Source organism: Erinaceus europaeus, chromosome 1 (assembly GCF_950295315.1).
Source record: "Erinaceus europaeus chromosome 1, mEriEur2.1, whole genome shotgun sequence".
NCBI classification, from domain to species: Eukaryota; Metazoa; Chordata; class Mammalia; order Eulipotyphla; family Erinaceidae; genus Erinaceus; species Erinaceus europaeus.
In genome coordinates this window covers 119,952,923-120,024,553 of record NC_080162.1, presented here as the reverse complement: position 1 = coordinate 120,024,553, position 71,631 = coordinate 119,952,923, and the positions used below count along the sequence as shown (strand labels likewise).

Below are 71,631 nucleotides of genomic sequence, written 5' to 3'. Positions count from 1 at the left end.
AGAGAATAAAGAGGCATCAGCTTGTGCATGGGGTCATCCACCTTTGCCTGAATGGCACACACAATTCTCTGACATGTGCCTTTACATTTTCCTAAGCTTAAAATATCTAGGGAAAAGAACCTTATGAGGAGTACTTTGCTAGAGTAAGACAGCCAGGTTGTGGCACACCTGATTGAGTATACGTTATAATGCGCAGGGACTCAGGTTTGAGCCCCCAGTCTCCACCTGCAGGGGGAAAGCTTCAATAGTAGTGAAGCAGTGTTGCAGGTGTCTGTCTCTCTCCTTCTCTATCACCCCCTACCCTCTTGACTTCTGGCTGTCTCCATCCAATAAGTAAAGATTAAAAAAAAATTAATTTTTTATTTTTTTGCCTCCAGGGTTATCACTGGGGCTCGGTGCCTGTACTACGAATCCACTACTCCTGAAGGCTATTGTTTCCCATTTTGTTGCCCTTGTTGTTATCATATTATTATTGTTGCCATTGCTGTTGCTGTTGGATAGGACAGAGAGAAATCGAGAGGAGGGGAGACAGAGAGGGGGAGAGAAAGAAAGACACCTGCAGACTTGCTTCACCGCCCATGAAGCGACGCGCCCCTGCAGGTGGGGAGCCAGGGACTCAAACTGGGATCCTTACGCTGGTCCCTGCGCTTCACACCATGTGCATTTAACCCTGTGCGCTACTGCCCGACCCCCTAAAAAAATTTAAGGGTGGGGAGAAACCTTTAACAATGAAATAAAACTCACTAATTTGAGTCTTACAGATAAAAAAAAAAAAAAAGTCACGGGTCATATACTCAACATGTTGAGTAATACTCAGCAATTAAAAGACTATATTGTGCCCATTGGGACAAAATGATGGAACTAGAGGTAATTATGCTTAGTAAAGGAGTAAAAGACAGATACCATATGATTCCATTCATATGTAGAAGATAGAGAATTAAAACATATGAACTTTGGTGGCAGAAGTGGTATAGAACTATAGTCTTATTATCTTATAACCTTGTAAATCATTATATCACTAACAAAAATGCACACACACACACACACACACCCCCACCACCACCACCATAATCATGGTGTAATTATCTCATTCTTTAGAGATAACCACAGCACCATCTCAGAAAAGGGGGGGGGGGAATAAAACCACTATGAACAACAGATCATACTGACATAAATAAATCTAGAAAAATAACAGAAACTGAACACAATGTAAATAATATGAAAAACCATTTCCCTTACACATAATCATTTTTAATTCAGTATATTTCATGATTAGCAGTGGATGCTGTCTGAAGTAATCAAAAAACAGTTCATATTGTGCACCATATTTTGCTTTCAAAGGGACCACTCACTAAGCCAAGATTTCTATCTCTGTATGGAACTGATTTTCAATGGAACCAAAGCAGTCTTTGATCTTCCTGAACCACTTGTCTTCAAATTCTTCTGAAGATGCAATCACCATGGCAGTCAGGACTGCAGAGCCAACACACTTCACCTCTGTGTGAACCTCGTCTTTTATTTTTTCTGGGATGATATCTTCTCCCATAACCTGCAGCAAGAGGAGAAAACAAACCCAGTAAGAGGCTCAGCAGACATGGATTGGAACACTGTGCTGTCTGCCAAGTGTAGAGGCTTTTGTTCCAAAGCAGAAACTTCACTAGAAGCCAGGGAACATTTACCGCACTGTAAAAAGCTGACTGCTCCGGGGGCCGGGAAATAGTCTGCCTGGTTACTGCTCCTGCTTTGCCATGTGAATGACCCAGGTTCAAGCCCAGCCCCCACCACAATGCAAGAAGTGTTGGTGCTATTGTGTCTTTCCCTCTCTGTCTGTTTCTCTCAGAAGTCTGAGATCAGTAGAGCCCCAGTAACAACAAAAGATGTTTGCTCAGAAGTAGTGATCCAAGGACCACATATGTAATGTATCAAAGAATATTTCCCTGGGTGAAAGAATCGCTGAGGTACTAACATAGTAGCGGCATGGTCAAATTACTACAAGTGTCAAGTCACCCTTCTTATATCAAAGGACATGTTCTTGTTAAAATTTGTTTATTATCTTTATTTATTTGTTGGATAAAGACAGCCAGTAATCAAGAGGGCAGGGAGTGACGTAAAGAGAGACCTACAGCCCTGCTTCACCACTCACAAAGATTTCCCCTGCAGGTTCGGACCAGCGGCTCCAACCTGGGTCCTTGTATAGTCTAACATATGCACTCAACCAGGTGTATCACCACCTGACCCCCAAAGGACATCTTCTGTTTGCACAGATGCAACTGTGAGTGAGTTTCCTTCCTTGTAAAAGGACGGAAGGACAGAGCTGTGCAGACGGTAACTGCTGCTCAAGTATGGCAAAGACTGTCTCTCAATGTTCTTCAACAAAGATAAAGGCAGCCACAGATGAGTAGAAAGGAGGTGGGTCCACCCCTTTCACCTGTAGCCTCCATCCCTCTAGAAATATGACTACCAGTGCAGGAATTTGAGACACACCACTGCCCTCTGCAGGCACAATCCTGCCCCCTTCTGGTCAGAATCAGGCTTGCAGTTTGTTAGTCTGACAAGACACCCACAAAGAATTGATAGCAGAGAGCTTTTATCTGGACCTACTAAGAGGTCAGGTCACCTTTGGTAAGCACAGTGAGATAAAATTAAGCCCCCAATATTTTATATAGTTTAGCAGGAAAGGCGAGGAAGGCATTTGACAGGGATTTTGTAGGGGGGAATTTCAGTTGTGAGGATTTGGACTAGATAATCCCTGAGACCTCCACATACCCAAGACCCGGTGTGTTCATGACTAGAAGCAAACTTAATGAGCCTTTTCCATTCATTAGAAATTCAAAAGTTACATACTTTGGGAGGCCAGAGTGGACAAGATGGACAGTCTGTCAGCACTTACTAACACATGCATTTCTTCAACTTTAAGACATTTTTTTTTTTTGCCTCCAGGGTTATTGCTGAGGCTCAGTGCCTGCACTATGAAATCCACTACTCCTGGAGGCCATTTTCCCCATTTTGTTGCCCTTGCTATTGGATAGAACAGAGGGAAATCGATAGAGGAGGGGAAGACAGAGATGAGGAGAGAAGGACACCTGTAGACCTGCTTCACCACCTGAGAAGCGACCCTCCTGTAGGTGGGGAGCCAGGGGCTCAAACCAGAATACTTACACCGGTCCTTGCACTTGGCGCCATGTGCGCTTAACCCGGTGTGCTACTGCCTGGTGCCCAACTTTAAGACATTTTAAAAGTAAGACTGATTAATTGATTAGCATGAGACAGAGAGAACCAGATTAGAACTCCAGCACATTCCATGGTGGGGATCAAACTCAGAACTTCATACTTCTAAGTCCATACCCTAGCCATAACTACCCATGGAAGTAACTTGGTACTGCCCATAATCAAACCCACAGACATACACACTACCCACTGAGTATCTACCAGTCTCCTTTCCTGTATTTGTTTTTCTTAAGAGCCTAAAGAGCTATCTACCCAAGCTGAGTTCAGAGGAGCAGAAACTGACACAGATCAGAGTGCCACAGAACAAGAATATTAAACAGGTGAAGGCAAGAAACCCCATGAGTTTGGTATATACTGGAAAATTAAGGTTCCGTGTAAAAGAATCACTAGGTTAAGAAGTTTGGGATTATGCTCTGAAAGGCCACAGATAGCATATCAAGGCACCTAAACAAAACCTGACCTCCAAATACAGTAGCATATTTTAGTTTTTAAGCAAGCACAATAATATGGTTTAAGTAGTACTATAGTACTATGTATGTGGCCAGGGCCTTATACATGTACTATTTCACTGCTCTAGGCCAATTTTTTTATTCAGATAGACAGAAGAGGGGGGGAAGGAGAGAGAGAGAGAGAAAGACGCCACAGCACCAGAGTTTTCTCCAGTGCCACAGTGCCTCTCATGTAGTGCCCAAGCCTAAACCTGGGCTGCTTGCTTTTTAAGGCCTATACTCTACCTGGTGAGCTATCCCTCTAGTCCTCACTCATATTTCCTGTTAGGGCCAGCAGCAATGATAAAGACAAATCTGAGAATGAAGCAGGGTGAGACAAGCCAGGAAGTCACTGTGAGATCATGAAGCATGAGGTGATAAGCAGGAGAGAAATGCAAGTGGAACCTGAAAGAGAGGTGAGCTCGGTGCCTGACTAGTGTGGCAAGACAAGAAATAATGAAGCCCACAGTTAGTGAGGCTCCAGGTCTGAATTAAAGAAGAATGAGAAATCATCAATGAAGAAAAATAAAATCTAGAATGAAATAAGCTTCTCTCCAACTCTTCTCACTTTCTGTGTGTGTGTGTGTTTTTTTAAGATTTTATTTATTAATGAGAAAGATAGGCGAGAGAGAGAGAGAGAGAGAGAGAGAGAGAGAGAACCAGACATCATTCTGGTACATGTGCTGCCGGGGATTGAACTCAGGACCTCATGCTTGACAGTCCAATGCTTTATCCACTGCACCACCTCCTGGACTACCTCACTTTCTTTGTAAATATTTACTGATGGCTAACACTGAGAGGCACAAAGGGGAACAGAAAGACTGACTAAAAATTGCTTTGCCGAGGGACTGGTAGTGGCGCACTTGGCTAAGTGCATGAATTGCACAAGAACCCAGGTTCAAGCCCCCAGTCCCCACCTGTAGGAGGGAAGCTTCACGAGCAGTGGAGGAGGGCTGCAGCTCTCTCTCTCTCCCCCTTTCAATTCCTCTCTGTTCTATCAAATAAAATAAAGTTTAAATTAAAAAAAATGCTTTGCTGTTACATATGTTTTGTACTTGAAATGACAGAACTAAAAACCCTGAGATTTATTATTTACTGAGTGACTAGTTAACTTGAGATGTTAAAGAAGTCTTCCAGAAATGGAACTAGAGATACAGATCAGAAGGTAACCAAACAAAAGATAACAATGGAAATCCTAAGTGTGGGTAGGATTTTTGTGGAAGAACAGCTGAGAAAACAACTCCGGTGAAACCTCAGAGACCACTATACAGAATAAGATGGTTCCAAGAGGCAGAGGAAAATTAGGAAAGATAGGAACAAACCAGACCAGCCTGTGCATCAGAGGTGAAGGAAAGAGAAAACAAAAACAAAAAGATTAATATAGTTTATCATTAAAAAAAAAAATGCTGGAGAGAAATGAAGGAGAGTGGGGGTAGATAGCATGATTGTTATGCAAAGTGACTCTCAAGGCCGAGGCTCCAGAATCCCAGGTTCAATCTCCAACACTACCATAAGCCAGAGCCGAGCACTCCTCTAGTAAGAGAAAAGAGAGACAGAAATATGAAGGAAAACCATGGTAAACTTACAAAAGGAAAGAGTACTTCATCTGAGCATGTCTGTGGGCTCAAGGAAAAGACTGAAAAAGATTCACAAAGAATAGACAAGTGTGATCCTGGGAGAGGGAGAAAGAATCCTTGAGAGAAAGCTTAGCTCAGAGGAGGAAGAAAGATGCCTAGAAGTCATAAATATGCAGTATTTCTTCAAAGAATGACGTCAGGTTATATATGAATAGTTATTCTCGTGGGAAAAGTAGCTGAGCTGTCAAGTTTCAACTATAAACTAAAAGGTACAAGCATGAATAGATTAAACACATAAATAACCTCCACATGCCATTTTAAGAAATTTCAACAGCTTAAGAAAAAAGCTTTTTAAAAAAACTGACATCTGAATTTCCCTGCAGCCATCCATCCAAGCAGTAACAGGGTGGAGAAGAAAGCTGACTTGGAACTGGAAAATACGGGATCCAGTCTTGCCCTACCACTGAAACTCTGGTCTCAGGTCACAACAAGTCTGGGCCCAACCTCAGCTCTGTCTCCCACAGGCTGTTATGAGAATGAAAGCCGGGGAAGGACAGAAACAGTGCCACACAAGGCCGGCATTAACTCACTCCTTTACCCATCACTCAAGAGACAGTTGTTATTGGTCCAGTTTGAGCCATCTGAGCCAGCAGCAGGCCTACCAAACACCAACAAGTAGAGGAAATATAACTCTTGCCTTCAAGTGCTCTGCAGGAGAAAGATGAAGGGAAAACCCTTTGTGAGTTGAATGATAAAGAGGGAGACAGGAGTCCTTTAGATAAGGAACTATGGCCCTGCTTTAATAAATAAATTGCATCAGAGCCAGGAAAAACACCTATGATGCTTCGTTTCACATAAACCCTCGGGGCTCACTCACCTCAGCTATCAACAGCAAAGTGTCTTCTTTGAAGCTGAACTCTTTCATTTTATCTTCAATTTCTTGCTGAGTCCGTAAGTTCTTCTCCAAAGCAAATGATGTTTGCTGAAATTGGGCAAACTGAAGCAAAAGTCTGAAAGATAGAAATGCCCACTGTGCAGGCCCCACACAAAGGAAAGCATCCCCCCAAGCTGAATCCCTACAGCTTCTCACACTGGATAAATTGTCCCACTTCACACTGGAGAGTCATCTTTGCTAAAATTAACAGAGCAGAGCTTAAAAAAAAAAAAAAAAAAAAAAGCTCAGAGAACACAATTTCAACTTCAAAAGGGCATATTGCCACAAAAGATTTTCCTACAGAAGCCATAGTAGCTTGACTGCAAGCACACTTCAACTACCCAAACCAAGGCCACATCACCAATGAGAAGAATATTAGTACTGGGGCCAAGAGAGAGTTCACCCAGTAGGTACACACATCACCATCTGCAAGGACACAGTCTCAAGCCCCCAACCACCACTTACCTGCACAAGCAGTGCATCAGCACCAGAAAGTCTCTCCTCTTTCTCCTTCTCTGCATCTCTCCATCTCACCCTCTCTCTCAACACAAACAAACAAAAATGGGGTGGGGAAGAGTCCACTAGAACAGTGGAATGATGCAAGCATGCAAAAACTTTTCTTGCTATAACATCTCCACCAAGATCATAACCTGTTTTTTTTAATTATTATTTGTTTGTTTGTTTGGAGGAGAGGGAGAAGCTTCCTCTTGCAGGTGGGGCCTGAGCTTGAACCCAGATCTTTGCTTATGGTAACATGTGCACTCAGCCAGCTGCACTACCACCACACCTTTTTTTAAATGGGTACTTGAGATCAAACCCAAGGCCTCTTACAGGAGATATATGTGCTCTGCTACTACTGAGCCATATCCTCAGTCTCAGCCTTTTTTGTTCGTAAGTTGAATTTACAGAATTAAAAATATATATTTATTTGCATTATGAGAAGAGGAGAGAGGAGACGGGAGGGGAGGGGAGAGAAGGGGAGGGAAGATAATGGGAGGGGTGGGAGGGGAAAGGAGACATCTGTATAACTGCTTCACCATTTATAGCAGGTCCTCCCACATGCTGACCTGTGCACCCCATCTGGTGAGCTACCACCCAGTCCCAAAGGGACTCTTTTCTAATGATCTTTATGATTCCTGCACCCAGCACTGGTACACAGTTGTCAGTCAATGTCCTTCTGGATTAAAGTGGCACAATCTATGTTAGCTCTGCTAAATAAAAGTGTATTTTATTCTTTTTAGATTTTTGGTTCTTTTATATCAGAGTTTCAGAGAGAAATCAGAGCACCGCTCTGAGACATGTGACGCTGGGGCTCAAAACCTTAGGCATGAATAGAATACCACACGCTCTCCACCACTTGGGCTACCTTTCCAAATGTTTGTTTGTCTTTAAAGCAGAGCACTGCTCAACTCTGATTTGTGGTAGTACCTGGGATTGAATGTTGGACCTCTGCAGCCTCAGGCATGAAAGTCTGTTGTGTTATCATTGGTTCTATCTCCCAGGAAATTTGAATAAAGTTTTAAATCTGCCAAACGCCTCTTTTCAGAAAGTCTCACTATTAATATTTCTCAAATTCTCTAAAGTTAAACATGGAGATAGCATAATATTTATGCAAATGACTTCCTTGCCTGAAAAGGTTCAACCCCCAACATACTGAGCAGTACTCTTCCCTGATCCAGCTTTCTAGCCCTTGTTCCAGCCATGACATCATCTCCCCAGACAGTAACTTGGGTCCACCTGCATATCAGATGTCAGACTCAGGGAAAAAAAAAATTGTATAATCATTGGCCCTTTGGAATGTAACTAAAATAGGCCTACTATCTATCTACAAAATAGAGACCCCAAATCTTCATCTGCACTATTCCAGCCTTTAGGTTTATGATCTGTCAACAATTTGTTTGGCTTTATATATTAACTCTTCTTTCAGCCACCAGGTTTGATGCTACCATGATGCCAATTGGACTTCCCTGGGCAGACAACCCCACCAATGTGTCCTAGAGCCCCACCTCCACAGAGCCCTGCCCCACTAGGAAAAGAGAGACAGGCTGGGAGTATAGATTGACCTGTCAACGCCCATGTTCATCAGGGCAGCAACTGCAGAAGCCAGACCTTCCACCTTCTGCACCCCATAAAGATCCTGGGCCCATACTCCCAGAGGGACAAAGCTATCAGGGGAGGGGATGGGATACGGAGTTCTGGTGATGGGAAATGTGTGGAGTTGTACCCTTCTTATCGTATGGTTTTTGTCAGTGTTTCCTTTTATTAATAAAAAATAAAATAATAAAAAAAGGGGGGCAGGCGGTAGCACAGCTGGTTAAGTCCACATGACACAAATTGCAAAGACCAGTACAGGATCTGGGGTTCAAGCCCCCGGCTCCCCACCTGCAGGGGGTTGCTTCACAACTGGTGAAGCAGGTCTGCAAGTGTCTATCTTACTCTCCCCATCTTCCCCTCCTCTCCCGATTTCTCTCTGTCCTATACAACAACAACAACAATAATAATAACAACAAGGGTAACAAAAATGGGGAAAATGGCCTCCAGAAGTAGTGGATTCATAGTGCAGGCACCAAACCCCAGCAATAACCCTGAAGGCAAAAAAAAAAAAAAAAAAACAGAAAAAAATTATACATACATATGTTTTTGGTACCATCTAACACACAAGTAAATGTTGTTCATGTAGATTACAAAATAGCTATTTTTTCTTTCCATAAAATTTTAAAAAATTTATTAGCTTCATTTATTGAATAGAGACAGTCAGAAAGTGAGAGGGGAGGAGGAGATAGAGGGAGAGAGACAGAGAAACACCCAAAACACTGCTTCACAAAGCTTTCCCCATTAGTGGGGACTGGTGGCTTGAACCTGGGTCTTGGTGCATTCCAACATGTGCATTCAACCAGGTGTGCCACCACCTGGCCCCCAAAATTTAAAAAAAATTATCATTTAATATTTATTTACAAAATTATAGGGTAACGGGGTTTAATTCCACACCTTTTCCACCACCAGAGTTCTGTGTCCCCATTCCCTCCATTGAAACTGCTTTAGTTCTCCCAATGTCACAGATATGGGTTGACTATTATTTCCTCTTTTTTCCAAGTTTTTTAAAAATTTATTTATTTATTTCCTTTTGTTGCCCTTGTTGCTTTATTGTTGTAATTATTGTTGCTGTCTGTCTTCGTTGTTGGACAGAGAGAAATGGAGAGAGAAGGGGAAGACAGAGAGGAGAGAAAGAGACACCTGCAGACCTGCTTCACCGCTTGTGAAGTGTAGGTAGGGAGCCGGGGACTCCAAACGGGATCCTTCTGCCTGTCCTTGCGCTTTAGCCACTGCACTACCGCCCAACTCCCTTGACTATTATTTCTATAACTATCGATCTATATTTATAAATATTTGCCCTTTTTCTTCCTTTCCTCTTCTCTCTCTGGGTCCTGATGGAACTGGAGTTCAAAGTCCTCTGATCTTCTTCCCCTAACATTTACCCCTCTGGGAATATAAACCAAAATTCTTTATGGGAGGCAGAAGGTTGGAGTTCTGGTTTCTGTAATTGCTTCTCCTGTGGAATATGGGTGTTGACAGGTGGATCCATAGCCCCAGCCTGTTTCTACCTTTTCCTAGTAGGGTAGGGCTCTGGAGAGGTGAGGTTCCAGGACACATGGTGAGGTTGTCTGCCCAAGGAAGTCAGGATGGAGTCATAGTAGCTTCTGTAGCTTGGTGGTTATGGCTTAGTTGTTGGTATGCTTCTAGTTCTGCTTCTGGGATATAGTTCTGCTTCTGTTACACTGCTTGACGTTGTGGTCTATTTACATGATCTTTCTGTTACAGTGGTTTGGTCTCACCCCCCCACCTCCTGGAGATTTGGTTTAGCCCTTGCTAGGTTGGGCTTCTCCCTTCTCCCCACCCCCTACCCTATGTACTTCCTGAGTTCCTGACTCTGCCAGGAGGAAGAGATGGAGGAACACATGGTGTGGTGATTAGGTGTTGGACTGTTTGCCCGCTGGTGAATAAAGATTAAACTGCGTTCTCAGCTCAGCTACAAGTTTCTGGTCATCTGTTACACGCCCGCGAAGCCAGCCCAGAGAAAACAACACTTAGTGAATTTCTAGAGCGATCCTGGCTGCATTTTGTTGAGTTTTCGGATGATTTTTCATTACTTCTTTCTAGTTTATCAGAAGCATGATCTGAAAGGGCTCCTACTCCACAGACACATCTCCAGAAACCCCTCTCCTTTAACTCTTACACTATATGGGCTCAAGGCCTTTGAAGCTAAGGAGGGGCACAGAGAACTCTGCTGGTGGGAGCCATGTCAAACTATACCTGTGAAATCTTATCATTTTGTAAACCATTATCAAATTCCTAATGAAAGTAATTTTTAAAAAAGTATTTGGGAGGGAGTTGGGCCGTAGCACAGTGGGTTAAGCCCAGGTGTCGCAAAGCACAAGGACCAGCATAAGGATCCTGGTTCGAGGCCCCAACTCCCCACCTGCAGGGAAGACGCTTCACAAGCGGTGAAGTAGGTCTGCAGGTGTCTATCTTTCTCTCCCCATCTCTGTCTTCCCCTCCTCTCTCTATTTCTTTCTGTCTTATCCAACAATAAAGACAACAATAACAACACAACAAGGGCAACAAAAGGAAAAAAATATTTTTTAAAAAAGTATTTGGGAAGTTGGGCGGTAGCACAGCGGGTTAAGCGCATGTGGTGCAAAGCACAAGGACCAGAGTAAGCATCCCAGTTCAAACCCTCGACTTCCCACCTGCAGGGGAGTCACTTCACAGACAGTGAAGCAGGTCTACAGATGTCTAGCTTTCTCTCCCCCTCTCTCTTCCCTTCCTCTCTCCATTTCTCTCTGTCCTATCTAACAATGGCAACATCAATAACAACAATAACTACAACAACAATAAAAAACAAGGGCAACGAAAGGGAAAATAAAAAAAAAAAATTTTTTTAAGTATTTGGGGAGTCGGGCGGTAGCGCAGCGGGTTAAGCGCAGGTGACGCAAAGCACAAGGACCTGAAGGATCCCAGTTAGAGCCCCCAGCTCCCCACCTGCAGGGGAGTTGCTTCACAGGTGGTGAAGCAGGTCTGCAGGTTTCTATCTTTCTCTCTCCCACTCTGTCTTCCCCTCCTCTCTCCATTTCTCTCTGTCCTATACAACAACGACAACATCAATAACAACAACAACAACTACAACAATATAATAATAAGGGCAACAAAAAGGAATAAAAATTTTTTTTTTTAAAGTATTTGAAGGGCAGGGGTAGATAGCACAATGGTTATGCAAAAAGACTCTTATGAGGGAGTCGGGCTGTAGCGCAGCGGGTTAAGCGCAGGTGGCGCAAAGCACAAGGACCGGCATAAGGATCCTGGTTGGAACCCCGGCTCCCCACCTGCAGGGGAGTCGCTTCACAGGCGATGAAGCAGGTCTGCAGGTGTCTATCTTTCTCTCCTCCTCTCTGTCTTCCCCTCCTCTCTCCATTTCTCTCTGTCCTATCCAACAACGACAACAACAATAATAACTACAACAATAAAAAACAAGGGCAACAAAAGGGAATAAATAAATAAAATAAATATTAAAAAGAAGAAAAAAAAAAGAAACAAAACAAAAACAAAATTAAAAAAAAAAAAAAAGACTCTTATGTCTGCAGGTCCAAAGTCTCAGATTCAATCCCCCTACACCATAAACCAGAGCTGAGCTGGTAAAAAAAAAAAAAAAAAAGAGAAAAAGAAAAAAAGTGGAGTTACTACATAAAGATAATTCTCTTAATAATGGAATTAAGAATAAATGGATGGGGCTGGAGAAACACCTCCCCAGGAAGGGAGTGTGCCATGCCATGCTTGAGGCCAAGGATAAGACCTAACACCACAAGGGAGGTGCTGTGCATTGAGGGAAGCACCAGGGCTGTTATGTCTTACTCTCCCTGTCTCTGTCTCTGTCTGGAAAAAAAACTGGTTTGGAGTGATGAAATTCTGTTTGCATGAGTACCTCATTTTAGAAGGAAACAGAGGATGGGAGGGAAGAAAGAAGGAAGGATGGATCATCTATTCACACTGTTAGTGAGTGATTCAAATACAAGGGCAAATTTCCTTCCTTAAAAGATTTCTGGGGAGTCGGGCTGTAGCTCAGCGGGTTAAGCGCAGGTGGCGCAGAGCACAATGTCGGCATAAGGATCGCGGTTCGAGCCCCCGGCTCCCCACCTGCAGGGGAGTCGCTTCACAAGCGGTGAAGCAGGTCTGCAGGTGTCTATCTTTCTCTGCCCCTCTCTGTCTTCCCCTCCTCTCTCCATTTCTCTCTGTCCTATCCAACAACGACAACATCAATAACAATAATAACTACAACAACAACGAAAAACAACAAGGACAACAAAAGAGAAAATAAATAAATAAAATATAAAAAAAAAAAGATTTCTGTAGAACATAGTGGTAAAATAAATAAATAGTTTAAAGTACCTCTTCTTCCTCTGTCACTGTTTTATCCATTTAAATTATCTTTGTTACTTTTTTCATTTTTATGAGAGAGAGAGAGAAAAACCAAAGCATCATTCACACGCTGTACCAGGCAGATAGCTGGAACTTTACTTGCTGAGTCACTTTCTGGGTCCCTTTGTTTTTAATTGTGATGCTTTCCAATTTTAACATTTCATCTTAAGTGATGACACAAAGATGACATAAAAATAGTTTTCTTTATAAATCATATATACTAAAACTAGATATTATATGCTGAAAGTAACTAAAAGGTTATTTTCAAAGGATTCTATCTACAGCGGAGAAAGAAAAGTCTCAAAAACCTTGTGTCAAGCCCAGAGCTTTCTGAAATCTAAAGCCCAGTAAGCACCCCGTGTGCTCCAGATCTGAGTTTACCTGGTTCGTATAAAAGAGGCACAGGCTTTCATCTGTGTCTCTAGCAGGGCTGCTCCTCTGTCTTCTCTCACACCATTTGGAGTGTTTTTAAGAGCTTCCTCATTCTCCTGGCTGCTACTGCTACTCATTTCCACAGAAAATGCTGAGTCTGCCGGCAACATTTCAGGGAAACATGAAAGGCAGTCTTTTCCTGAGTGTGAAAAGGAGGAGTTGGCAGTCTTGTCACTTGAAACAAAACCTGTCTCTTTGTAAGATGATGGTGATGGTGCGGAAAGAGCTAGTCCCAGATCCAGGTAAGCTGCTGCCAATCTGCCCCAGTTCCAAGGATTGAAAGGATGCAAAGAAATCAGCTTCTGCAGGCAGAGAATTGTTTTTTCTAAGTTCTGCAAACTTGAACAAATAGCAAACTGGAGGTAGAGCACAGTGGTTAAGTGGTCTGTGTTGGTAGCTTTATTTTCCTAAGGGAAGGAAAGAAAGTTAAAAATGTAAACTACACCAACACTTCCAATAGGAAAATGCAGATACTTCAAAAACCCAAGTTGTGTGTGTTGTTTTATTAGAAGTATCTTTCAGTTCCTTCTAAGTGGAGTGAAGCAAACAGTTTTCAGTGTATCTTAGTTATTTGTTTTGTTTTAGCTGGGGGGGTTTATGAGCCTCAAGCATGTGAGATGTCATTGTTTCCAGGCCACTTCTTCACTCAGATAGAGATATACAGCGAGAGGAAGAGATAGCACAGCACCAGAGCTGTCCTCAGTGCTGTAACATTCCCATGGGGTGTCAGGACTCAAACCTGGGCTGTGCACAAGGCACCCGACGTGGTGAGCTATTCCCTCAGACCTTTAGGAAGTCATAATTTGAACCTATTAACATTATTCCCCACAAAATAATTACCAGTCATTGCCCAACAACCTCATGTCCCAGCAATAACCATCGTGTAATGGGGGGGGGGGGGGAGTCTAAGTTCCATACCAAAAATACACATTTCAATTTATTTTCAAGTTTTATCAAAATCTTTATTGTCTTCAGTCAAGTATCTGAAAAATCAAAGTCAACCTTTTTTATAACCTAGGTTAATGGCTCCATGTTAATATTCTAACTTTTCTAAAAATCCAAATAGTTATTTCCTTGAGGACTTCCAAACTCTACTTGGCTTAGACACAGGACAGCCCCCAAGCTCTGTAATTCATGACACATGGTAATTGAATGCACATGCCTTTCTGGGAACTATTAGCAACACCAATTACTTCTGGCTACAGGGAGCTGCTTGGTTTCCGTCTGATCAGAAACCCTTCTCAGGTTTCTTTAACCGGAGCCATCACATCTTGCCTAAATTGCCACATGGCAAACATGGTGTGGGTCAGGGAAAAGAAGCCTTCTCTTCCTGAAATGAAGACTGCAGAGAGGGACAGAAAACTAAAGTGCTCTCAGTTGTATTTCTTTTCTTTTGCCTCCAGGGTTATCACTGGAGCTCGGTGTCTACACTACGAATCCACTGCTCTTAGAGGCCATTTTCCTCCCATTTTTGTTGCCCTTGTTATTATTGTTATTGCTGCTGCTGTTGTATAAGACAGAGAAAAACTGGGAGAGGAGGGGAAGACAGAGAGGGGAAGGGAAAGATAAGACACCTACAGACCTGCTTCACCGCCTGTGAAGCGACCCCCCTGCAGGTGGGGGGCTGGGGGCTCAAACCGGCATCCTTACTCCAGTCATTGCACTTTACAACATGTGCACTTAACCCACTGCACTACCAACCACCCTATCCTTTTTTTTTTTTCAACCAGAGTACTACTCAGTATTTATGGTGGTATTGGGGGTTGAACTTGGAACTTTAGCACCTCAGGCATACAAGTCACTTGCATAATCATTATGCTGTCTCCCCAGCCCTCAACTGATACGGAGTCAGCTAGGAATGAAGCTCCTTTAGACTCCTGGAGCCAAGAAAAAGAAGAGAAAGAGAGTGAAAGGAGAGACAGTAGCTTTGGTAGATCCCATTTCATCTGCTCTATTCCTACCTTTAGGTTCCTGTTTATTTAACAACTTGCCCTGCTTTATATCTTACCACCACCTTTCAGCCATCCAGTTGCAGACGCTACTGTGATTCCATCCTGACTTCCCTGGGCAGATGGCCCCACCAATGTGTCCCAGAACCTCACCTCCCCAGAGCCCTGCCCCACTAGGGAAAGGCAGAAATAGGTTGGGTACGGTATGGATCCACCTGCCAATGTCCATGTCCAGTGGAGAAGCAGTTACAGAAGCCAGACCTTCCACCTTCTGCACCCCATAAAGATCTTTGGTCCAAAAAAAAAAGATTTTTGGTCCATGCTCCCAGAGGGATAAGAATAGGGAAGCTTCCAGTGGAGGAAATGGGGTATGGAGCTCTGGTGGTGGGAACTGTGTGGAACTGTACCCCTATTATCTTACAATCTTGTTAATCATTATTAAATCACTAATAATTTTTTTATTATTATTTTTTTTACCAGAGCACTGATCAGCTCTAGCTTATAGTAGTGCAGGGGACTGAACCTGAGACTTCAGAGTCTCAGGCATGAGAGTCTGTTTGCATAACCATTATGCTATCTATCTCCTCCCACTAATAACAATTTTTCAAAAATTATCTTAGGGGCCAGGTGGTGGCACACCTAGTAAAGTACATGTGTTACAGTGCACAAGGAACCAGGTTCAAGCCCCTGGGGAAAGGGGAAAGTTTCACAAGTGGTGAAGCAGTGCTGAGGGTGTCTGTCTCTCTCCCTCCCTACTACCCCCTTCCCTCTCAATTTCTGGCTATCTCTATCAAATAAATAAAGATTAGCAAAAATTTTTTTAAAATTAAAAATAAAATTATCTTATCATCTTTGGGAGAGGAAAGGATAAAAAAAAAAAAAATCAGCAGTGGGCTGACTCACCAGGCTGGTAGCGATCTCCAGCGCCTCTCTGTGTCTTCCCAGGTGGATAAGACACCGTGCTTGGCCTTCCTGGACATCCCTTTTCATGGCAAAATTGGTAGGTGGTAATTTTTCAAAGATACTGGAATACTCCTGCAGTGATTTCTGGCAATTGTTTGTTAAGTAATGGAAATGAAGAGGAGGGAAGGGATGCAAGAAAAAAAGAAAAAAGATTCAGTTTTTTTCCTAGGCGAAGAAATATTTTATAATTGACCCTACACTGAACTAAGGACGACTTGATTATATTCATGCCATTTTTCAACATGGGAGGAAATGGCTAGAGAACATAACCACTACTTATATGGAAAACTTATTAGGAAGAGCATCCAGTGCCAAAGAGACCAGGGTTTGAGTGCTGCTTTTGCCACCAGCTTACTGTATAATCTCTTCCTTCTTTTGGGGCGTTAAGGATCAGACCCAGCATTTGCAGTATGCATTCAGTCACTGAACTACATCTTTGGTTTATATAACTTTTCAACAGCAAAATAGCATCAGGATTGTTATGAAAATGAAACGAGAGCTCTATGAAAAGTAAGTGCTAGGACTGGGGAGATAGCATAATGGTTATGCAAAGAGACTTTTGATGCCTGAGCCACCAGAAGTCCCAAATTCAATCCCCAACACCACCATAAGCCAGAGTTAAGCAGAGCTCTGGTAAAAAATAATAAGGGACCAAGAGGTGGCACATATAGTACTAAGTGCAAGGTCATGTACAATGACCCTGGGTTTGAGCTCCCTCTCCCCACCTGCAGGGAGGAAGCTTCACAAGCAGTGGAGCAGGTCTGCAGGTGTCCATCTTTCTCTCTCCCTATCTCCCCCTCCTCTCTCAATTTCTCTCTGTCCTATCCAATAAAATGGAAAAAATGGCCATGGATTCATAGTGCCTGCACCAAGCCCCAGTTATAACCCCGAAGGCAAAATTAATAATAATAATAATAATACTGAAAAGTAAATGCTAGTGGCTCTCTTGTTATGAGGACTTAAAAGAACTTAAGGAAGCAGACATGTAAGGATCCTCAGTAGATACTTAGCATTATAAGCAACAAGACAAATTACATGAACCACATAGGAAAGCACAGAAACTTGGGATTCTGAGATTATATACACATCATCTTCCCAAACACAGACAAAAAACTTAGTACTTGTTTAAGTACACCACACTTGGTAAAATAAGTCCATTTCAGAACCACCATTTAATTTATTTATTTGAAAGACAGGAGAGATAAAGAACCAGACATCACTCTAGTGCATGTGCTGCTGGGGATTGAACCCAGGACCTCATGCTTGAGAGTCCACCACTTTACCCACTGCACCACCTCCCGGACCATAACCATCATTTTATATATGTTAAAATTTACCTGATATTCTCCCTGTCTATATGCCAGGTCCCCTCTGAATTTCTTGATAGTTAGAGCTTCAGCATCATCACCATCTACTGTTTCTTCATGAAACCACTAAAAATAGTAAATATAGCACTTTGCAAAGAATATCACTATATTTTCCCACCTCATACTCAGAAGCAAATTCCCAGAGTTGATTGATTATATCTCAAAAAGTACATATTCTTAGACTGGGAGGGGTGGGAGCATAAAGTCAAAAAAAGACTTTTAGGCCTGAGGTACCAAAGGTCCCAAGTTCAGTCTTCAGCACCACCATAAGCCAGAGTTGAGCAGTGCTCTGGTAAAAAAAAGAAAGAAAAAAGTAGATATTCTTCAGGATCAGACTCAGGGAAATATGTGACGAAGACTGACAATTTTAATTATAACCAGTATTTTTATCTGTTTTTAATTTAACTTAATGTATTAAATTAAAATTATCTTGAGTAATAAACATACCAACTGTATACTTCTCAACTGGGCAAAAAAAAAAAAAAAAGCACAAAAGTATAAGATCTTATTTGCACCGCTTAGGTGCCTAGGAACCGACATCAAACTGTTATTAGCCCACATAATCAGGCAGTAAAGGCAACTTTGCAAGACTGCCTTTGGTAAGAAGAAAATGTAAGTGAAATAAAACAAACAAACAAAAAAAGCTATTTGTTAATTACTAAGTGCCTGGCCATCTGTTACATGCAATGGTCATAATTAACAAGAAAGACTAAACATATGAGAACTCAGCACAGTACCTGGAACGGGTCAAACGATTGATAAATATTAGTGATTACTGGGAAGATGAGATTTACATACTTGAAGTAATACAAAGTAGGGGCCAGGAGAGCGCTCCCCTAAGAGTTCCCGACCATGCTGGAGGCTCTGGATACACTGGGGCAGCAGAGTCCACAGGCTGGAGGCCCTCGTGGATGGTGGCTAGGCAGGAAGCCAACTCTCCCCTGTGCGCCCTCTCCACTTTTTTTTTTTAACCAGAACACTGCTCAGCCCTGGCTTAGAGTGGTGCAAGGGATTGAATTTGGGGGGGGCTCAAAAGTGAGTCTTTTTGCATAACCACTATGCTGTCTCTCCTGCCTCCTCCTCCCTTCTCTAAATTTAAAAATGAAAGAAATTGGGTTCTGGAAACCACTTTGCGGTATCTCGTCTGTGTGAGGTCCCCCAGGCCCATATATGTATCTATGCGCCTATGAGTATATAGACACAAAAACATGCATGAATGCTCTGATTCAGAACATTCAAGGAGCCCTGTCACGAGCAAACTGCTGAGAAAACAAAATGTCCAGCGCCCGGGGATCACTTAGCAGCACTCAGGACCCGTGCTTCTTTCAAAAGAAGCTAAAACAGAGATAAGAAAGAAAGGAAGAAAGAGAGAAAGAAAGAAAGGAAGAAGGGAAGAAAGAAAGAGAAAAGAGAAAGAAAGAAAAATAAAGTAAGGAAAGAAAGAAAGAAGAAAGGAAAGAAGGAATGCAGGGAGGCGGGGAGGCAGGGAGGAAAGGGTTGGCCGGAGCAATCGAAGTCCCTGTGGGAAGCAGCAGAGATGCACCTTCAGAAACGGGCATTAACTGGACCCCGGGGTGGGCTTGAGATGGGCAGGGTGGGAGTCACCCACAAGCAGGGGCCGAGGTTTAGGTGCGGACACCAGCGCGGCGGCGCAGGGAGCAGGCGAGGATGCTGCCCAGCAAGCTCGCTCCTCCGGCCGCGCGGCGGGAGGACCCGGAGGCCTCGCTGGGCGTAGAGAAGCCCGGGAACGCGTAGCCGTCGGCGTCCTCGCGGTACTCGCCGGGGGCCCGGCCTCGCTCACCTGCGGCTCGCAGTGCTTGGCGCGGTAGGACGCCAGTGGCCCTGGCCGCCGCTCTGGCCTCTCTTCGAACACCGAGTCCTCGAACTCGCCGCAGAGCGGCCAGCATCCGGTCTCCATGGCGCCGCCACAACCCGGACATCGAGAAAGGGTGGGGCCTATGTGGACCAATCGGAAGAAGCCCGGCGCTTCGGACTAGAGCGCGGCATGCTGGGACTTGTAGGCTATTGGGAGGGACCCAAAGGAGAGCAGAATCGCTGCAGCTTGGGAGTGGTGTTTGAACTGAGCAGTGATTCATAAACTCAGTGGACCCCCAAGGCAAAGTTTGTCATTCTCAGTTACTGGGGATGGACAGAGTGATCGTTCTCTGAACGCATGAAAAAGCAGTTGGCCCTAGGGTAGCTGTCTCAAACGCCAAGTAACTCTCTCTCTTTTTTTTTTAATTATTTATTTATTCATGAATAAGATAGGAGGAGAGAGAAAGAACCAGCCATCACTCTGGTACATGTGCTGCCGGGGATCGAACTCGGGACCTTATGCTTGAGAGTCTAGTGCCTTAGCCACTGCGCCACCTCCCGGACCACCAAATAACTCTTTTTATCGGCATTGTTGGAGTTCCGAACACTGTGTCCAGTTCTTTGCACCTTAAAAGACGCAGTGATTTCCATTTTGCACATGGGGTTACTGGAGTTTAGAAAACTCTTGTAGCTTTCTCAGAGCCACTTATCACGTGGATAATAGCTGCAAAATACAGAAAGGAGTCTATTTCCAAATTTTCCAGAGACACCACCACCAATAACAAAAACTAAAAAAGGGGGCCGGGTGGTAGCGCATCTGGTTGTGCGCACGTTACAATGCACAAGGACCGGGATCAAGCCCCCAGTCCCCACCTTCAGGGGTAAAGCTTTGCAAGTGGTTGAGTTGTGCTACAGGTGTCTCTCTGTCTTTCTCCATCATTCCCTCTCTCTTGATTTCTGGCTGTCTCTACCCAATAAATAAAGCTAATAAAAAAGTTTTTTAAAAAGAAGTTCATTATGTGAAAAAAAACTAAAATAATAACTCATACATTTATAAAACAGGACATAGAGATGTATTATTAGTTCTGGCTGGAGAGAAATACCTCTGACCCCAGAGTATTAAGACTAATGTTTGTTAGAATTCTTACATTTTAGGATGGTTCCCGGGGTTTAAAAAAAGTGATGGGGGAGTCGGGCGGTAGCGCAGGTTAAGCGCATGTGGCTCAAAGCACAAGGACCGGCATAAGGATCCCGGTTGGAGGTCCCAACTCCCCACCTGCAGAGGAGTCGCTTCACAAGCGGTGAAGCAGGTCTGCAGGTGTCTCTCTTTCTCTCCCCCTCTCTGTCTTCCCCTCCTCTCTCCATTTCTCTTTGTTCTGTCTAACAATGACGACATCAATAACAACAACAATAAAAAAAAAGGGCAACAAAAGGGGAAAAAAAGTGATGGAAGGAGTCAGGCGGTAGGTACCACAGTGGGTTAAGCGCAGGTGGCACGAAGCGCAAGAACTGGATGAGAAAGCCAGCTCCCCACCTGCAGGGGAGTCGCTTCACAGGCGGTGAAGCAGGTCTGCAGGTGTCTATCTTTCTCTCCCCCTCTCTGTCTTCCCCTCCTCTCTCCATTTCTCTCTGTCCTATCCAACAACGAACGACATCAACAACAACAATAACTACAACAAGAAAACAAGAGCAACAAAAGAGAATATTAAAAAAAAAGAAAAGGTGTTGACAAGGATGAGAAAAATTGGCAGATAGAATGTGAAATGGCTACATGCTGAGGAATATTCAATCACTATGGAAAACAGTCTGGTGTCCTCAAAAAATAAATACAGAATTGCTGTATGACTCAGCAATTCCACTTTTAATTATAAGTCCAACACAAGAGAACAATAGAGCCTCAAGACACTTGTATATTGATATTCACTGCACCATTTTTCTAGCCCAAAAGTGGAAACAACTCAATATCCGTTGGTAGGTGAATAAATAAGATAGCATAATGGTTATGCCGAGACTCTCATACCTGAGGCTCTGAAGACCCAGGTTCAATCCCCCACACCACCACAAGCCAGAGCTGATCAGTGCTCTGGTAAAAAAAAAAAAAAAAAAGATGTGGTGTCCCACTCAAATGGAGGGTATCAGTCATAGAAAGAAATTAAGATCTAGTATATGCTCGACAAGGTTGAAGACATTATGCTAAATCAAGTAATCCAAACACAAAAGGACATGTATAATTCCACTTATTTTAAATATCAAGAACGGTTCCTTGAAGTTGAAAAAAAAAAATAGTTTGGAAATTCAGAGAGAAACAAAGTGGATTAAAGGTTGCCAGAGACCAGGAGGAAGGGATTAATGGGAAGTTATTGCTTAATATCTACAGAGTTTGTTTGAGATGATGAAAAGGTTTTGGAAATAGTGAAGACAGGTTGCCCAACATTGTGAATAAAATTAATGCCATTAAATTGCATACTTTAAAATGAGTGTAGTGGTAAATTTTGTTTTGTTTATTTTATAGTTAAAAACTAGATTAATAAGATTTTAAAAAATCACTATAAAGTACGAATCACTGCTAAAGTTTATTTCATATTTCAGGACATCAGTAAGGAGAGAAGGATACTTTTGCTCTGTCAAATAATATATGTAAACTAACAAACAGCAGAGCAGAATTAAATACCTATAAAAGAGATGAGGGAAACTACTAATAGTTATTTACAGCTACACAAAGTTAACATATTGTAAGGGAAATATAAATATATTCAAAAGTTTCATTTCTAATAGTTGACATTTCAGGATTTGAAAATGTTAAAATTATTGTAAAGCATAATTCAGACCACATTAGTAATGATTTTAAAAAGGGGAGTAAATTTAATCGTTATAATACAGAGGGTTTTAACAAATTTTTAGATGTGTAAAGGAAAAAACAGTTTAGTGCATTAAATTGTTAGTCTTTACATTGCTTCTTTAAAAAAAAAAAATGTTAACAGTAGTATGAAAAAGCCACCCACAAAGCCAGCTGTCTGAGTGAAGAAATCAGCTAAGTGCGGCATTTTGTAATTACTAAGAAAGCTGTAGTAAAAAAATAAAAAGTTTCTAAAATGAAAGCAGCATGCATATTCAAGCCTTTTTCATTACATTTCCATTAGTGGATAAACATTAGGTGAAAACAGGAGAATTATGTTTATTATTCAATGAATTAGATCAAATAAACTGACCAAACCACTACATCTGGTCATTCAGAAAAGCACTTTAAAATCCAAAGTTAACTAATTGACATCTCTCTATGAAGAAAGCATATTTTGAAAAATGGTCCTATAGTTACAAAAGAAAGGGTCCTTCTCAACATGAATGAACAGCACCTGTCTTTACAGAGTTTATAATATGAACTTTCAGTCTAATATGGCAAGACTTACAGGTTAACATTTCCAGAATTAATATATGAAAGCCTTACTTAGCTCGTTATGGTCAGTCTAGAATTTTTCTTCTATTCAATGAAACTGCACAAAATAGATTGTCACTGGTAGATAAATCTTGAAAATTTTGACCTGAGACTTATATAAACATTTCCAATCGCCATGACTATGAGAAAATAATAAATATGTATATTTACTACATGATTCTTTTTCACATTTTTGGTACAATATTTATCTCAGAATTTCAACCTATCCAAATTCATATGCCAATTTCTTTTGTCAGTACTGATTATCTTAATTTGATAAAAAGCAAATTCCATTCTTAATTAAAAATAAATAACAGGCGGACAGGTGTTGGCACACCTGTTTAAATGCACACATAACAGTGCACAAGGACTAAAGTTCAAGATCCTGATACCCAACTGCAGGGGGAAAGCTTTACAAGTGGTGAAGCAGGGAGAGCTACAGGTGTTTCTGTCTCTCTCCTTCTGTACCTCCCCCTCCCATCTCAATTTCTCTCTTCTCTATATAATAAAAATACATAAAATATTTTTAAAAGGTAACAGAAGTATAGCAAGTAGTAATACTGGCATCCATGAAAGTGTCGATAAAAAAATATATTAAACATCAAGAAACCACAAAATTGCATCGCTCCAATGTGTGTCAAAGGCTGCTTTTTCACTTTTATTGAAATTGGATAAGTCCATGTACAAAATTTAATCTTAGTGCAGGACCTGATAAATGACATAGAAATAAATCAGGTTTCTTTTTTCCCTGTTTCTAACAATCTTAACTCTGTAAAATGTTTGGTCACTCAAAGCCATGAGTTTAATCACATATCAAACACTATAGGCAATAAAGCTCATCTTACTGGACATACAGTATTAAGTTGGACAAAATGGGAACAAGGTCTAGTGGTTATTAAGCCCCTTCAAAAAGTCTAAGAACCAGAATTTTTCTATTATACCATAATAAAAATGTACTGTATTAAAATTTGAATTTTTATAAGTTGTTTTTTAATCAGTGTTATATTTACATTGCAGAACTTCTGCCAACTGCAGTAGTTTAACTTTGGCACAACATTAAGTTCCATTCCTTTTGGGTATTGGATCCTATTTTTTGAGAATGTATATGCCCCCAAATGTTTCAGTGTCATCAAAGATTGGGCCCATTCACAGTAAATCAGATATCTTGAGTTGAAGAACTGATTCTCCTCCAATGCTTTACGAAGCTATAAAAGAAAAACATAACAAAAAGACTAAAGTTGTAAAGAAAGCCATATTTTAATGCTTATCACTTTAAGAAAGAAAATTGATAAATTAGGAAAATAAATCCTCTGTATTCTAACTAGTACTGAGATCACCTGCTACATACATTTTAGATAATGCAGATTCTGTGTGCAATTCTTTATGTTTTGCACATACCAGATCTCCTTATTTTTACCCATATGTTAATTTACGCAAAATTAGTAGGAATTTTCTATACTATGAGTACCTGTAATAAACACACTATGATATTTAAAGGGTTTTTTTTTCTATACAAGATTGGCATGTGAAAAGGACATAGATGTAGAGTTGGGGAGATAGCATAAAGGTCGCATGACGCCTTAGGCTCTGCTGTCCCAGGATTCATCTCTAGCACCACCATACACCAGAGCTGAGCAGTGCGTGCTCAGCACTGCTGAGCACATCTCTGTGTGTGTCTTTCTCTCTGTATCTCTCATTGAAAATAAACATTAAAAAAAAAAAAAAAGAGTAGAAGTAACTAACAAAGAACATATGTGTAGTTCATTTTCTGCAATAACTATTTTAGAGTCGGTTATTTTACTACATTTAAGAGAAGCAACTATTTATAGGAAACATGGTGAATCCTTTTACAAGATGCAAAATTATTGTTAAGTCAATAACTTGTTAATGTTTTATATATTTAGACTTCTGCAGGTTCTAAAAGCAAGACATATCTGCATACATGCCATGAAAGTTCATGTATAGTATATATATATTTTTTAAATCTGTGATTCTATGTGAACTTTATGATCATAGTATTCACTCTCGTATTGTAAATAGCATAAGAATTATCCACAAGTCTCTCTAATAAATTAGATCTTCTAGGGAAAAAAGTATACTGGACTGGGGAAATTGCACAGTGGTTTATGGAACAGATTTTCATTCCTGAGGGCCCAGAAGGCCCAGATTCAACTCCCAGCTTCTCTATAAACCAGAATTGAGCAGTGTTCTAGTAAAAATAAATAAATAAAACAATACTTAAAAGTCTATACACAAACAGATCAAGCTCGCCTTTGAAAAAAAAAGTTCACCAACACCCATGTTCAGTGGAGAAGCAATTACAGAAGCCAGACCTTCCACCTTCTACACCCCATAATGACCCTGTGTCCATACTCCCAGAGGGACAAAGAATAGGAAAGCTTTCAAGGGAGGGGATGGGATATGGAGTTCTGGGGGTGGGAATTGTACCTCTCTTATCCTATGGTCTTGTCAATATTTCCATTTTATAAATAATTTTTTTTTAAGTTCACATTATTTCCTAGCTGAATGTAACTCCCTATAAAACCACTTCAGGGTTAATAAAATTGCAGCAACAAATTTGTTGATTCAGTCTTAGCTGAGTGTAAATTTTTGTGTTAGGGGGGAAGCCTGTTAAAATATTTTATGTATTTGGGTCAAAAGAAAGTTTATCCTGAAGATTTCTGACACTAGGAAACCGATGGCTACACTAAAGTTGACAAAACTGTTTAACTTCTTATGACTTACAATGATATATCATGCTCTCTACAGAATGTTTACACCGAAATAAATGCATTTCAGTTTCATCTGTTTTTCTGCCTGAAAAGAAGTCCCTCAAAAGAAAAAAAGAAAAGAAAATTGCTAAGTAATAATAGTATCTCATACAGATCAAGCTCCATACATATTAAAACAAAACAAAAGTCGGGGAGGAAGACATAAAAGAATTAAGGAAGTACTGCACAGAGTAACAGAGAAAAAAGGAGAGGAAGGGGTAGGAATCTGGCAAGCTCAGAAAAATAAGTAAACATGCTCAGATGTAAAATAATCATGAAAACTTTCTTCTGTTTTTAATATTTAAAAAGTATTTATTGGATTGAGACAGAGAAATTGAGAGGAAAGGGAAAGATGGCTAGGGAGAGAGACAAGAGAGACATCTGCAGCACAACTTCAGTGCTTGAGAAGTTTTCCCTTTATAGGTAGGGACTGAGGACTTGAACCTGGATTCTGGCACATAGTACGTGTGCTCAACCATGTACACCACTGCCTGATTCCTCTGTCTTTTTATTTTTTAAGATTTTATTTATTTATTCATGAAGATAGAAGGAGAGAGAGAGAGAGAAAGAACCAGACATCACTCTGGTACATGTGGAAGCCGGGGATTGAACTCAGGACCTCATGTTTGAGAATCCAATGCCACCTCCGGGACCACCCCTCTATGTCTTTTTCTTTCCTTCCATATTAAGAGTTCTGACAACAGATGCTTTGGGGATGCTAACAGGCATATAAAAAACAACATCAGAAACTGTACTATTGAGAGACTTCCGGAGGCGGAGCTACGAGCAGCAGATCGCTTTCTCTCCTCTCCTCTCCTCTCCCGGATCAACTAGGAATACCAAAGGAGACCACCCGGACCGAAACAAGACAGGACTAGAATGACCACAGAAACCCAGTAAATCACCCGTGAGTACAAACACGCGTGGCTGGTGACAGAGAGGAGAGAGGGGCCTAAGGACAGATTAACTGACTGCTAACAGTTCGACAGTTTGTCAGTGGAGACACCACCTCCAGTCTGCTCCACCAACAAGGGGACAGCTGAAGGGAGGAAAGGACTCCCCAGAGACTCACCAAGTACAACTCTGAGTCTCCATTGCTACTACCCTCAGAATCTGGAGCAGCAACAGGGAGGGACACCAGGGCACAGAGATCTAACCGGGAAACTCAGGAGAAGACCTATACCTCGGTGGCATAGCTGAAGGGCTGTGAAAGTCTCTTTGCATAACCACTGAATTATCTCTGCCACACCCTGCTTTATCTCTTGGTCAGGAGTCATTGATTAAGCCAAGAAGCCTATTGATAGTTTAAAAGCCCTCAGGCTACCATAGCCTACAGGGGGAAAAAAAAAAAAAGGCTTTTACACCACTGAACTCCAACTCAGGGATTGAAAAACCTCTTAACTTATATAAAATGGTTAAAACAACAAGAAAAAATAATGGAGACTCGAACCAGGACAAGAGTCCAGCTAAAAGTCCTCCAGAGGGCAAAGCACAAAACAACGAGTTCAACATCCAAACATTAGCTAAGGAAATAATAACAGGAGTGAGTAAAGAATTTGAAAAAATTGTAATCAGAACTGCAAGAACAACAAATGAGAATATGGAAGAAAATTCTAATTATCTCATGGTTATTAGAGAGCTGAAAGCTGAAATTGCTGAGCTAAGAAGGCAACTAGCTGAACAAGCTAAAACAGTATCAGAGCAGGGCAACAAAATAGATGAACTCCAGAAAGCAGTAGAGGGCAGAGAGAATAGAATCAATGAGGCTGAAGACAGAATCAGCAAGATTGAGGATGAATTAGAGACAACTAAAGAAGAAGTAAGAGATCTCAAAAAGAGATTAAGAGATGCTGAAAACAACAACAGAGTCCTATGGGATGACTTCAAAAGAAACAATATACGCATTATTGGCTTACCAGAGGAAGAAAGAGAAGGGGAGGAAGAAAGCGTTCTCCAGGCCATAATAGCTGAAAATTTCTCTAGTCTAGACAACACCAAAGACATAAAGATTCAAGAAGCCCAGAGGGTCCCAAACAGAATTAACCCAGACCTAAAGACACCAAGACATGTCATACTTAGATTGGAAAGGAATAAGGATAAAGAAAGGATCCTCAAGGCTGCAAGAGAAAAACAAAGAGTCACCTACAAAGGAAAACCCATAAGATTAGCAGCAGACTTCTCCATACAAACACTACAGGCCAGAAGAGAATGGCAAGATATCTATCGAGTGCTCAATGAGAAAGGCTTTCAGCCAAGAATACTATATCCTGCTAGACTGTCATTCAGACTAGATGGAAGCATCAAAACCTTCTCAGACAAGCAACAGTTGAAGGAAGCAACCATCACCAAGCCTGCCTTGAAAGAAGTTCTGAAAGGTTTCCTATAAACAACCAGACCACCACAAATAGAACATATATCAAAACACTCTAAAACTCTACAAGAATGGTGTTAAAATATCTTTAATCTTTGATATCAATAAATGTGAATGGCCTGAATTCACCTATTAAAAGACACAGAGTAGGAAGATGGATCAGAAAACACAACCCAACAATATGTTGTCTACAGGAAACTCACCTAACGCAACAAGACAAACACAGACTTAAAGTGAAAGGATGGAAAACTATCATTCAAGCCAATGGCCCACAAAAAAGGGCAGAAACAGCTATTCTCTGACATGATAGACTTTAAAATACATAAGATTTAAAAAGATAGGAATGGACACTACTTAATGCTCAGAGGATCAGTCAATCAAGAGGACTTAACAATTATTAATATCTATGCACCCAATGAGAAGCCATCTAAATACATCAAACTTCTACTGAAAGAGCTACAGCAATATATTAACAGTAACACAATCATAGTAGGGGACTTCAACACCCCACTATCTCAACTTGACAGATCATCCAGGAAGAAAATCAGTAAAGACATAAGGGAGCTAAATGAAGAGATAGATAACCTAGAACTATTGGACATTTTCAGAGTCATTCAGAGCAAGTTGTGGTATATATACACAATGGAATACTACTCAGCTGTAAAAAATGGTGACTTCACCGTTTTCAGCCGATCTTGGATGGACCTTGAAAAAATCATGTTGAGTGAAATAAGTCAGAAACAGAAGGATGAATATGGGATGATCTCACTCTCAGGCCGAAGTTGAAAAACAAGATTAGAAAAGAAAACACAAGTCGAACCTGAAATGGAATTGGAGTATTACACCAAAGTAAAAGACTCTGGGGTGGGTGGGTGGGTGGGGAGAATACAGGTCCATGAAAAATGATGAATGAAATAGTGGGGGTTTTATTGCTAAATGGGAATCTGGGGAATGTTATGCATGTAAAAAAAAAAAAAAGAAGTAGAAACGCAAAGCAGAAATTGACTGAGTTTGGAATATGGCACCAAAGTAAGAAAGCAGAAGTATACTAGAGTTTGCAGTGAGTACCTCCCTAATACTTCCTCTCCACTTTTCCAAGCTTTGGGTCCATGATTGCTCAACAATTTGTTTGGCTTTGTATGTTAACTCTCTTTTCAGTCACCAGGTTCCAGGTATCATCAGGATGCCGGCCAGACTTCCCTGGATTGAAGACACCACCAATGTGTCCTGGAGCTCAGCTTCCCCAGAGACCCATCCTACTAGGGAAAGAGAGAGGCAGACTGGGAGTATGGACAGACCAGTCAACGCCCATGTTCAGCGAGGAAGCAATTACAGAAGCCAGACCTTCTACCTTCTGCAACCCTCAATGACCCTGGGTCCATGCTCCCAGAGGGATAGAGAATGGGAAAGCTATTGGGGGAGGGGGTGGGATATGGAGATTGGGCGGTGGGAATTGTGTGGAGTTGTACCCCTCCTACCCTATGGTTTTGTTAATTAATCCTTTCTTAAATAAAAAAAAAAATAAAAAATAAAAAATAAAAAAAATAAAAAAAAAGAAACTGTACTATTTTAAAAAAGTATAGTTGTATCCTGGAAAACTTCAAAATAGAAAGTAGAAAAGAGGAAGCTGGGTTGTAGCGCAGCGGGGTAAACGCAGGTGGCGCAAAGCGCAAGGACCGGCTTAAGGGTCCCTGTTCGAGCCCGCGGCTCCCCACCTGCAGGGGAGTCGATTCACAGGCAGTGAAGCAGGTCTGCAGATGTCTGTCTCTTTCTCCCCATCTTTGTCTTCCCCTATTCTCTCCATTTCTCTCTGTCCTATCCAACAACAACATCAATAACAACAACAATAAAAGAACAAGGGCAACAAAAGGGAATAAATAAATATTTTTTAAAAAAGAATTAAAGTTCTAGATCCAATCAGATATCTCACTTGTGACTACCGTCAAATCTTAACCTTTATTAATTCAATATGTAAAAGAAATGATACTTAAGCAATGTGCCAAATCTTGCACATTCAAGGCTTGTTTACTTCAGCTTTGTTTTATATAAAAGAATGAAAAGACATTTTAGGCATTTAATTTAATAGCCTAAGTCAACTATTATTTATATCCGTTCTCCAAAATAGATGCCAACTAAAGCAAACATGAATTTATATAATTTACATAGAGACTAAAATAGACCTTTGACTTTGAACTGTAAAAAAGCTGAGTAATTTTAACACATAAGGCATTTAAAACTTCAGTTAAAAATCTAATAGTTTGGAGGGCAATACAATAAGGAAAAAAGATACCCATTTTCACCTAGTTTCCTAAAACTGAGCCATCCTCACCCCTGTGGTAAGTCTTTCCTTCAGTATACTTTTCCTTCTTTTTAGTTTTCGTTTTTGAATTCTTTCCTTAAATAGGCAAAAAATGAAGCTTTAGTGAAGAGAGAGTTGCAAGCAATACATTTTAGTTATCCTTAACATTTGTCTGTGAAGTCACCCACCCCACCACCACAGCCGCCACCAACCACCACCAGTCTTCCTTCTTAGAGGATGGGTAATTTTGCATTAAAGTAGAAAGCATTCACATAAAAATTAAAGTAATCAAAAATTCTATATAATCAACAATAACCAGACTTTACACAATAATATATCTCTTGGCTATACTCACAGTTCCATGTCATCTTATCAGGTGAAGAAAAAAAAACTATTTTAGAAAAAAATATCAAAAGTGAAGATGACTGATACAAGGTAACTATTGTCCATGTATGTAGATGACTAACTAACATAAACTCAAGTTAAACACTTACATTTCAGTCATCAGATTTAGAAAGCTTCCGCTTCACATGTCGTGGGGGCTCCCAAGTATCACTATCATCTGTTTCTTCTTCATCTTCTTCCTGGTCATCAGCAACTTCATCTTCCTCCTCATTTTCCTCAAATAATTCTATACCTAATTCTGCTCTTCTCTGCCTTTCTGCAAACCATTCTCTGACCTGCTCATAGCCCATATGTGACCTATTAACAAGTTCATCAAGGTCTTGCTCATTAAGAAATTTGTGTTTCAGGTAGTAATCCTTAAGGATTGCAGTTCCAGTTTTAAATTTGATGAGTGATGGCCCCCTGTCCCAGTTGTTGAGTCTTTTGCTTCCTCTAGGCCGCCCTCGTGGTCTTCCCCGGCCCCTTCCTTTGGGTCTTCCTCTCCCTCTTCTCCTGTACGAAGACAAACCATTCATAGTACTGGAGCTTTGATAGTAGTAGTACCATTTTAAGTTTCCATTCTTCCAAGCATAACGGGTATCTCCAAACCAACTAACTATATCTGTCCTAGCAAGCCCACTTTCTTTAGCCAGTTTGTCATACTCTTCTGGTGATGGCCACTGTGTCCGAACAAAAGCACTTTTAAGCATGTGCAGCTGCTCTGGTGTTTTCTTACATATCTTGCCTGTACTCCCTGACTTCGGTGCACCAGATTCATCTCTGGGAGGACTTTCTCTAGTTTCTTCTTTGGAACTACCTGCAATACTTTCATCAATTTCCATTTTCTCTTCCTTGAAAGCCTTTGATTTATTTTTCTCTGTAAACCAAACATCAATTTCCCTTCTGGTAAGTTTGGTCTGTGCTCTTAGCCTATTTAATTCTTCATCTGTGAGTACAGAGTTGTTTAGAAAACTTGCCTGAAGGACACGAAGCTGCTCTGCAGTCTTCTCTTTAAATTTTGGGGGAGTAAAGTCAGGAAGAGGATTCCAGGATTGTTTATGCTGTGAAGTAACAACAGTAGGGGATTCGGTGGTTTCATCACTGGAGTCTATAATAATAGTGGTGGATGGATCATTGTTGAGGTGTAAACACTGATTACTTTTTGAATTTCTCTGATTGTACCTCGTATCACTAAACCATTTTTTAATTTCTCCTTTTGTCAGGCCTGTGATCTTCATAAGTCTGATAATTTCTGAGTCATGGGGAAACTGGTTTTTAAGGTAGCTAACTTTTAATTCGGCTAACTGTTCTTTAGTCTTTTTTGCTCGAATACCAAATGAATCAGGGCTTGCCAATGCGGTTTCTTGTTTGACAAGCTGAGAAGTTGGAACTGCTGCTGTTGCTGGCTTGGAGTCTGCAGTGGGCTGAGCAGCAGGTGCTTGACTTTTCTGTACACCACTTTGAGCTGGAACCCCTGCCACAGTCAAAGCTATAGGTGCTGTGACTGGCAAGGTGTTTGTTCCAGCCACTTGCGTAAGAACCAGTCCTGGCTGACCAACTATTTGGCATGTCTGTAAAATAGATGGTAAACCATTACTCCCTGTGGAAATGTGTGTAGGAATAACAGTTATGGTCTGAGGTACAGTGTGTACTGTTCCATTGAATTGTTTCCTTCTGGCCTCTTCTACTTCCTCAGGAGTCCAACTAACACCATGTTTTAAACGTTGGGCTGAAAACCATATCTTGATCTGTTCCTCTGTATATTTTGCTTGAGCCGAAAGTACTGTAATCTCCGACAATGTTGGATAAGGGAATTTGTTGTAGGTGTTAAGCAGAAGAGGATTGTTATCCAAAGCAGCATTGTAGGCAGGGATGCTATTAACAGGGATTAAGACTTTGGAAACCAGATTGGAATTCTGCTGGGCTGATACAGCAGTTATCACCTGTGCTAAGCCAGGCAGAACTGCTGCTGGGGTCACTACCGTGCTGGTGGTGTTTGGATGTATTTTGTTTACAGTGCAAGTACTTGTATTAGATTCAGAAGCTGAAGAATCTGGATTTCCTACAGTTTCTTCACGGTCTGGTTTGATTTCACTATCTTTCTCTTTGGGAACATCCTCAATTGAGTTGTGATGAAGTGTAACCCGCTTGTTCTCCACTTTGTTTTTCATCATTTTCATGATAGGTGTTTTACTGATAGATATTCCTGAAGAGACTTCTGTAGACTCTGCTTGCTCTGAACTTTCCACTTTAATAAAACTGCCATCAAACGTTAGATCATTTATTGCTTGTTCAAAGATTGTCTGGTTATTTCGTTTCACCATTGTCAATTTAAAATCCTCTTCTCCTGGGTGATATTTCAGATTATGCTCAGAAAGTGCATCATACCTTTTTGTAAGAAAATTGCATTCAATACAGACATAGGAAGAATTTAGCACTACATTGGGATGTTCCGAATCCACATGAAAAGTAAACATATTTAGATCTGGAGTTTGAAAGGTACAATATTTACATTCATAGCCACCTTCAATTTTTTTATTTTGCTGATTGTCAGAATCCACAGATTCATGAACTTCTTCATCACTTGAGATACTCTGAGCTTTGGTGTTTTCTACAGGTGTAAGAACAGGAGGGGCTTTATCCAAATTTGCTGTCAACCCGAGTCCTGGCTCCTGTTCACTCTTAAGGACCATGCAGGGCATTGTTGATTTCCTCCTGCTTGCCATTCTGTTTTGCAGAAAAATCTCAGCAGTGATTACAAGGAGCTGAGATTGAAAACTGTTCAGTTCTCTTCATTTAAAAGCAGTGGCCTTTGGTTCTTCATGGTCATTTTTGTGCTAAATTTTTGTTAGCAGCTTTTTCATGGTTCAATCAAGTAAAGAGTGTATTGTTGGCAGGTAAAATACTGTTGAACTGCTGACATTTTTGAAGCACATCTTCAATCACCTACATTAAAATAAATTTAAATTTTTTAAATGACTGATCTTTTAAATAAAGCATAGTTATATCCCACTAATATAAACTTATTGAGTAGTTTTAAATAAAGCATAGTTATATTCCACTAATACAAACTTGTTGAGTAGCTCAGTTATAAAAATATAGAATGAGGGAGTCAGGCGGTAGCGCAGCGGGTTAAGCACACATGGCACAAAACGCAAGAACGGGTGTAAGGATCCCGGTTTGAGCCCCTGGCTCCCCACCTGCATGGGGGTTGCTTCACAGGCGGTGAAGCAGATCTACAGGTGTCTATCTTTCTCTTCCCCTCCTCTCTCCATTTCTCTCTGTCCTATCCAAGAACGCCGACATCAATAACAATAGTAGTAACTACAACAATAAAACAAGGACAACAAAAGAGAACAAATAAATATTTTAAATATATATATATATATATATATAGAGAGAGAGAGAGAGAGAGATTGAAAATAGGAACTAAGAAAATAAAAGTTCATCAAAAATCAAAACTGATTTCTTCAAGACAGCACATGGAGGGGCATGTCCTTCCTATATTCTTGGGGCAAGCACCCAGAGTTACATTTTTAAATTAGATGGGAAAACATATGCTTTGGCAAAGACACTATTATCAAAGTGAAATAATAATGTCAACATGGGAAAAACTGAAACTACAAGAAGCAATCACAGATAAGTGGGAGACTGTGGTCATTAAGTGTGTAAGTTTAGTCCTTGGGGTGCGGTGGTGTCTCACCAGTAGAGCATACATGTTATCATATGTGAGTATGTGCGTTCAAATCTCCAGACCCAGCCTACAGGGGGGAAGTTTCAACAGAGGGCAGCAATGCTATAGATGTCATTTTTCCATGTCTCTCCCTATCTCTTTCATCCTCTATGAAAAAGCAAGAACAAGGGAGAGAGGAAGTCTGATGGGAAAAGTGAAGCCATGTAGTCATCAAGCCCAAGTGATAACCCTACTGGCAAAGAAAATAAAAATTAAAATTTAGTCCCTCTTCTCCTGCTGATCTACCTCACCATCCTAATGGCATGCTAGACATCAAGCATGGTCAAAACAGCATGCCTGAATTATGAATGTTGAATGTTTCTGAGACACTATTATGGATATTTTTGTTGCTGGTATATAAGGTAGAGATGTCAAGCATCATTCCAGCATATTTGGTGCTGGGCATTGAAGCCTAAGACCTCATGCTTCTAAATCCTGCACTCTACCCACTGAGTTCCTTCCTTAGTTGCCAGAAACATTAATCATGCTACCAGAACTTATAAAACCTACTTAACTATATGTCTTCTGACTTCATCTTAATCTAGGACCCCAGTGCTGAAAAAAATCAAGTCCAAATTCCCTAAGGCATGTGTAGCTAGCTCCCTTTTCAAGGTGAACCTATCTCTTTTCCTGCCATCTCTCTCCAACTCCTATTTATTTATGTATTTACTTATCTTTAACCAGAACACTGCTCAGCTCTGGCTTATGGTCACGTGGGGGACTGAACTTGGGACTTTTGGAGCCTCAGGCATGACAGTCTCTTTGTATAACCATCATGCTTTCTATCCCCCACCCTCCAGCTCCTATTTCTTTATGCATTAAGTACAGCACAGATGACTGCTGTTCCAGGATATTCATTGCAGTTTGTTACTTATATGCTTATGAGTTCGGGTGTGTTCAGGGTGGTATGGGTCATAGACTATATGTTAAGGATACATGTTTGTACACTAAGAGCAATAATCTCTGTCTGCCCTAGAGATCACTTTCTTCTTTCAACTTGGATCCTCCTTAGTTTATTTTCTAGTCTAGCTCTTACTACTTTGTAGCAGAGAAAAGTTATTTTTCTGTCTTACAAACTATTTATACACAACCTATTTTGGCCTCCTTAGTATACAGATGACTCATTTTTAATGTTTTTTAAGGCACATAACACAACTGAAACATAACCAAACTCCTGAAACTCTGGATCAAAGCAAGGGCCTTCAATCAATCTAACACTCTCCTAGCTGAGTTATTTAGGTTGACTTCCTATTCATTTCTGTATCCCCTTTACACACTAGAAATTCTGAAGTAGGTACTTGCATTACAGTAGAGAGTAGTAGCTAAAGTTGACAAGAATTACCCTAAACCATCAAAAGTGAATGATGTTTATATAAGTACATTGTAATAATTTTATACCATGTGTGTGTTGCTTTTTTGCTGCCAGGACTCTGCTGGAGCTTTATGACTGAACAATACCGTCACTCCTGGTGGGTTCTTTATTCTTTCTTTTTCCCAGATAGAAGGTGAGAGACAGAGAGGGAAGAGAAAGATAAAGAGGAGAGAAATCACAGCACAGCTCTACTGTTCATCAGTCTTTTCCTCTGCATGGTGCTCAAGGGCTTGAATCCAGGTCTTCACAGATGGCAAAAGTGTGCACTCTACTGGGTGAGCTATCTCCTGGCCACTCATCACCCAAAATATGTTAGACGAAAATTTGATCTGTATTAATTGAAGTTGGTTTGCTTAAAAGTTTAAATAAAATGAAAATGAATAAAAAGAGTGAATGACGGGGGCTGGGTAGCAGTGCACCTGGTTGAACGCACATGTTACAGTGCTCAAGGACCCAGGTTTGAGACTCTAGTTCCCACCTGCAGGGGGAAAGCTTTGCAAGTGGTAAAGCAGGGCTGCAGCTGCCTCTCTGTCTCTATCCCTATCACCCCCTTCTCCCTTGATTTCTGGCTGTCTCTATCCAATAAAGATAATTTTAAAAGATTTTTTTAAAAGAATAAATTACCTCATTTGTTCTCTACCACAAATCAGAACTATTTGCATTTGTTAGTGTAATCCTTGTCCTAGTTGAACAATAGAAGAAAAAGTTTGTTTTAAAGATTATAAAGCAAAAGTGGTCTGGGAGGTGGTGCAATGGGTAAAGAAATGGACTCTCATTCATGAAGTCCCGAATTCAATCCCCAGCAGCACATGTACCAGAGTGATGTCTGGTTCTTTCTCTCTCTCCTAGCTTTCTCATGAATAAATAAATTCTTAAAATTAAAAAAAAAACATTATAAAGCAAAGCAAGGTCTCTATAAATATATATGGAGACACAATAAAGAAAGAAATGGTTTTTTTTTAGGAAACAAAGCTGAACTAGTAGAAAATGTTCTGCTTTTGATGGTGGTTCAAGTTTAAGATGCTCCTCTTTGGAATCACTCAAATACATACTGCATATCCATTTGATGAATCCAAGTAACAGATGCAAAATGGAACAGCATGTCTCTGGTGCACCGAATTCCTTATAAAATAAAGAGCATCAGCTTACTAGTTAAACTGGTATCACTAGTCTAAATAGATACTCTCAGAGGTATTATTCTTTTTGATTCCTCTGAGCTCTACAGGAATATAAATATATCACCAAAATTATAAATTATTTAGTTAATATTAAGCTAATATCATCTCTCTTACTCAACTCAACAGAGATCACCAATATTTTGCCAAGTCTCAGCATAACTGCTTGAACATTATTTTACATTAGAAACTGAATTTCTGAGGTTGGTCAGTGGCACACTTGGTACAGCACACACATTACCATGCACAAGGAACTAGGCTCAAGACCCTTACAAGTTTAAATCAAATGAAAATGAATAAAAAGAGTGAATGACGGGGGCTGGGTAGCAGTGCACCTGGTTGAGCGCACATGTTACAGTGCTCACCACCTGTGGGGAGAATGCTTCATGAGAAGTGAAGCAGAGCTACAGTTCTCCCCCTTCTCTCTCTCCATCTTCCCCTTTCCTCTCAACTTCTGTCTATATCCAATAAAGAAAAAAAAAGGAGGGGGAGAGGGTGGATAGCCACAGGGGGCATCAGATTTGTTGTACAGGCAGAGTCTCAGCAATAATCTTGATGGCGATAAATAAAAGGAAAGAGGTAGGGGGAGGGGGAAGAAACAGTACCCCAAATTGTGTTAAGTAAATGAATGAGTAACAGATGAGCAGCACAGCTCCATTACCGGCAGTGAAGAACTGCTCAAAGGTAGAGGACCGAGTGATTTGTGATTGCTACTCTCCTGGGGGAGTCTCAAGGAGATTACATTTAACTAGGCATATACTAAAACTCAGACATCAAAGACAGAGGGCTTTTAATTTTTTTTCTTTTTCCCTGAAACTCTTTGCTTTGTTTAAAGAAGTGCTTTCCTAACTTTACTGAACAAAATTCTAAAGAAGCCCTGATAAGAAACAAAGAGAACTATATGGTTGGTGCAGTCAAGTAGCTACACTACTTCCAGACACCATAGTATGGAACATCCACCTATGATGGATTCTGAGGTTTGTTTAAAGGACAACTTACTTGTGTGGTCTGGAATAAAGTGCTGGATTCTCAAGCATGAGGTCCTGAGTTCAATTCCTGGCAGCATATGTACCAGAGTGTTTCCCAGTTCTCTTTCTCTCTCCTCCTTTCTCTCTCATTAATAAATAACATCTTAAAACAAACAAAAACCAATTATCAAAGGCCTAGATATCAGAACAGAAACTCTAAAATCTCAATCTTTGCCTCACCTTTGCTGCAAGCAAAAGGAAAAGTATTGAGAGGGATAGGTCAGGACGAGAGGCGTGAATACAGGGTAACTCCAGATGTAGGTAGAATTTGGGAGACAGAGATAGAAGGGGAATACACAGGATGAAACTTGGACCAAGGGTGGTATACTGCACCAAAGCAAAGGACACTGGGCATGGAATGGAATAGGACTGGGGGGAGAGGGGAGCTTGAGGTCCTTGATGGAGGAGAATAAAAGTATGTAGCACATGCCTGTTATGTAGAACTGGGAAGCCTTACACATGTATAGTCAAATGTGCTGTAATTCATTAACCCCCAAATAAAATAAAATAGGACAAATAGTCTTACTTCTGAAGACTGTGAAAAAGCATTCTAGAAACAGTGATATATCAAAAAAAAATTTAATTATTAAAAGAGCTGGCAAATCAATTGATCAGTTTCACAGAAATCCTTCTCAGGATAACCAGGGAGGTGACTCGGTGATACAGTGCAGAATCTGCATGAATGAGGCTCTAGGTTCAACCCCCGGAGTAATATATGCACACTTGCTCTAGTTTTCCTCTCTCATAATATATACATATATATGTATGTGTGTGTGTGTGTATATATATATATATATATATATATATATATATATATATATATATATTGTAATTTTTCTCAGTTAGCCTCTGATGAGCCAAATTTGAATACTCATCTAAAGTGAATTATATGTGTCATTTCACATTACTTCATTGTAAAAGGCAGGTCTAGAACACAATAGAAGAGTCAGTATTAGTAAGAGACACAGAAAAGAAACTTGAGTTAAATTCTTTTTTTCTTAAATATTTATTTATGTATTTATTTATTCCCTTTTGTTGCCCTTGTTGTTTTATTGTTGTAGTTACTATTGTTGTTGTTATTGAGTTTTCTTTTTTTCTTTTTTCAATATTTATTTGTTTTTCCCTTTTGTCACCCTTATTTTTTATTGTTGTTGCAGTTATTATTGTTGTTATTGATGTCATCATTGTTAGGACAGAGAGAAATGTAAAGAGGAGGAGAAGACAGGGGTAGAGAAGAGAGACACCTACAGACCTGCTTCACTGCTTATGAAGCAACTCCCCTGTAGGTGGGGAGCCGGGGGCTCGAACCGGGATCATTATGCCAGTCCTTGCACTTTGTGCCACATGCACTTAACCTAGTGTGCTACCGCCCAACTCACTGTTGTTATTGATGTCATCGTTGTTGGATAGGGCAGAGAGAAATGGAGAGAGGAAGGGAAGACAGAAAGGGGAAAAGAAAGACACCTGCAGACCTACTTCACTGCTTGTGAAGCAACTCCCCTGCAGGTGAGGAGCGGGGGGGGGGGGGGGGGGGAACCTAACTGGGACCCTTACGTAGGTCCTTGAGCTTTGTACCATGTGCGCTTAAGTCGCTGAGCTACCACCTTACTCCCTGAGTTAAATTCTTATTCAGGTTCTCTCTGTCAGGTTAGACTGCTTTTTATCTTACCTAGAAGAAAGAATAGTAATATACTATTAATTGGTCTTTTTCCTCCTTCCTTATAGGTTCCTAACTAGGGATAGTCAGTTGTAAGAGTGTATGCATATATAAACAAATGTTAAAAGCTTAATCCTTTTTGCTCAAGTTCTGAAAATTTCAAAATGTTCATTCTTTACACTACAATGAAATAAGATGTATACAAAGATGTGGTTTCTCCTTTAAAAACAATAGTCTCAGCCAGAGAATTAAACTGAAAGAAGCTACTTAAAAGGAATTTTTTTTTTTGCCTCCAGGGTTATCGCTGGGGCTTGGTGCTGGGAATACACTGCTCCTGGAGACTGTTTTTCCCATTTTGTTGCCCTTGTTGCCAGTGTTGTGGTTGTTATTGTTGTCATAGCTGCTGTTATTGTTAGATAGGACAGAGAGAAATTGACAGAGGAGGGGAAGCCAGGGAGGAAGAGAGAAAAACAGACACCTGCAGACCTGCTTCACCTCTTGTGAAGCTATCCTCCCACAGGTGGGAGCCAGGGGCTTGGACTGGGAATCCTTACACCATACTTGCACTTTGTGCCATGTGCACTTAACCTACTGTGCTACCGCCCAGCCCCCCAAGGAATATCTTTTAAAAAGACTTTAGTAATACAATATACAAGTGGTGGCGCACCTGGTTAAGTGCATGTACTACCATGCACAAGGACTGAGGTTCAAGCCCCTGGTCCCCCACCTGCAGGGGGAAAGCTTCATGAGTGCTAAAGCATGGCTGCAGGTGTCTCTCTCTATCCCTCCCTCTCAATTTCTCTCTGTTCTATCAAATAAAATAAAGTTTTAAAAATACAATATAATAAAAATCTGATTACCTGTTGAAGGATTACTTCAATCTTGAGTTAATACTACCATGCCCAACTATATAAACCTGATAAATACTCTTTTTTTAGTCCTAAAAGTGTTTCCTTACTTTCTGTCTATAAAAGTCAGTAAGTATAAAAGCAGACTGAGCCACAAGATTGGGTGAAGTAGCTCAATTCTATAATAATGTATATAGCCTAAAAATAGACCCAGGGGTAAATGGACATTATTTGAGTTCTTGTTACAACTCAACTTCTGGGCTAAAGGAATAGCTTCTGGGTTGGGCGCTTGCATTACCACACATGTGGCCCATGTGTCCTGACAATATATGGAAATGCCAAGGCACTGGGGTAACTCAAGTACTATGGTGACTTCCCAATATCCCCCCCAACACACACACACACACACACACACACACACACACACACACACATCTGCCTGTCTCACTATCTGAACAGAGAAGTGGCCTGGAGAGTGAGGAAATCACACATACATGAGGGCCCTGACAAAAAAAAAGTCATACTTTCGGGGGGAAGCAAGGACTTCAGTAGAATGACCCCATTTTTACAGAAGAAATTCAAGTTCAAAAGGATTCATTTGTGTAGCATTGTGGCATTCAGTGAACAGGTATGAATCCCCTGTTGCTTAGCAGTTAGGTGGCTAGAAAAACTTCTCAATTTCAATCTCAGTTGTCTTACTTTTACCTATAAAAGCAACATTCTGAGAGTCTGTTAGTGTTGTACCCAGTTGAGCACACATGTTACAATGCTCAAGGACCCAGGATTAAGAATAATGTTTATTCAAGACTTTTGTGCCTGAGGCTCTAAAGTCCCAGGTTCAGTTCTTGGCACTACTATAAGGCAGAGCTGAGCAGCACTCTGGTGTCTCTTTGTGTGTCTTTCTTTCTGTATCTCTCTCATTAAAAAAGTAATACAGGGAGTCAGGTGGTAGTGTAGCGGGGTAAGAGCACATGGCGCAAAGCGCAAGAACCGGCTTAAGGGTCTCAGTTCAAGCCCCCAGCTCCCCACCTGCAGGGGAGTCACAGAAGGTGAAGCAGGTCTGTTGGTGTCTTTCTCTCCCCCTGTCTTCCCCTCCTCTCTCCAATCCTCTCTGTACTATCCAACAACAATGACATCAATAACAACAACAATAATAACTACAACAATAAAACAAGGGCAACAAAAGGGAATAAATAAATAAAATAAATATAAATAAATTCAAATTTTATATATATATAAAAATATATATAATTCATTCCCCATCTCTCTGTCTCTATATTTAAAAAATTCTTCAATTCAACAAATTTGTGAATGTCGGTAATGTGCCTTAGAACTGTTAGGTACCTGGGAAGTTGGGCGGTAGAGCAGCAGGTTAAGCGCAGGTGGTGCAAAGCGCAGAGACTGGCATAAGGATCCCAGTTCCACCTGCAGGGGAGTCACTTCCCAGGTGGTGAAGCAGTTCTGCAGGTGTCTATCTTTCTCTCCCCCTCTCTGTCTTCCCCTCCCCTCTCCATTTCTCTCTGTCCTATCCAACAACAATTAAATAAATAAATAAGTATAATAAAAAAAAATTTTTTAAAGAATTTCCTACTTTAGAATTTCCATAAAAAAAAAAGAACTGTTAGGTACTAGAGATAAATTGGTGACCAAGACAGACTGTCTCTTACCTGTCAGGTACCAGCAGGAATGCAGACAGCAAAAAACCACCTAGATTAATTTTAATAATTTAGTAATTACTTAGATGAGAGAAGAAGTATGTGGTATTGTACTAGTATTGAGTACTAGAGTATATCTAGTATTGTACTAGTACAATCTAGAACAACAAAAGAAAATGCTGCACTGGAGACAATAAGAATAATATAATCTACCTCAGCAGCTGATAAAAGTGTTTCACATACCCCAATACATAAGTGTCTAATTTTCTAGCAACTGAAAAATTACCTTGGGAGATAAAGAAACATCATTTGCTTAGTATGAGTCTACCACTCGCTCAAGTAACTTACTCAGTAGATAAGACATGCAAATTGAATGGGAAAGCAAAATGGGTACAATACAGAATAAAACTTCTGGGGCCAGGAGACAGCTCATTAGAAGAATGCACATTCTGCCATGCTCAAGAACCCAGCACCCCATGGGAGTACTTGCACCAGTGGAAGCATCAAAGTTAGAGAAATGAGGTATTGTCTCTCCTATCTCTCCCCTATCTTTGTCTATCTATAAGGGGGGGAAGGAAGGTGCAACTAGAAATAGTGGAACTGTGGTCCGGGATGTGGCGCAGTGGATAAAGCATCGGGTTCTGAACCATGAGGTCCTAAATTTGATCCCCGGCAGTACTTGTACCAGAGTGATGTCTGGTTCTTTCTCAGATCCTATCTTTCTCATGAATAAATAAATAAATTCAAAAAAAAAAAAAAAGAAAAGAAATAGTGGAATCACATGGGCACAAAAAACAAAGGGATTTCTGAGGTGAGGTTCTAGTTATCACCTTTGTTCACTTGATGTACTAGGAACTAAATGGGGAAAGAGAACTACCATCCTGAAACCACTATTAGCTGACAGGCATCTCATCTTCTATTTGAAAGTAAACTAAAAACAGAACTCAAAAATCAATTTAGGAAATATTGCACAATTTACCTATAAAAGGGGGTCAGAGTTCAGTTGTACAACTGAATGGCTAGGAGACTAGGCAATTAAGATAAAATTAAAGTGAAGTCAGCCAGTGAAAGAAAAAAAACATGTTTTTTTAAATTATCTTTATTTATAAAGATAATTAAATAATATATAGATAGAGATAGTCAGAAATCAAGAGGGAAGAGGGTGGTAGGGAGAGAAAAAGAAAGATACCTGCAGCATTGCTTTACCACTTGCAAAGCTTTCCCCCTGCAGGAAGGGGCCAAGGGCTCGAACCTGGGTCCTTGTGTATTGTAACACGTGTGCTCAACCAGGTGCACCACCACCTGGCCCCCCAAAAAATCATGTTCTAACTGTGACTACAACTGTACACCGTATTGTGTTTGAAAACCATTTCAAGCTACATTTTCAGCAGAGAAATTTTTATCTTTATTTATCTACTGAATAGACACAGTCAGAAATTGAGAGGGAAGGGGGTGATAGAGAAGGAGAGAGACAGAGAGACACCTGCAGGCCTGTTTCACCATTTGTGAAGCTTTCCCCCTGCAGGTGAGGACAGGGGACTCGAACCTGGGTCTTTGTGCACTGAAACGTGTGCTCACCCAGGTGTGCCATCACCCGGCCTCTTCAGCAGAGAAATTTTTTTTTTTTCCGAGCCCCCGGCTCTCCACCTGCAGGGGAATTGCTTCACAAGCGGTGAAGCAGGTCTGCAAGTGTCTGTCTTTCTCTCCCCCTCTCTGTCTTCCCCTCCTCTCTCCATTTCTCTCTGTCCTACCCAGCAACAACAACAACAATAAAAAAAGTAATTAAACCCACTAATGTTGTTTTCACCGGGCTGGCTTCACGGGCGGGTAACAGACGACCTGGGACTCATGGCTGGGTTGTACTCAGTATCTCTTTATTCATGCAGGACACAGTACAATCTATACCAAGCTAAGCTAAACTAACAACTCAGAGAAATTTTTTTCAAACTTTAGTTAACTGGCATTTTGCCATTAAAATGAAAATCAAGAGTACAAGGAATCTGGGAAAATATACATGGCTTTACTAAAATATACAAAGAACAAAAATCTTGGGGGTGGGAGTTGGCTCAGTGTGTACAGCATGTCTTACCACGTCTGAGGCCCCGTGTGCAGTTCTTGGCACCAGGGTGCAAAGAGCATCATGAATGCCAGAGCAGCACTTAAGTGTTTCTTCCCTCCTCTTTCACTCTTCCTCTAAAAAAATACAAAATAAAATTGGTCTAAGGATATGACTCAGCAGTATCACTCATGAGCAAGACCCTGGGTTCATTACCTAGTACCATTTACATTTTTTTTTCTTTTTTTCACTATGGGAAGAGGTGCAGTGGACTTTCAAGCTTTGGAATCTCAAGCAATAAGGTCCTGAGTTCAATCTCCTGAGTTCAATCCCCAATTTAGAGCCTGCTCTGGTTTGTGTTCTCTCTTTCTTCCTCCATCACCCTCTCCCTGTCCATCCTTAATATCAATCAGTAAATATACTTTTTTTAAAAAAATTATATTTAATTTTATTTGGCCTCCAGGGTTATTGCTGGGGCTTGGTGTCTGAACTATGAATCCACTGCTCCTGGAGGCCATTTTTCTCATTTTGTTGCCTTTGTTGTTGTTGTTGTTATTGCTGCCATTGCTGCTTCTGTTGTTGGATAGGACAGAGAGAAACTGAGACAGGAGGGGAAAAAAGAGAGGGGGAGAGAAAGACACCTGCAGACCTGCTTCACCACTTGTGAAGCAACCTCCCTGAAGGTGGGGTCCAGGGGCTCAAACTGGGACCTTTAGGCAGTTGTGCCGTGTGCGGTTAACCTACTGCACTTCAACCTGGCCCCCTAATAAATATACCTTTATCAACAATGCTTTCCATGGTTTTACATTGTAAAAAGGCTATGTCTTTGGTCATTTGTCTTAAGCTGGAAACAAAGCATTTCTATATTTAAGCTAAAAGCATAAATGTTTCCAGGAGCTGTGGGCATCCTTTAGTATACACAGCATCTAGGTACAGTTCAGAACTCTTGTTTGTGTTTGTTATTTCCCTTCCATCTATGAAATCAAACTGGTTCTACGAACAATCATCACCTCTAGAGTCAGATTAAATCAGTGTCCACAGATCTATCTGCATCCTGATTCTTCTCTTGCAGGTATGGTACTCCTTGTTTTTGTTTTAAATAGAGACAGAGGCAGAGAAAGGAAATGCAAGAGACCACAGCACTAAAGCTTCCTTCAATGCAGTGGGGGCTGGGCCTGAAACAGAGTGGTGCACACAGCACAGCAGCACACTATCCAAGTGAGCTATATTTATTATTTTTTAAAATATTTATTCCCTTTTGTTGCCCTTGTTGTTTTATTGTTGTAGTTATTATTGTTGTTGTCATCGTTGTTGGATAGGACAGAGAGAAATGGAGAGAAGAGGGGAAAACAGAGGGGGAGAGAAAGACATCTGCAGACCCACTTCACCACCTGTGAAGCAATTCCCCTGCAGGTGGAGAGCCAGGGGTTCAAGCCAGGATCCTTACTCCCATCCTTGCACTTTGAGCCACCTGCGCTTAACCCACTGCGCTACTGCCCAACTCCCTCATTATTTTAAAATGTCACACCTGGGAATTAACACAGGTCTTGTGAAACCCAGTGTCCTCCACAGCCCTTTTTAATTTCTTTTCTTTAATTTCTTTATTGGGGATTAATGTTTTACAGTTGACAGTAAATACAATAGTTTGTACATGCATAACATTCTCATTTTTCCACACAACAATACAAACTCCACTAGGTCCTCTGCCATCCTGTTCCAGGACCTGTACTCCCCCCTACCACCACCACCCCAGAGTCTTTTACTTTGGTGCAATACACCAATTCCAGTCCAAGTTCTGCTTTGTTTTTTCCCTTCTGATCTTGTTTTTCTCAACTTCTGCCTATGAGTGAGAACATCCCATCTTCACCCTTCTGTTTCTGACTTATCTCACTTAACATATCTTCAAGCTCCATCCAAGATGGAGTAAAGAGGGTGAATTCAACAGTACTACGAATGCATTGCCCCTGGCGGCCACTTACTCTTTTTGTTTTGTTTTGCTTCTTCATTTTATTGGATAGGATAGGGAGAAATTGAGAGAGGAGGGGAGACAGAAAGGGAGAGAGAATGACACCTGCAGACCTGTTTTATAACTTGTGAAGCATCCCAGCTGCAGGTGGGAAGCTGGGGGTCGAACCAGGGTCCTTGCAAGGTCCTTATGCATAGGACTATATGCACTTAACCACTACCCAGCCCCCTTACATTCTAATTTTTTATATAACATTCTAATTTTTATGTACTTCAGATATTTTCAAAGTTAAAGTACAAAAATACTTTAAAATGTTAAATTAAATGAAGAATTTGAAGAACAAAAAACAGTTCAAAAGATTAATGGGTTGAGCATGGTGGGGATGGTGGGGAAGGAGAAAACCAAGCATCACCGAGACATGCAGCACCCAGGATTGAACGCTGGAACTCATTCTTGAGAATCTAACGCTTCATCTACTTTGCCATCACCCAGGTTGTAAAGACACAAATTTGCAAATATAACAAAAGTTTTAAAATTACTATGGTAGCGGGTAGGTAGCATAATATTTATGATTATGCAAAGAGACCCTCATACCTGAGGCTCCAAAATCCCAGGTTCAATCCTCTGCAATACCATAAGTGAGAGCTGAGTAGTGCTCTGGTAAAAAAAAAAAAAAAAAAAAAAAAATACTATGGTAACCCAAGAGATGGCACAGTGAGTGTAGATTTGGCCAGTGAGTATGAGTGCTGAGCTTGACCCCTGGCACCACATGTGCCAGAGTTATGCTCTGATTCATTCCTCCTCTAATAAACAAACAACTTTTAAAAGATTTTTATTTATTTATTTATGAGAAAGAAGAGAGAGAACCGGGCATCACTCTGGTACATGTGCTACAGGGAATTTTAAAATTTATTCAGAAAAACTGAGAACACACACATGTTGAAGTACACATGGGCAGAGAGAGAGAGAGAAAGATTCTAAGAGTCCTTACATGATGGCAGGCTCACCTATCAAGCCCCACCTTCACCTCCTTTCTAAGCCACACCCACACCTGTCACCACTCCAATTTCCTGTTCAACAAGTACCTTCCCCCAAGCAAACAGCTGTGCTGGGGAACACTATGTTCTGGTGTGGTGCAGCAGTGTCTGTGTTCCCCTAGGTACTTCCTGTCATTTTATTATTTTTTATATTACAGAATTACATGCCAACAGGGATTTAAATCCACACCATTCCCACTACCAGAGTTCTGAATCTTGAGCCTCCTCATTGAAATCCATCACAGTTCCAAGATTGTAGACCTGGGTTACATGGGTTAATCATCATCTCTACAACTATCTGTCCACATTTATTCATAATTGCCCCCTTTTTGTTCTGATTCTATCTTCTCTTTCCCTCCAAGCTAGTTATGAAAATATAACTACCTCCATGTGTCCCTCTCCTTTTCCTTCTCTCTCTCTGGGTGCTGATGGAGCTGGAGTTCAGAGTCCTCTTATTTTCATCCTATCATTTATCTACCACTGGGAATATGGATCAAGGTTGTTTTGGGAGAGCAGAAGTTAGGAAGTCTGACTTCTGTAACTACTTCTCTGCTGAACATGGACATTGACAGGTCAATCCATACCCCCAGTCTGTCAGACCTTTCTACTAATGCTAAGACCCAAAGATTCTTTTTTTTTTTAATTTTTTAAATATTTTATTTATTGATTCCCTTTTGTTGCCTTTGTTGTTTTTTAGTATTGTAGTTACTATTGTTGTTGTTACTGATGCCATTTGTTGTTGGATAGGACAGAGAGAAATTGAGAGAGGAGGGGAAGACAGAGAGGGGGAGAGAAAGATAGACACCTGCAGACCTGCTTCACCACTTGTGAAGCAACTCCCCTGCAGGTGGGGAGCTGGGGGCTCAAATCAGGATCCTTAACGCCTGCCATTGCGCTTTGTTCCACCTACCCACCTACGCTTAATCTGCTGTGCTACCACCTGACTCCCAAGACTCTTTTGTACTTGTTTTGCTTTTGGTTTTCTTTTTTTTTTAAATGTTTTTATTTGTTATTGGACAGAAACAGAGAGTAATTGAGAGGGGAGGAAGATAAAGAGGGAGAGAGATGAAGAGACAACTGCAGCACTGCTCCACCCCTCATGAAGCTTTCCTCCTACAGGTAGAGTTAAGCGCACATGGCCAAGGCATAAGGACCAGAGTGAGGATCCCGGTTCAAGCCCTGCGCTCCCCACCTGAGGTGAGGGGGTCATTTCACAGGCAGTGAAGCAGGTCTGCAGATGTCTATCCTCTTCCCCTCTATTTTCCCCTCATCTCTCAATTTCTCTGTGTCCTATCCAACAACAACAGCAACAACAACAACAAGGGCAACAAAATGGGGAAAATGGCCTCCAGAAGCAGAAGCTGTGGATTAGTAGTGCAGGCACCGAGCCCCAGAGATAACCCTGGAGAAAAAAAAAAAAAAAGAGTAAAGAAAGAAAAAAGAAGAAATGTCTCTGAAAAATCTCATGAGTTATAATTGGCCCAGGAGGTGGTACAGTGGATAAGGCATTGCGCTCTCAAGCATGAAGTCCTGGGTTCACTCCCCGGCAGCACATGTACCACAATGATGTCTGGTTCTTTCTCTCCTCCAATATTTCTCATAAATAAATACAAAATCTTTTTTTATTTTATTTTATTTATTTATGAGAAAGACAGGAGGAGAGAGAAAGAACCAGACATCACTCTAGCACATGTGCTGCCAGGGATTGAACTCAGGATCTAATTCTTGAGAGTCCAAAGCTTTATCACTGCTCTACCTCCCGTACTACATAAGTAAAAAATCTTAAAAAAAAAATTTTTTTTTAAGTTTCTTGAGTTACTAGCATCCTAGTTTTCTACCTCCTATTGGCATGTACATTAAAATGGATATGTAAACGTAACACTAAAAAGTAATCTTTTCTTTTTGATGATAAAGCTTATGAGTCTGATCTAAAAGTAATTTTCTGCTGAAAATAGTTTTATTTTTCATAAAGAAGTATGTCTAATTTTTCAGTCTAACAAAACAATGTTATTCTTAATTTTAAGTGAGATCATCATTAAGAGATTGAAAAACCACTAATCTGTCTTTTTTTTCCATTTATAAGCATGAGGTCTTTTTTAAAATATTTTATTTTATTTATTTATTCCCTTTTGTTGCCCTTGTTGTTTTATTGTTATTGTAGTTATTATTGTTGTTGTTGTCATTGTTGGATAGGACAGAGAGAAATGGAGAGAGGAGGGGAAGACAGAGAGGAGGAGAGAAAGATAGACACCTGCAGACCTGCTTCACCGCCTGTGAAGCAACTCCCTTGCAGGTGGGGAGCCGGGGTTCGAACCGGGATCCTTATGCCAGTCCTTGTGCTTTGTGCCACCTGCGCTTAACCTGCTGCGCTACAGCCTGACTCCCAAGCATGAGGTCTTAAGTTCAACCCCCAGCAGCACATGTACCAGAGTGGTGTCTGGTAAAAAACAAACAAACAAAAAAAGTGAAAGACCTAGGCTGGGGAGATAGCATAATGGTTATACAAAGAGCCTGACTCTCCAAGATCCCAGGTTCAATTCCTGGCACTACCCTAAGCCAGAGCTAAGAAGTGCTCTGGTGAAGGAAAAAATAAAAATAAAAAATTGAAAGACCAACTACAAAATGGTTTTTATTCATATTTAGAATGTACAGAATCAAAGCACATAAGACTGAGAAAGAATGTGTATGTGTATGTGTGCATGAAATTGTCTCTAAGACTTTGTGAGAACTACAGTGGGATGGCACAGAATTTTGGTGTAGTTTGTTCATATAATCTTATAAATCACTAACAAATTTTTTTAATGTTAAGTATGTATTTGCTGCCTTTAAAGTCAAGCTTTTGGGAGTTGGGTGGTAACAGTGGGTTAAGTGCAGGTGGCGTGAAATGCAAGGACTGGCATAAGGATCCCAGTTTGAGCCCCCGGCTCCCCACCTGCAGGGGAGTCGCTTCACAGGCAGTGAAGCAGGTCTGCAGGTGTCTATCTTTCTCTCCCCCTCTGTCTTCCCCTCTTTCCATTTCTCTCTGTCCTATCCAACAACAATGACATCATAACAATAATAACTACAACAATAAAACAAGGGCAACAAAAGAAAATAAATATTTAAAAAATAAAAAAATTAAGTCAAGCTTTTAAAACTTATCCCAAATATAGTGTTATGGAATCTAAACTGAGTACATTCATTATCTGACTTTTACTGTACCAAAACAAAGCACATACTTGCCAGTTTCCTCAGCATTCTGTCCTTTGACACTGAAGGATGTTCCTTCAGATTAGGTGTTTAGCTCAGGCCATCATTACCAGCAGGTCCAAAGTACCTATCTGCCATGTCCTACAAAAAAAGTAATATCACGTTATTGTTCTAGACACAACTCAGTTTTAGGATTTTTTTTTTCTTTTTTGTTTTTGCCTCCAGGGTTATCTCTGGAGCCCAGTGCCTGCACTACTAATCCACTGCTCTAGGAGGCCATCTTCCCCATTTTGTTGCCCTTGTTGTTATTGTTGCTGTTGTTGTTGGATAGGACAGAGAGAAATCGAGAGATGAGGAGAAGATAGAGGGGGAGATGATAGACACCTCCAGACCTGCTTCACTGCTTGTGAAGTGACCCCCACACCTCAGTTGGGGAGTCTAGGGCTTAAACTGGGATCCTTACTCTGGTCCTTGTGCCTCGTGCCATGTGCACTTAACCCACTGACCTACCACCGGCTCCTAGTCTCAGGAATTTTTAAAGTTCATGTGTTGACTTTTTATAAACATATGTAACTTTGAAAAAAGCTGTAATTTCTCCATAGAAATCTTAAAAAGAATAATCTGTGGTCCAGGAGGTGGCACAGTGGATAAAGCATCAGACTCTCAAGCATGAGGTCCTGAGTTCAGTCCCCGGCAGCACGTGTACCAGAGTGATATCTGGTTCTCTCTCTCTCCTCCTATCTTTCTCATTAATAAATAAATTAATTTTTAAAAAAGAGGGAGTCAGACGGTAGCACAGTGGGTTAAGCGCATGTGGCACAAAGCGCAAGGACCGGTGTAAGGATCCTGGTTCGAGTCCCCCCGCCCCCGGCTCCCCACCTGCAGGGGAGTCGCTTTACAGGCGGTGAAGCAGGTCTGCAGGTGTCTGTCTTTCTCACCCTCTCTGTCTTCCTTCCTCTCTCCATTTCTCTCTGTCCTATCCAACAATGACGACATCAACAACAACAATAGCCACAAAAATAAAAAACAACAAGGGCAACAAAAGGGAATAAATAAATAAATAAATAAAAGAAGACTCTAAATGCCAAACCCAAGATCAGTAGAAATGCAAGAAAAAGAAAAAAAGGGCAATGGTAGATAGCATAATGGTTGTGCAAAGAGACTCTCAAGCCTGAGGTTCCCAAGACCCAAGTTTAATATCCTGCACCACCATAAACTAGAGCTGAGCAGTGCTCTGGTAAAGAAAGAAAGAGAGAAAGAGAGAAAGAGAGAAAGAGAGAAAGAGAGAAAGAGAGAAAGAAAGAAAGAAAGAAAGAAAGAAAGAAAAGGAAGGAAGGAAGAAAGAGATGCAAAAAAAAATTAAGATTTATTTATTAATTGGAGCACCACTCTGGTACATACCAGGAATCAAACTGAGGACCCCATACCTGAGAGTCCATTATTCTATTTATTTTACCACCTCAATTTTTTTCTATTTTATTTTATTTGTTTGCCTCTAGGGTTATTGATGGGACTCGGTGCCTACACCACAAATCCACTGCTCCTGAAGGCTATTTTTTTTTCCCTTTTGTTGCCCTTGTTTTATCGTTGTTGTGATTATTATAGTTGTTACTGATGTCGTTGCTGGATAGGACAGAGAAAAATGGAGAGAAGAGGAAAAGACAGAGGGGGAGAAAAAGAGAGACATCTGCAGACCTCCTTTACTGCTTGTGAAGGGACTCCCCTGCAGGTGGGGAGCTGGAGGCTCGAACCAGGATCCTTATGCCAGTCCTTGCACTTTGCGCCACCTGCGCTTAACCCCCAACCCCCACCACCTTAATTTTTAAGCCATAAACAAAAACGGTGAAAGACAACTCAGTTAAAGTAAGGATTAGAAAGAGGTATGTGTTTATGCTTCTACTTAAACCTACTGATACTTATAACCTAGTCTACCATGCATTCAAGCCAATACTACTTAAATAAACCAATGGGATTTAACTCCTAAAGTAAATAGTAAAATGACTTAAAAGCTATGACCAAATGACTTTGTGAAGCACTGTGCTTTAAAGTCAAATTGAATGAAAAATGAAATACAAAATGTATTTCCCACACTAGGTAAACTTAACAGTAAAATTTAATAAAAATTAAAACTGCTTCTGATTTTAAAAAAGCAAAAGCATGGCCTGGGAAGTGGCACAGTAGATAAAGCATTGAACTCTCAAGCATGAGGTCTTGAGTTCAGTCCCCGGCAGCATACATACCAGAGTGATGTCTGGTTCTTTCTCTCTCTTCCTTTCTCATTAATAAATAAATTAAATCTAAAAAAAAAAAAAAAAAAGCAAATGATTTAAACAATTCTGGTCAGTAACCAGAATACTGTTTCTCATTAAATAGTAGCAAATAATGTTCTTGAAGGATTAAGAAAAATTTGTTCTTTAGGCAATGAAACTTTGTAACCTATAGTGAATGAACATTTAAGATGACTTCCTCCAAATACCTTATCTTTTGCTTCCTGATATTATTAAGTACAGTTTTTTTTTCTTTTCTTGCCTCCACAGTTGGGGCTCGGTGCCAGCACTATGAATCCACTGCTCCTGTGGCTATTATTTATTTGATTTTTTGGATAGGACAGAAACTGAGAGAGATGGGGAAGATAGAGAGGGAGAAAGAAAGATACACACCTGCAAACCTGCTTCACCACTTGTGAAGCAACCCCCTGAAAGGTGGGGAACCTGGGGCACAAACCAGGACCCTTACATGGGTTCTTGCACTTCACTATGTGCACATAGCCCAGTGCACTATCAGCCGACCTCCATTAAGTACAAATTTTAAGAGTTAAGTGGTTAGTCAAATAGTGTAGATTTAGTTAAAGTTTAAGCTGAATAGGCAATTTCATGAAAAGCAATAGCATTTTCCTATAAAGTCCAGTGGAGGAATCTTTTCTCTACAGTCTGGAATTCTACATTTCACTTCATTTGGTCACTCCCTAGCCATACACCTACAAGAAGATATGAAACAGATGCCAAAATGGGAAAGGCTGGGGCCAGGTGGTGGTGCACCTGATTGAGCACACACATTAGAATGCTCAAGGACAGGATTTGAGGCCACAGTCCCCACCTATAGGGGGAAAGCTTTGAGTGGTGAAGAAGTGTTGCAGGTGTCTCTCTGTCTCTCTCTTCTCTACCACCCCCTTTCCTCTAGATTTCTGGCTCTAACTAATAAAGATAATAAAGAATTTTTTAATGGGAGAGGCTATTTCTAAAATGAATTATTAAAAGTATAGGAAATTGGTGAGCTGACTGAATCCATTCTTAAATTACACAGTAACTGCAAGATGTTTTTACTGAATGAGTTTCTAGAGAACATCTACTAATATGCATAAAGGCACAGGCAGCTAGCTACACAACAAAGGAGTTCCTCAATACTTCTGGATGAAAAGCTTACTCACCTGCACCTGCACCTGAGTTGGGTCATGGATCCCTTGGAATATACCTAAAATATGGATGTGAGGGTGATCTGTCACCCCATTGATCGCCAGGGTTGATTCAGCTGATCTGGCTGGCTAGGTGGGTGTCCCCTTCCTCTCTCACTGCTCCATGTGCGTCCCTCCCGAAGCTGCATTGAAGAGGACAGCTTTCCCCCGAATAGAGACAGACCAGTCTTCTGACCAGTCTTTAGTTGAGGGTATACGAGTAGCTGCGCTTCCCTACTAGAACCTTCAAACAAGCTCTCAAGGAATATATCTAAAATAGATCTACTAGCTTTTTCCAAAATGGAGACCGCCAAATCTCCATCCACAACATTCTTGCCTTTAGGTTCATTAGTCAACAACTTAATCTGATTTCTTTTTTTTTTTTTTTTTTGCCACCAGGGTTATTGCTGGGGCTCAGTGCCTGCACCGTTAATCCACTGCTCCTGGAGGCCATATTTTTACCCTTTTGTTGCCCTTGTTGTTGTAGCCTTGTTGTTATTATTGTTGATGTCGTTCGCTGCTGGACAGGACAGAGAGAAATGGAGAGGAGGGGAAGACAGAGAGGGGGAGAGAAAGACAGCCAATCTGCTGCACCACCACCCGACCCCCCTTGCTCTGTTTTCTATCTTAACTCATTTTCAGCCACCAGGTTCCAGATGCTACCATGATGCCAACAGGACTTCCCAGGGCAGACAACCCCACCAATGTGTCCTGGAGCCCCCCCTCCCTAAAGCCCTGCTCCACTAGGGAAAGAGAAATACAGGCTGGGAGTATGGATCGACCTCTTAATGCCATATTCAGCGGGGAAGCAATTACAGAAGCCAGACCTTTCACCTTCTGCACCCCATCATGTCCCTGGGTCCATGCTCCCAGAGGGTTAAAGAATAGGAAAGCTATCAGGGGAGGGAATGAGATATGGAGTTCCAGTGGTGGGAATTTTATGGAATTGTACCCCTCTTATCCTATGGTCTTGCCAGTATTTCCATTTTATAGACAAAAACTTCTAAAAAGAAGGAGAAAAAGCTTACTCAGGAGTTGGGTGGTAGCACAGCGGGTTAAGCACAGGTGGTGCAAAGTGCAAGGACCAGCTTAAGGATCCCAGTTCAAGCCCCAACTCCCCACCTGCAGGGCAGTCACTTCACAAGCAGTGAAGCAGGTTTGCAGGTGTCTACCTTTCTCTCCCCCTCTCTGTCTTCCCCTCCTCTCTCCATTTCTGTCTATCCTTTCTAACAATGACATCAATAACAACAGTAATAACTACAACAAGAGCAACAAAAGGGAGTAAATAAATAAATATATTTTTTAAAAATTTTAAAAATTTTTAAAAAAGAAAAAGCTTACTCACTTGAGGTCATTTAAGATCTCCATTCAGAAACTACTTTAGAACAACCTTCTACTTCAAAGTATCTCTTTAACACTTAGCATGAGTAAAATTTAACAAAATTCAGTCATCTGAACACACACAAACTAGAGCACTGCTCAGCTCTGACTTATGGTGGTGCTACGGAATTGAACCTGGGACCTTGAACCTTCAAGCCCAAAAATCTTTTGCATAACCACTATGCAATTTCCCTAGTCCCTCAAAAATATGTATTCATGATAAAACAGATGAGTAGCTTTAGCAGGAGAAGATACATTATAAATAAAGAGGAAGAGCTTGGACTCCGGAGGTTTTGTTATTATTCGCTATGTAGCCTTAGACAAATGACAGTCCTCTCGTGTGTAAACTGGAGTTAATGAGAATATCTTTAATATTATGAGGACTGAAAGAAATAGTACATGTTTACTTTTACATGTGGTGCACATGTGGCAACTGAGGAGATGACTCAACTGGCAAATAACTGCATTTACTTCTGAATAGTTCAATTAGGCTGTTTTGTTTTGTTTTGTTTTACTTTTAAAAAGTATTAACTACGGAGTCGGGCAGTAGCGCAGCGGGTTAAGCGCATGTGGCACAAAACAAAAAGGACTGGCGTAAGGATCCCGCTTCAAGCCCCCGGCTCCCCACCTGCAGCGGCGCTTCACAGGTGGTGAAGCAGGTCTGCAGGCATCTCTTTCTTTCCCCCTCTGTCTTCCCCTCCTCTCTCCATTTCTCTGTCCTATCCAACAACGACAACATCAACAACAACAATAATAACTACAACAATTTAAAAAAGGGCAACAAAACGTAAAATAAATTTTTAAAAATCTTTTAAAATTTTTTTTAAAAACCTGAGTTCTAGGGCTGGTTGTGAAAGGAAGTTGGCAAAAATAATGATAAATTCAGGTCCCCTTTTCAGTTCAAGGAATGTAGTGGATAAGCTTCCTTTGTTCTGACCTAGGATGACTCCCCTACTCTCATGGACATTCTTGCTCTTTTTCACAGCTGTAAGCAATACTGGGAAGACCAGAAAGTCTTCTTAAAACAAAAGGAAGGCAAAATAGCTCACTTAGATAGAGTGCTGTTTTACCATGTGCTTGACCCAGATTTGCAGGATGCTTTGGTGCTGTACATTGTTTCCCTCTTTCTGTCTTTATCTGAAAATCTGTAAATCAGCCCAGACCAGTGAAGCCCTAGAAGGAAAAAAAAAAAAGGACAAGAAAAAGGAAAAACCAACAAGATACTAATTTGTATGCTTCCTTAACTTGCATTTCCTCCCACATACAAAGAGATAACAGCCTCAAAGATGACTTGTGAGACAAGCACTTTTTTGCCCACACACTATATACCTTCAAAGACAAGTATTTGGTTGTGTTGCTTTAACTTGTTGATATGTAAATGTAAAGTCTCCTCTAGATACTATGATAAGTAAGTCCCTGTCCCAGTATCTAAAGGGAAAGCAGTCAATACCTGTGTGTTGATCCTGGTCCTTTAGTTTTTCTCTCCTTACTGTAAGCATTTTTGGAATAAACACACTAACTTTACACAAAATAAAATGTACGATTCCCTGCAGATTTTCAACACCAGATCTAAAATTAAAAATAAAGTTCCTTCTTTTTCTCCATGCCACAGTGACACTTTATTCAAATTGACAGCATAAAACTTTCAACACTGTTAGTCATCAAATAGCCCAAATTCATAATTCTGCCCTATAAAAAGGTTATTTTCTCATTTAGCTACACTCGTAATCATTTAAGTATATAGCCACAATTCACAGCAAAGTTCCAAATGTCATATTTTGTACTCAACATTACAAGAAAAAAATGTGTAATACACAAACCACTTTTCAGTTTTTTCTTTGGTCTGGATGCAAAATAAAACACAAAAAGGAAAAAAATCTCCAAAATGAACCAATTCATCTATGCTAATAAGTTCATTAATAAAGTAGTTGTAGAACTTTATTCAAATGTATTGAAAAAAATCAACTTATAATTCAAGCATCATTAAAAGTAAAATAACTTGGGAGAACCACTGCAGTTACCAATGGAGGGAATGGGGATGCAGAACTCTGGAGGTGGGTAAGGTGTGGAATTGCACCCCTGTTATCTTGTAATTTGTAAATCAACATTAATTCACTACAAAAAAATTAAGAAGTAAAGGAAATGATGCATCATGAACTGTCTCCTCCAATATAGTGAAGTAATAACCTCAGTGATAAAGGAAGACATTCTCAAGACTCTCATTAGCACAGGAACATTTATGTTTCCAGTCTTAGCGTATTTTCAAGCCATCTGGAATCAATGCCACTCTGGTTCACCCAGCCTAATCTGTTCAAAACTGAACAGAAAACTAGAGCTACATGCACTTTGGAGGAAACAGAGGATCTGTACACATGTACAATAATATTCCAAATGTGCAGCTCTAAATCTACTTTATATTTAAAATGTTTTTAAAAAGCAGTTCTGGGAGTCGGGCTGTAGCACAGCAGGTTAATCGCAGGTGGTGCAAAGCACAAGGACTGGCATAAGGATCCTGGTTCAAGCCTTGGCTCCCCACCTGCAGGGGAGTCGTTTCACAAGCGGTGAAGCAGGTCTGCAGGTGTCTATCTTTCTCTCCCCCTCTGTCTTCCCCTCCTCTCTCCATTTCTCTCTGTCCTATCCAACAACTATGACAACAATAACTACAACAATAAAACAACAAGGGCAACAAAAGGGAATAAATAAAATATTAAAAAAAAAGAACGTTACTGTTTTAAAAAGCAGTTCTGGGGGCCAGGCGGTGGCACACCTGGTTAAGCGCACACATTACAGTGCCAAGGACTCAGGTTCAAGCCCCTGGTCCCCACCTGCAGGGGGAAAGCTTCACAAGTGGTGAAGCAGGGCTGCAGGTGTCTCTCTGTATCTCTCCGTCTTTATTTCCCCCTCCCTCCTCAGTTTCTCTATGTCTCTATCCAATAATAAATGAATAAATAAAATAATAAAGCAGTTCTGTTGAAGACATTAAGGCTCTTTTTAAAAAAAAAAATACTAGGATGGGTGGTCCGGGAGGTGGCGCAGTGGTAAAGCTTTGGACTCTCAAGCATGAGGTCCCGAGTTCAATCCCCAGCAGCACATGTGCCAGAGTGATGTCTGGTTCTTTTTCTCTCCTCCTATCTTTCTCATAAATAAATAAAATCTTTAAAACAAAAATACTAGGATGGGCCCCCGGCTCCCCGCCTGCAAGGGGAGTCGATTCACAGCGGTGAAGCAGGTCTGCAGGTGTCTATCTTTCTCTTCCCCTCCTCTCTCCATTTTTCTCTGTCCTATCCAACAACAATGACATCAGTAACAACAACAATAACTACAACAACAACAACAAAAAAAAAGGGCAACAAAAGGGAATAAATATTTTTTTTAAAAAAATTTTTTTAAGTTCATCTTGCATTATCTCAACAAAGAATTGAGAAGAGGGCACGATGTTCAATAACTTTATTTGGGAAATTGTATTTTATTCGGGAAAACTGAGAACATTCACATGTTAGGCAGAGAGAGAGAGAAAGAGTAGAACAGAGCTCATACTCAGATGATGACCTGGACAGAGAGAGGAAGAAAAGCCCACAGGTCTAGCTTTTAACACCCAAGCCCCGCCTCCACCTAGCCAACCCACACCTGTCACCACTCCCATTTTCTAGGCGGGTACTGTCCAGGTACCTCCTATCCCTCAACAAAAGGACCCAAGATTGCATAAAGTTAAATCTGCTTATCCTTAAAAAACGGTAAGGAGAGAAAAACTAAGGGTAAATATTCATGAAAGCCCTTAAGAAATATACTGTTGGCTGATTTGTCTTGGCAGTCCTCACATTTCTTTTGCTTAGAATCAGAGTCAGAATTACTAATTAAGAAGTTTTAAAAATGCATGGATTTACTAAAGCGAGTATCTCACTTCAGGCCAATTTCTGTTGATCTTTACTGTTGACTTAAAAACAGATGACTTTTTCAGAGCAAATTTTCAGAAACAAAGATGATTTCCTTAGGGCCAAACACAAATTAAAGCTTTCAGACAAAGACTGGGAAACAATAAGCAATACTAACAAACTGAATGGTGCACTTATGCAGGGCAAACACACATCCACTCCACCCTAACAAAGAGCCACTACTTCTTAACTGTGAACTCACTCAGTTTTCCAGTCCTACCATTTTGCTTTTTCAAGTATCCACAAACCTCCAAGAGAACTGATTCTTTTGTTAAGTTACATAGACTCCCAGGGTACATACATCTTCTCTGTCTCTAAGGTTAGCCCTTCAGCACATTTCATGACTACCCCATCCTCACACCTCTGCAAAGATCAGTGCTGCGGTGATTTGACAGAAAAAGCACCAAGGAACACTGCTCTGCCCAGTCTCTTCCCATCTTCCTTTCCCGACACCTGCAAGTGTGCGGCTGAAGCCCGGCTAGACAGCTTGCTCCTTCTATATCCTAAACTAGGAAGAGCAGCATATCCTAAGCTAGGAGAGCAAAGGGTTTTGCACTTTGGGGACTTTTACCCAGATGGGAGTGGTGGTGGTGAGGAAACCCGATAAAGCAAAGAATTTCAAGTCTCTTCACCTAGAACTTTGGTGTAAACACGCTGGGAAAGGGACTGCTATCAGGGTAGGGTTTTGTTTTCTGCCATTGCATCTCCTTTCCCAGCCCTTCCTTCCAACACGTCTTCATGTCTTCTCTGCAGGCCTGGGAGTCGAAGGGTTAACACGCCCATTCCTTTAGATTCACTTCTCCCGGGGTGTCGGGGCTTCTCCAAACCCCGCGCAGTTCTCAAGGACTTAACTCTGAACCTTGTCCCGCAAACAAAACTGAAATAAAATGGGGGGGGGGCGTCTGCAGTCGAGACGGGTGCCCAGCCTTTCCAGAAGTGGGGTGCTTGCAGGCTTAGCCTCCCCAACCTCCCCACACACAGATACAAGAACCCCAAGTTTCCCGAGGCATCAATGGCCCCAACACCGACGCTCTCGGCCTCAGCGATAAAAATGTCTTTTTTACAGTCAGGGTAAATGAATCCCCTTGAGGCCAGGACCCTCAGTATTGCCAGGGGCCTCCGGGGGGGTCCCCACTTCATTCCCAAGCCGCGCAGTCGCCCTGACAGTCCGCCCCCCACCCCCAACGCCAGCAGCAGACCCCGAGGGCGGGAAGTTAGGAGGCTGTGTCCCCAGAGGGACCCCTAGACACCGAGAGTGGGAAGACGGGGGCTCTGCCTTCCAGAAGCGGCTCCCCGCCCGCCAGGCCCCGTCCCTCCCCTCGGACACGCCGCCGGGGGTGCAGCGCCCAGCCCCGGGGACCTGCGCCCGGGGTCCGAGTCCCGCGCTTCCCGCCTCCCCTGCCCACCCCCGTCAAACAGACTGCGCTGACGGGCCCCCCACCCCCACCCACCGCCCCGCCCCGCACACCCCGGGGGACTCCAGCCGCTCGTCGAGGAGCCCGGCTCTGCCGCTACCTGCAGGGGCTGCCGCGCCTCTCAGCGCCCTGCCGCCGCCATCTTGCATTTCAAACCGGCTGCACTTTGCAGGGAGTCAACTCTGACCTGTGACCCCGAAACCCGGAACCGCTTCGCGGCCCGGCACCCAACCTCGGCTCGGCACCCAACCTCGGCTGCAGAACCGGCTCCCGCAGGGTGTAGCGGTTCAGAAAGGCGTGAGGGGAGTGCGAGGAGAGGCGCCCGGCGCAGCGGCCGAACGGAAAAAAAGAGGGAAAAGCCTCCCGAGGAAGGGCGCTCCCGCGAGCCCTCACCCGGCTTCTCGCCGAGCTGTCCACGCCTGCAACCCGCTGTCCCCTGAGGCTCGATCCCGCCACTACCGCCGAAATTGGCGCACCCGCGGGAGCTGGGGAGCCGTCCCGCCCCTCTGTCAACCGAAGCCCCGCCTGCTCGGGTCGCGCAGCAGCCCCGCCCCTCGCTCCACCCGCTGTACCCCTGGGCTTCTCTGGGGTCCAGGCGGAAGGGCAGCCCCCTCCGCCCCGCCTCCGAGGGGGATGCTCCGCCCCTTCTGCTGAGGCCACGCCCCCGGCGGCAGAGACACGCCCCGTCGCCGGGAGCCCCGCCTCTGCGTGCCTCGACATCCCCGCTGCTGTGCAAGCTAAAGCTCTCTCCACCCGCCATCCCCCCAAATTTAGCTCCAGCTCTCCTGGAAGAGCTGTGCAAGTAGAACCACCCCCCTCCCGAGTTCACCACCACCAGCACCGCCGTGTCACTTTTGGAAACCTGTCCTTGGAAGTTTTGGTTCTCAAGCCCGCGCAGCGTCAGTGTGAGCCAATTTCACTGCTGGGGGACAGACGGCTAAGAACCCAGCGTCACCGACTGGTTGCATATTTACCCGTCCCTCCAAACCCTCCATTCCTCTTTAGATACAGACAAGCGGAAACTCACCTTCAAGTCGGCCTGCAGAGTCCCAGGCCTGGACATGTGAGCAGTCTGTCTGGCTCACTCCCCTCTCAGGCACAGCCGCGACATTAGGACTGCACCGAGCTACACTCACCCTAAAACATGCAGTTACTTAGAGCTACACTCACCCTAAAACATGCAGTTACGTAGAGCGAAAGCCTCCTCTTTGAAATCCCTGTCCACCAGCTTCCATTTGTTTCGTTTTAGAATCCTAGAACTTGTGAACGCAGAGGAAAGAAAAATCGGTGGCCTGGTAAGTGGTGCCATGAATACAACATAAAAGTCACAAGCACAGGGTCCCATGTTCCCAGTGTCACGTGTGCTAGAGCAATGCTCTGGTCTTTCTCCCTCTTTTTATTAATCATCATAATAAAGCAAATCTTATAAGCCGAGGTGTTCAGTTTTGCCAGACTCAACACCCTGCATCTGCAGTGAAAATTTAACATCACTTTACTCTCCTGGACTCAAATTCATAGATTATGGAAACCATCCACATAAACTTGAGAAAACTGTGCAAGCTTCTGAAAACACAAAGGCTAAAAAGGGAACATTCGGGAGTCGGGCGGTAGTGCAGCAGGTTAAGCACACATGGCGCAAAGCACAAGGATGGGCTTAAAGATGCTACAGGGGAGTCGCTTCACAAGCGGTGAAGGAGGTCTGCAGGTGTCTATCTTTCTCTCCTCCTCTCTGTTTTCCCCTCTCTCTATTTCTCTCTGTCCTATCCAAGAACGACAACAATAATAACTACAACAACAATAAAACAAGGGCAACAAAAAGGAAAATAAGTATAAAAAATGTTTAAGAAGGGAACATTTATTCTAAATCTTGTATAAATATAGACAATAAAATAACATTTTCATACTATGTAGACACCCTGACAATGTGTGGATTCCAGAACAATAACAGAATATCAGTGTACCCCTGAGAAGACAGAACTGTGTCCACTGAGAAACTTAGAACATTCCCTGGAGAAAAGGACAGACTTCAGATAAATAAATTAATTCTTTTGTTCATGCATGTAACAACTGGAGTTGTTAGCACCAGAGCGTTGCCAGGCATTGTGGGATACACAAAGCTGAGTCAGGCAATCTTTCTGTTTTCAAGCGGATTACAGTGTATTAATCAAGCAAAAAACATGAACATAAAAACAGAAAGTAAAACAGCAAGAGGTCCAGAGAGACCAAAAGACCGCTTCAAAGGTATGGACTGATGAATATAAAGGTCACCATTTTTTTCTCCATCTTCCTTCCCCTCTTGCTCCTTCCCTTTCTCTTCCTCCCTCCCTTTTCTCCTACCTACCCTTTTCTTCTTTCTACCAGTATATAGACTCAACACCTCCTTTTCTCTATAAACTGTCTGTCTAGTTCATTGACCAATGCCAAAAGCCCAGATTCCTCATAATTAGAGTCTTGCCCACAGGGCAGCTCTGTCCAAGAAAGCAGTTTCAATGGGAGAGTGCTGAAAGCCATGTTCTTAGCTGAATTGCCACCAATTATTTGCTATTCTTAAAGCAATACTGCTATAATCATCGCTCAAAATAATAATAATAATAAAAGGATTGGTTGCAGACTTAAGCAATATGAATATATGTTTAGCTTAGCAGATTGTGCCAGCCCACATAAAGCTGTTCAGAGTGACTTTTTTCTTTTCCTTCTCCTTCTCCTTCTCCTTCTTCTTTTTTTTTAATAAACTCATTGATTTAAACAGCTGTGTGGCTCCAGAAGTAATTTTTTTATCCACATATCAGTACATTTAAGAGTCTATATTTAAATGCATATATTTTTCAATTTATCATACACAGTCTGGTATGGCAAAATTTCAGTGCTATTAGTGATGAAAATTCAAGCAGACTTTTAAAAGCATAGTTACTTCTTTTTTTTTTTTTTTTCTTTTTCTTTTTTCCCCTATTCAGAGCCTCTTCCACCTATTGAAGAGCTTTCGGTCAGAAGTTCTAAGCCCTAGTGTCATCCAAAGAGGAATAGCCTTCCAACAGTACTTTTTAAAGTAGCTTTCTTCTGTTATTATTTTTCTTTTTTCTACTTTTGGAGAAAAAAGTCTTCTAAAAAAAAACATGGTATCATGAAACAGAGCAGCTGAAAAGACCTCAAACAAAAACACTGGAACTTTTAACTTGAGTTAAGTGAACTTGAGAAGGTAGCCCTAGTAAAACACTCCTCTAGCTGCTTCAGAAGATGAGCAAAAACATTTCTGTCAAAGCTAACTCAAACTGAATAAAGTTTCAAAATCAGTTTAGAGTCAAGCATTTCCCATTCCTCCTAGTGTTGGCTTTGTGAAAATAACAATGTTATTGATAATAACAGTAGTAAATATCAGTTAATATTATTGTTATATGTATTTTCTGTTTTGTTACTTTTTTTAAGAAATTTTTTCTATTTATTTATTTATTTCCCCTTTTGTTGCCCTTGTTTAACATTGTTGTGGTTATTGTTGTTGTTATTGACATCGTTGTTGTTGGATAGGACAGAGAGAAATGGAGAGAGGAGGGGAAGACAGAGGGTGAGAGAAAGATAAGACACCTGCAGACCTGCTTTACTGCCTGTGAAGCAACTCCCCTGCAGGTGGGGAGCCGGGGGCTTGAACCGGATCCTTAAGCCGGTCCTTGAGTGTTGCTCCACCTGCGCTTAACCCGCTGTGCCACCACCTGACTCCCTTGTTACATTTTTAATAGTAGTTTTTCTTAAGATTTTTAAATTAATTAACTTATTATTATCTTTTGTTTGTTTATTTGTTTGTTTGCCTCCAGGGTTATTGCTGGGGCTTGTGCCTGCAGTGCAAGTCCACTGCTCCTGGAGGCCATTTTTCTCATTTTTTTGTTGCCCTTGTTGTTACCCTTGTTGTTGTTATTATTGTTGTTGTTGTTGTTGTCATTGCTGTTGTTGTTGGATAAGACAGAGAGAAATCGAGAGAGGAAGGAAGACAGGGAGGGTGAGAGAAAGATAAGACACCTGCAGACCTGCTTCACCACTTATGAAGCCACCTCCCCTGCAGGTGGGGAGCCAGGAGCCTGAACTGGGATCCTTATGCCAGTCCTTGTGTGCTTAACCTGCTGCGCTATTGCCTGACTCTATTATTATTTTTTGTAACCAGAGCACTGTTCACCTCTGGTGTATAGTGGTGCTAGGGACTGAACCTGAAACTTCAGAGCCTCAAGCATTCAAAGTTTTTTGCATAACCATTATGCTATCTCCTCAACCCCATAAATTAATATTCTTGACAAATGGCCTCCCACTCTCCTCCACTTTTCCTGTTTCCAGCATACATTTTTGCTATGTAAGAGGACCCAGGTTCCAGTCCCTGGCACCACACATAATCACCAGCACAGGAAAGTTTCATCAACAGTAGAGCAGTGCAGTGATGTCTATCTCTGTTTCCATCTCTCTCTCTCTCTCTCTCTCTCTCACCCTCTACCTAATAAGAGAGATGCTGGCAGAAGTAGATGATAGATTAGATAGATAGATAGATAGATAGATAGATAGATAGATAGATAGATATACAGATCAATCCCATATTTGGGAGCTTCTTTCTGTCCTGATCCAGCTTTCTAGCCCTATTCTCAATTCTGACACCACCTCCCCAGACAATACTTTCAGCCCATCTGTATGTTAGCTGTCAGGCTCAAGCAAAAATTAGTAAAGTCAAGCGGTAGCGCAGTGGGTTAAGTGCACGTGGCGCAAAGAGCAAGGACCTGCATTAGGATCCTCCTTCTAGCCCCCGGCTCCCTACTTGCAAGTGTGTGTGGGGGGGTTGCTTCGTAAGCAGTGAAGCACGTCTGCAGGTGTCTATCTTTCTCTCCCCCTCTCTGTCTTCCCTTCCTCTCTTCATTTCTCTCTGTCCTATCCAACAATGACATCAATAACAAAAACAATAATAATAACTACAACAATAAAACAAGGGCAACAAAAGGGAAAATAAATAAATAAATATTTAAAAAATCAGTAAAGTCATGGGCCCCTTGGAATAAACCTAAAATAGGCTTCCTAGCTCCTTCCAACATGAAGACTCCAAATTTCATCTGCCATACTCTTACCTTTAGGTTCCTGATTGTTAAAAAAAAAATTGTTCTGCTTTGTATCTTAATGCTTTTCAGCCACCAAATTACAGTTGCTACCATGACAGCATCCTGACTTCTCTGGGCAGACGACCTCACCAATGTGTCCCCAAATCTCACCTCTCCAGATACTTACCCCACTAGAGAAAGATAGAAACAGGCTGGGAGTATGGATCGACCCATCATTGTCTATGTCCAGTAGAGAAGCAATTACAGAAGCCAGACCTTCCACCTTCTGCTCCCCATAAATATATTTGGTCCATACTTCCAGAAGGATAAAGGATAGAAAATGGAGGGGATGGGATACAGAATTCATGATGGGAATTGTATGGAACTGTACCCCTCTTATATCACAATCTTGTCACTTATTATTAAATTACTAATAAAAAATTAGTTAGGGGCTGGGTGGTGGTGCACCTGGTTAGCACACATCTTACAATGCACAAGGACCCGGGTTCAAGTCCCCAGTGCCCACCTGCAGGGGGAAAGCTTTGCAAGTAGTGAAGCAAGGCTGCAGGTGTCCCTCTGTCTCTCTCCCTCTCTATCTCCTCCTTTCCTCTAAATTTCTGGCTGTCTCTATCCACTAAATAAAGATACTACAATTATTTATTTATTTATTTATTTATTTATTTTTATATATTTATTTTGCCTCCAGGGTTATCACTGGGGCTTGGTGCCTGCACCATGAACCCACTGCTCCTGGAGGCTATTTTTTTTATTAAAACATTTATTTATTTATTCCCTTTTGTTGCCCTTGTTGTTTTATTGTTGTAGCTATTATTGTTGTCATCATTACTGGATAGGACAGAGAGAAATGGAGAGAGGAGGGGAAGATAGAGATGGGGAGAGAAAGATAGACACCTGCAGACCTGCTTCACTGCCTGTGAAGGGACTCCCCTACAGCTGGGGATCCGGGGCTCGAACCGGGATCCTTACTCAGGTCCTTGCACTTTGCGCCACCTGCACTTAACCTGCTGTGCTACTACCTGACTCCGTTCCTGGAAGCTATTTTATTTCCCTTTTGTTACTCTTTTTTTTGTCATTGTTATGGTTGTTATTATTGTTGTTATTGATGTCATTGTTGTTGGATAGGACAGAGAGAAATGGAGAGAGGAGGGGAAGACAGAGAGGGGGAGAGAAAGATAGACATCTGCAGACCTGCTTCACCGCTAGTGAAGTGACCCCACTGCATGTGAGGATCCAGGGCCTCAAACTGGGATCCTTTCGATGGTCCTTGCTCTTGGTGCCATGTGTTGTGCTACCGCCGGACCCCCCTAAAAAACTTTTTTTAATGCTTAGGTAGATTGATATAGGACAGATAGGGAGATAGATAGATAGACAGACAGACAGACAGGCAGAAAGACATACAGACATAGATAGAAAGGATAACAGCCAGCATGTATCATTTAGTAGTATCTCTACAAGAATGACTTGCTCAGTCACAGAAGATGAAACAGAGGAACTTGAGGCAGTAGAGTGCTCAGCTGCTACAGAGCTGCCAGTTTGCTAGTAGGCCGCACAGAATGACAAGCAGAGAAGGCCTTGATTTGATTTGCCACATGGTACTTCCTATGTAAGGTGGAAGTAAACCACAGGAAGGACACTAAAAAAGTAATCCCAAATTACATTATCATTATGATTTTAAATGAGAATACTGCTCAGCTCTGGTTTATGCTTTATGAACCTGGGACGTCTGGTACATGGAAGTGTGTTGTGTAAACAGCTGTGCTATTTTCCCCAGCTTCTTTGTATTAGTATTAACGCAGCCCTAGGAAATGAGTTGAAGATCTCACACAGACATGGTATAGTTGAATGGCATCTGGCCTTACATTTTTCATTTTTATTTAGAGGGAGAAAGAGAGGTTTGGCAAAATAGCTCACTTAGATAGTGTGCTGCTTTCCCATATGTACCACTGGGTTCAAGTCCAGCCCCCACCACACTGGAGGTAGTTTTGGTGCTGTGGTCTCTTTACTTTCTTTGGGGTAAGGGAAGAGGAACATCACAACATGGCTTCCCCATCCACAGAGCTGCCAAGCATTACGCGGTACTATTGGGTAATGCCAGGGCCTCAACTTGGGTTCTTGTGTGTGGTAAGGTTGTCGCTTTACTGAGTGAGCTATGTCCCAGTTCCAAAGCCCAAATTTAGAAAAGTTTCTGGTCTGATATGTCTCCCTTATTTTAGCAAGGCTACTACGCTGTGCTGTTGGCATTGTTATGGTGTGGCACCATGACGTGTCATCATATTGCTATAGCAGAAGTGGCTTCAGGAGGAAGTTATGCTTGAAAGCTGTCAGTAAGATTTGTCAACGAGAGTGTCCAGTGTGAGAATTGTTTCAGTTATGTTAAAAATATTGATATGGGACCAGGGAGATAACATGATGGTTATGCAAACAACTTTCATACCTCAGGTTCCGACGTCCCAGCTTCAATCCCTGGCACCACCATAGGCCAGAGCTGAGTACTGCTCTCATTTAGAAAAAAAATAATAATTAAAAAAAGAAAAAAGGCTGATGAAATAGCTTATTGGAGAGTGTGGTGCTTTGTCCTGTATGTAACCCAGGTTCTAGCCTGGCCCCCACTGCATTGAAGAAAGCTCCTGTGTTGTGATCTCTTTTACATTCTCTGCATGTATATGTATGTATATATGTGTGTATATATATATATATATATTAGTATATATTAATTTCCATAAACCTTAGTATCCATTTTGTTAATAAAAATTATCCTAAAAAATATGATAGGCTGTGACTGGATAGGCTGTGACTGTTCATTCAGTGGAGCATAATGCCTTGTCATTCTTTTTTTCTTTTTAAGAATTTATTTATTCATGAGAAATATAGATGGAGAAGAAAGAGAAAGAACCAGACATCATCACTCTGGTACAGGTGCTGCCAGGGATTGAACTTGGAACCTCGTGGTTGAGAATCCAATGCTTTATCCACTGCACTACATCCTGGATTCTTGGGTGGGGGTAGATAGTTTAGTGGTTATGCAAGCAGACTCGGTTCCAATGTCCCAGGTTCAATCCCCCTGCATTACTGCAAGCCAGAGCTGAGTAGTGCTCTAATAAGATAAAAGCAGGATTCTTAGCGTCTCTGTGCCTATTTTTTCTCATCTGCAAAATGAGGGTATTACCATTGCTATACCCTAGCAAGGGCCTGGCTAATCTTGATTCTTCAGAAAACAGTAGCCATGGAGATCCTGACGCTATCTTCTAGAGTTTTTCCATCCTAAAAGTCTCACAAATCTCTACAGAAGTCAGAATGAGTGTGTGTGTGTGTGTGTGTGTGTGTCCCCTCAGGGTAGGACTTTGATCCTGAGTTTCTCATTTCTCACTCTTTTTGTTTAGTCATTCTTGGGATATAACCACTCCCACCAACTATTTCAGCTAGAGACAGAGACCAAGACAGAGAGTCAACTGCAGGGGAGAGGGAAAGATATCACAGTACTGTAGCTTCCTCTAGTGCAGTGAAAGCAGTCTCAGAGCTGAGTCAAGCACATGACAAAACAAGTTCACTGGGGACCATGGTGGTGAAGCATCTGACTGAGTGAAAACATTACCATGTGCAAGGACCCTGACCCCGACGTGCAGAGGGAAAGCTTTGAGTGGTGAAGCAGTGCTGTAGGTCACTTTATCTCCCTATTTCTCCCTCCCCTCTTCATTTCTCTGTCCTCTCAAAAATTAAAAAACAAACCAAGCTCACTAGGCCAGACCCTGATTTTCTCACTCTTGACTTCATGCTGCCCCAGTTAACACTCTTCTGGGTGTGGTACAGAACCCGCTCAAGCTAGCTCAACTATAGAAGCCAAAGCTGCTGTTTGTCTGTGTTATCTTCTCCCTTGACTATCCTCTAAAAAAAACCAAAAAACAAAGAACACTGCTTATTATTGGTTTTAAAATTATGAGATTTTGGTGATATAGTTTCATTCCTTTATATGTGTAAACACAACTCACCAGACCTACCACCAAAGTTCCTATACCTCCGTCCCCCCATGCTTTTTTTAAATTTTTTAATTTTTTAATTTTTTAATTGTTGTAGTTATTGTTGTTATTGATGTCGTCATTGTTGGATAGGACAGAGAAAAATGGAGGGAGGAGAGGAAGACAGAGGGGGAGAGAAAGATAGACACCTATAGACCTGTTTCACCACCTGTGAAGCAACTCCCCTGTAGGTGGCAGGAAACCGGTCCTTGTGCTTTGCGCCACGTGTGTTTAACCCCCTGGGCTACCACCCGACTCCCCAAATTTTTAAATATTTATTTATTTTTCCTTTTGTTGCCCTTATTATTGTTGTATTTATCCTTGTTGTTGTCAGATAGGACAGAGAGAAATGGAGAGAGGAGGGGAATATAGATACTTACAGACCTGCTTCACCGCTTGTGAAGCAACTGCCCTACAGGTAGGGGGCTGGAACCGGGGTCCTTTTGATGGTCCTTGTGCTTTGCGCCACGTGCGCTTAACCCGCTGCGCTACAGAGGAACTCCACATCTCTCCCCCATGCTTTTAAGCGCAGGTGTTGCAAAGCACAAGGACGAGCATAAGGATCCCCGTTCGAGCCCCCCCCCAGCTCCCCACCTGAGGGGCTTCGCTTCACAAGCGGTGAAGCAGGTCGGCTGGTGTCCTTCTCTCCCCCTCTCTCTCTGTCTTCCCCTCCTCTCTCCATTTCTCTGTCCTATCTAACAACGACGACGTCAATTAACTACAACAACAATTTAAAAAAAAGGGAAACAAAAGGGAAAATAAATAAATAAAAAGAAAAAAAAATAATAAAAAGAACATAGGCCAGCCACATTGTCTAAACCTGAGAGTCCAAAATAGCTGATTGGCTCTGTCCATTATAATTAAATGGATTGGCTCTCTGTCCCAATTCCAAAATCTAAAGAGAGAATCTAATCGATCCATCATCTCTCTTCAAAGTCAGCTTAGTCCAATCAGCCACAGCAGGAGGGTAGACAGACTTGGGAGTAGGGGTGGGGAAGGGTAGTCTGTGTGGGCAGAAGTAGCTCTGAGCAATACTGGGTTCTTCAGAAGTTGGCTGTGAACCAGCAGACACAATGATTCACATTTCCTGGACACAGGCAGCCTTCCGTAATATTTTAAATTACCTTTCCACCAAGCAAAGTACTCCACTTCAAAAAACCAATACAAATCTATCTTCTCTCTGAACATTTTGTTTTAAATTTATTTATGAGAGGAAGAGAGAATCTGAACAATATCACTCTGGTATATGCATTGCCAGGCATCAAACTCAGGGTGTCATGTACACTATGCCACCTCCCAGGCCTGTCTGGATATTTCTCGTTAAAGTGGAGAAAGGGTGGCTATCTATTCAACCCATTCACCAAAAACTTAGAGTTCACTTTGCCTGTGGCATGGGACTATTTCATTTGCAAGTAATACTGTAAGAAATTACCACAAGCCAGGAGCCTTGAACAATAGAAACAAGTTTTTCTCCCAATGTTTCCAGGGCTGGTTCCCCCTGAGGGCTATGAGAACAGGACCCCTGCCAGGTCCCTCTCCATGACTTGCAGGTGGCCATCTTGTCCCTTTGTCTTGAGAACCTTCTCCCATTGCACATGTCTGTGTCCAGATTTCTCTCTTTTTTAAAAAGATTTTTAAAAAATATTTATTTATTTCCTTTTGTTGCCCTTGTTTTTATTATTGTTTTGGTTATTATTGCTGTTGATGTCGTCGTTGTTGGATAGGACAGAGAGAAATGGAGAGAGGAGGGGAAGATAGAGAGGAGGAGAGAAAGACACCTGCAGACCTGCTTCATCGCCTGTGAAGCCACTCTCCTGCAGGTGGAGAACCGGGGCTCGAACCGGGATCCTCCTGACGGTCCTTGCGCTTTGTGCCACGTGCACTTAACCCACTGCGCCCGACTCCCCCAGATTTCTCTTTTCATAAAAACAGCACCGCATAGGATAAGAGTCCATTACAAGGGCGGGGGTAGATAGCATAATGATTATGCAAAGGGCTTCTCATGCCTGAGGCTCCAAAGTCCCAAGTTCAATCCCCCGCACCACCATAAGCCAGAGCTGAGCAGTGCTCTGGTTGAAAAAAAAAAAAAAAAAGAGTTCATTACAATAACCTCATTTTGACTTACCTTTTCAGAGACTCAGTCTACAAATACAGCCACATT

The 71,631-nt window shown here is 41.6% G+C and overlaps 2 protein-coding genes across 11 annotated transcripts; both read right to left on the bottom strand.

The window, feature by feature from the left end:
• Window positions 1-1,229: 1,229 nt before the first annotated feature.
• C1H8orf76 (chromosome 1 C8orf76 homolog) lies at window positions 1,230-19,366 on the bottom strand. Of its 3 annotated transcripts, XM_007520802.3 has the most exons (6): window positions 19,211-19,366; window positions 17,380-17,475; window positions 15,983-16,126; window positions 13,080-13,537; window positions 6,171-6,303; window positions 1,230-1,549 (listed from the first exon to the last, which is right to left on the bottom strand). In XM_007520802.3, exons 1-6 carry the CDS (start codon window positions 19,325-19,327, stop codon window positions 1,352-1,354), a joined length of 1,146 nt encoding a protein of 381 aa, XP_007520864.1. In that variant the 5' UTR covers window positions 19,328-19,366; the 3' UTR covers window positions 1,230-1,351. The 3 variants fall into 3 exon arrangements, with proteins under 3 accessions (XP_007520864.1, XP_016042652.1, XP_060051534.1); XM_016187166.2 differs by lacking the exon at window positions 15,983-16,126; XM_060195551.1 differs by lacking the exon at window positions 17,380-17,475 and having other exon boundaries at window positions 19,211-19,357.
• A 3,922-nt stretch (window positions 19,367-23,288) lies between these two features.
• ZHX1 (zinc fingers and homeoboxes 1) lies at window positions 23,289-60,901 on the bottom strand. 8 transcript variants are annotated; one of them, XM_060195519.1, is made up of 6 exons: window positions 60,770-60,901; window positions 50,228-50,339; window positions 46,567-46,629; window positions 44,040-44,143; window positions 30,593-33,428; window positions 23,289-23,862 (listed from the first exon to the last, which is right to left on the bottom strand). In XM_060195519.1, exon 5 carries the CDS (start codon window positions 33,206-33,208, stop codon window positions 30,596-30,598), a length of 2,613 nt encoding a protein of 870 aa, XP_060051502.1. In that variant the 5' UTR covers window positions 33,209-33,428; window positions 44,040-44,143; window positions 46,567-46,629; window positions 50,228-50,339; window positions 60,770-60,901; the 3' UTR covers window positions 23,289-23,862; window positions 30,593-30,595. The 8 variants fall into 8 exon arrangements, with proteins under 8 accessions (XP_060051502.1, XP_060051493.1, XP_060051498.1 ...); XM_060195510.1 differs by lacking the exon at window positions 60,770-60,901 and adding an exon at window positions 60,477-60,763; XM_060195515.1 differs by lacking the exons at window positions 46,567-46,629; window positions 60,770-60,901 and adding exons at window positions 41,963-42,002; window positions 60,477-60,763.
• Window positions 60,902-71,631: the final 10,730 nt, after the last annotated feature.

What these genes read in the sequence shown, in the direction of transcription:
- C1H8orf76 (XM_007520802.3), bottom strand. Translation starts at nt 19,327, where the DNA reads ATGGAGACCGGATGCTGGCCGCTCTGCGGCGAGTTCGAGGACTCGGTG. An exon ending in ATAGACAGGGAGAATATCAG is followed by an intron (nt 16,127 to 17,379) that starts GTAAATTTTAAC and finishes AACAATTGCCAG; the next exon opens with AAATCACTGCAGGAGTATTC. An exon ending in TGGAGATCGCTACCAGCCTG is followed by an intron (nt 13,538 to 15,982) that starts GTGAGTCAGCCC and finishes TCCTTCCCTTAG; the next exon opens with GAAAATAAAGCTACCAACAC.
- ZHX1 (XM_060195519.1), bottom strand. Translation starts at nt 33,208, where the DNA reads ATGGCAAGCAGGAGGAAATCAACAATGCCCTGCATGGTCCTTAAGAGT.